A 72,089-nucleotide genomic window follows, 5' to 3' on the forward strand; every position below is an offset into this window, starting at 1 on the left:
TACAAACGCCAGCATAGGGGGGACTCAGAGGCCAGTACTTCTACATTTTTTAATGAAGAAAACAACCCATTTTAAAAAGAAGAAAGTTTTTTAACCAAGATTTCAGGTGAGAACCTGAAAGATTTTTTGAGCTTGAGTGCAGGGTATTTGTTTACCAAGAGTATAGGCGAACCCCTGAAACATCTGTTTACCAAGAGTATAGGCGAACCCCTGAAAAATTTGTGTACCAAGAGTATAGGCGAATCCCTGAAAGATTTGTGTACCAAGAGTATAGGTGTACCCCTGAAAGATTTGTTTACCCAGAGCGCAGGTGAACCCCTGAAATATTTTTTTAACCTAGAGCTCATAATTACTTAATGGGATCCAGGTGGCGGTCCACCGACAGGCAAGCTACCGCTTGTCCCATCCCCTGTCACTCCCCGAGGGGATTTTTAACCAGTGCCCCAGGGAAAGACAGCATGTACTATGAAGAAATTAGAGTGGCCAAACCAGGACAATTCATTCTGTCTCAGTGTCTGATAGAATGATCGCTGCCTCCTAAGGTCCCAGCCACTCCTACTTCCTCAACCATTTCCTCCGTGTTGGTAAGAATTAGGTCCAGGATAGCAGATCCCCTTGTTTTCTCTTCTACCATCTGGAAGATAAAGTTGTCAGCAAGAGCAGATAATGTGTTGGACCCATTACTTTCACCCAAGAGAGACTCCCAACAAATGTTTAACCCTTTCCAATCCAATTTGTATCCTGGTTTTCCTAGGGGGCTTACTTCGTTTCTGCTGTTATACAATGGCGCTATATGCTGGCTAAAGCCAGTACTGCATGAGGTGACACGTTGGATAGGCTTCCAACAGCAGAGAGGCTGGCAATATACAGTAAAAGAACCCTGACGGGCGTCTTCCAACATCCGAGCTGTACAGCCTTAAATCATAATGTCTTTAGACGTCAGACAGTGGATTGGAAAGGGTTAAATAGGTAAAATCTATCTTCTGCTTGTCCAGTTGGCCTATAGTAAATGCCTACAATAGTGTCCTTTCTGTTGTCCTCCCCTTGTATTCTTACCCAAACAGTTCCTACAGAACTACCATGCTCTGAAGCTTGAATCTCGGTGGTGGTGAAGGTTTTCCTAACATACAACAGAATACCTCCTCCCCTTTTTTGGTAGGTTTCTTATAAATAAGTTGTATCAAGCCTTGTATTCCAGACATATGTATCATTCCACCAAGTTTCCATGATGCCTATGACATGATATATCTCTTCCTTTGTTAGGAGCTCCAATCCTTCTTGTTTGTTTCCCATGTGCTGGGCATTTGTGTAGAAACATTTTAGTTTGTGATCGGTGTCTCTTGCTCCTCTACTTTCCTTCAGAATTTTTTCTCTAGTTTTGAGTAATGACATGTGTATGTGCAGGCAGTGTTACCCTCCTCTGGGAAGAGGCGAGTCTTTGTCATGCATGAGGCATTTGTAGCATGCCCAGAAGTACTAGCGCTTTGTTGCATGTGGGGTATGTACATCCATGTGCACATGCAGCTGATCTGCGCTCCCCTCCGTGGAGATGCCATTGTCCGCACTGTAGTCATGGGTCATCCTTTTTAACCCCTTAGGGACCAGGCTGCTTTATACCTTAAGGACCAGAAACTTTTTAGGGATTTTACCCATGTGGTGGTTTTACTGCCCTATTTTTTTTCCCTTTAGCTATCAAAATTACTTTTACTGCAGGTTTTTTTTTCCTGTGACAAATAGGTCTATTTTTTAAAGATCTTTTTCACTTACTTTTTTTCCTGCTTTTCAGTTTTATTGGGGGTAAAAAGCTAAAAAAATGATTTTTTTTACATTTCTAGTTATTTTTTTAATTAGTATATTAACACTAAAATATAGCATGGGGACGGGTTCCTCATTTAGTTTCGGACAATTTTTGGTTGTCGTCGGTTTTGGGCTATTTTCTTTCTTATATATAAATTATTTTATTCTGGAATTTTGTTTACGTGTGTATGTACTTCTGTTTTTTACTATCTATCTCCCCCATGACCTCATAGAAGACCTCCTGTGGGACAGTCATATATATATATATATATATATATATATATATATATATATATATATATATTTATTTATTTTTTTCTCCACTGTAGCTGGGGCATCCATAGGAGCCCCAGTTACAGGGGAAAACAACCCCTGCAGTGACATTAATCACTGGAAGTGCTGGCCAGGGTCTAGTATGACCCTCCCAGCACTGCTGGAGCAGGGAAGCCCGGCAGTCACGTGAAGTTATACTTCCGCTTTCACTTTCTAGTACACAGCGCTGTGTACTCGGGGAAGCAGAAGGTAGGAAAAAAAACCTCCTGCCTTCTCCTCAGGGTTATCAGCTGTCACTAACAGCTGATAACTCTTCCTGCCTCTGATTGATTGCAGAGACAGGAGGCTTAAAGCACCGCTGTAATTTTTCATACGGCTAAGCTTTAGGGCTATTTCAACCGACCGTATATCGTTGACCTTGTCTGCAGGGGGAGGAGGATGGAAGAGCCAGGAGCAGGAACCTAGCTCCAGCCCCCTCTCCACTATCTGCAATGGGAGGGGTGGGACGGTGCAGAGCTAAGTGCCGGTACTTAGCTCCGCCCCGTCTCGCCCCCTCCTATTGAAAATAGTGGAGAGGGGCGGAGAGGGGGCGGGAGCTCAGTTCCTGTTCCTGGCTCTTCCCTCCTCCTTCCCCTGCAGACAACGACACCGTATATCGGCTCGGCATGAAAACCGAGCCGATATATGGTCGTCTGAAATACCCCTTAAGCCGAGGACCGGGCACCGTAAATTTACAGTGCCTGGTCCTAACGGGTTAATACATACCACTACTTGTGTTACTGCAGGCTTTAGCGACTTGTACCTTTTGGTAATGTATAAAAGAAAGCTGGTATGAGGCTGGAGGACGTGAACACAAATTGCCGGTGTTCATTCTGGATCTTGACTAGTTTCTATCACCAGTTGTAGGGGATGCCCATCGCACCACATGTATATGCCATAAATGTTATGGGTCTTAGTGCTTTAAAATGACAATGCATTCCCTTATACCCAGCACATAGTCAGTGTAAGGTTACTTCATACCTGAGTTAGGGTGCAGTTCAGGGTTTCCGTCTCTGTTCTGTTTATGCTATAAAAAACGTAAAATCCTTTAATCTATCTTCAGCGTTATTTTCTATCCAAAAAAATGGAAACCTGGCAGAATGGAAGCAAGGAGCAGCCTTTCCGTCTTCGTCTTTTTGAAACCTCATTGAAATCAATGGGGAAAATGAATCCCTTTTTTTAACTTTTATTACAGTTTCTTTTCTCCAAAAAAGGAGCACAGGGACATAAACACTGAACTGAGTCCTATCACAGGTGCGAAAGCTGACATTAGGCCTCATGCTCACGGCCAGGTTAGATTCTGACTGTGAAATATCGTAGTGGAATCAGACACAGTGCCCCTCAGAGACTCATACTCATCTGTCTGGATTTGCTGTGAGTGTCTCGGCCGGCAACCTGGCAGTGCATGATGCACCAAAGCTGGGCTGTGATGCGGATTCCCGCAATACTTCCACAGTGCTCCCAAAATAGAACATACTGTTATTCTCCCCCGCAAGCGGAAAATCACAGTTGATTTCTGCTCGTGGGCAGGGGAGAATCATTTAACATTGCATGTCTATGGATAGACATTGGTGCAGAATTTGCGGCGGGCGTCTGGTAGCGAATTCTGCAGCAATAATCTGTCCGTGGGCATTGGGCCTTAGTCTTTTGAAGGCACTAAAGACTCCATACACATAATGACAGACTTGATTGTGTGGTATGTGTATGTTTTTCTTACAAGTTATTATGACCGTCTCTGCATGGCATCTCATTGAACTATCAGCATGTTCTGCGGCACTGTACAGATCACCTTAGGCCTCCTTCCCACGAACGGATTTACGCCGCGTAAATTCGCGGCAAAAATCCGCTGCGTTGCCCCATGCTATTAGGTTCTATTGAACCTAATAGCACAATGCTCACGATGCGGAATTCCACCGCGGAATTTCGCACCGTGAAATCTCCCGTCCTCACCCGCAGCATGCTCTATTTGCCGCGGGTGTACGCGCTGACGGCTTCCATTGCAATCAATGGAAGCTGTCCGTTCACGCTATCTCCCGCTGTAAACAGCGGAAGATAGCGTGAAAACGCTTCCCCACCTACCGCTGCTGCGTCATATGACGCGGCAGGTGCGTCATATGACGCGGCCAGCGCATCACGTGACGCGGCCGCCGCGTCATGTGACGCGGTGGGCGTGTCACATGACGCGACGGCGGTGGGCGGGGAAGCGTCTTCACGCTATCTTCCACTGGTAAGTATGGGGTCTCTGGGGGGCGCCGTGACGGGCTTCACTGTGGAATATTCCGCAGCGGAGCCCGTCACGCTCGTGTGAAGCCGGCCTTAATGTCACCAAATGTGTCCCCCATCTTTCACATGGCCAGCAGTTTCATTGGACGCCTGCATCACATGACCTAGCCATATATAATTTAGACGTAATGTAACCAGCGGCCATTTTATAGTTGAGTACAAAACAGAGAAGCTGAATCATGATTATATATAACATGAGGTCTATTAATGGGGCCATATATTCTACAGAGGCTATATTGTTGTGGTGTGAAAGCTTGTATACTGGCAGAAAATTTAAATGGGGCTCTGGTGGAGGAAGCAGAGAAAGTTGTGTATGCCTATACAATACATGGTCTGTACATTGGGAGAAGGGATATTTCTGCTGTTGCAGTATATGGACAAATACGCTTTGGTGTGGAGAATATTGCAGTTCTGTTTTGTGACCTAAGACATTGTTCAAAGTTGCCAGTTTGGCCACTACAAATTATCTGCAGACCTTACGTAGCTAGCAGTGGGATTTGGTGAATTCAATTTCACTCTGCCAGACAGGCACAGCTCACAAAGATACAAGCTATACTCTCTGGCCTTCTGTTCTTGCATATTGTGCCTCAGAGGGATTGTGGCTTATTTAGCTGGTAGTGTTTTTTTCGTTAATATAAAACAAAAAGAATACCAAACAGTGAAACAGCAAATACACACTGTGTGTGTCAGTGGTCTCAGATGTCAAAAATTGTCAGTCCAGTCACTGTGAATTATTTGAAGCCCATATGCAGCTAGCAGTGGTTTTATTCAAACTACAAAATTAACAGATGCGTTGCATAAAACTATACTTAGAAGCAAATAAAATACCACATTAAAAAAATGAATAAAAAGGAAACATGAAGAAAGCATGCCTACTTCAAGGCTCTCATACATAACTGACAATAAGTCTGTAGGCTTCAGAGACAGCAGTGGGAAATGGAGAGCAGAAGTTGAGCCGCCACTACCAATACCACCTTCACTGACATTGATATATACCTCATATTCAAGCTTGTCGCATCACCTAGCTATGGGAACATGAATAAAAAATATACCCCCAACCAGCCATGAGCACAGAACCTGAACACAAGCATTGCACAGCTGCTTATGAAAGAAATGCTACACTTCAGGCTAGTGAACAGACACCCTTTGCAATGTGATGCTCCATGCTAATCCAGAGTACCAGATGCCCAACCACCATTTCTTTGCCCAAAATGCCATTTCTGTCCTGCATGCTATGTGAGTGATAACATGTCCCTAGTGTTGAAGAACTCTGTGGCAAGGAGCACCTGACCATGGAAACATGGTCCAGCAAGCATTGCCAGGAGTGTTACATATCCATAAAAGGGGTTGTCCAGCCGCCCAAACAGATTCCCCCCCCCCATGAATGCCCTGTGGAGTAGAAGCATCACACACTACAGCTTTACTCATAAAAAAACGATATTTTGCTGACCTTTTTATTCCTTTTCTTCCCCTTATAAAGCTGGCCTGAAGAATTTTTCAAAGATGGCGCCGCTGGGTAGTTCCCATGATGCACTGCTTCCTCTCTCTCCCCAACGTGCGCACTCCCGATGATGCCGGTCACATGACTGGAGGACCAGCGTCATAATGGAGACGCGGGCTTCACGGTTTTGAATGGAGCTGGCCGGCTGACAACAGTGTCCCAGTGTCCAGTAATGAGGGGACATGCTGGGGAGATGAAGGAATCTCCTGCTACAGCTGTCACAGCACTAAAAATAGAAGATACATGGAAGTATGGACTTTTAAAGTAGAATTCTTGCATTATCAAATCTTCATGCTTTAAAATGTCAGGCACATAACAGAAGACCGCGTTTCAGCTTTACAGCCTTGTTCACCTCACTACTACATATTATAGCTTGCTTTTATAGATCTTTAAAAACAATTGACACTAATTAAAACACACCTGAACATTTAACCCCCTTCCACCCAGCTTTCTGTGCTTGTTCCCTTCCATTAGAACATGCACTTGCATATGCTCCATATTATAGAAGACCTTTAGGCTGCATTCCCACGAACGTATATCGGCTCGGTTTTCACACCGAGCCGATATACGTCGTCCTCATGTGCAGGGGGGGGGGGGGAGGATGGAAGAGCCAGGAGCAGGAACTGAGCTCCCGCCCCCTCTCTGCCTCCTCTCCACCCCCTCTGCACTATTTGCAGTAGGGAGAGGCGGGACAGGGCAGGGTTACGTTTCAAGAATTAGCCCCGCCCCCGTCCCACCTACTTTCATTGCAAATAGTGCAGAGGGGCGGAGAAGAGGCAGAGAGGGGACGGGAGCTCAGTTCCTGCTCCTGGCTCTTCCATCCTCCCCCCCTGCACATGAGGACGTTCGTGGGAATGCAGCCTTAAGTGTATGACATTGCTTGGACAAAGCATATACTATTATTCAATTAGCAATAATTAGAGATGAGCGAGCACCAAAATGCTCAGGTGCTCGTTACTCGAGACAAACTTTTCGCAATGCTCGAGGGTTCGTTTCGAGTAACGAACCCCATTGAAGTCAATGGGCGACTCGGGCATTTTTGTATATCGTCGATGCTCGCTAAGGTTTTCATTTGTGAAAATCTGGGAAATTCAAGAAAGTGATGGGAACGACACAGAAACGGATAGGGCAGGCGAGGGGCTACATGTTGGGCTGCATCTCAAGTTCCCAGGTCCCACTATTAAGCCACAATAGCGGCAAGAGTGCCCCCCACCCTCCCAACAATTTTTACTTCTGAAAAACCCTCATTAGCAAGGCATACCTTAGCTAAGCACCAGACTACCTGCAACAAAGCACAATCACTGCCTGCATTACACTCCGCTGCCACTTCTCCTGGGTTACATTGCAGTGCCCAGCACAGCTAAGGTAACGTCAGGTTTATTGCAGGTGGGCTTCGGCCCACACTGCATGCCCCAGTCAGACTGGGGTTCTTTAGAAGTGGACACATGCAGTTACAACTCCGTGTGGACCGACAGCATGGGTGGGTCCCAGGAAGCCACCAGCGGTACATAAATATATCCCATTGCAGTGCCCTGGACAGCAAAGCTAACGTCAGATTACATGCAGGTGGGCTTCGGCCCACACTGTATGCCCCAACCTGACCGGGGTTTTTAATTTATAGACAGTCACCTCATCGTCCAGCTGCTCTTCCTCCGAATCCTCTGTGCGCTCCTCCCTCGGACTTACGGCCTTACTACTACCTCACTGATAGACAACTGTGTCTCATCGTCATCATCCTCCTCAACCACTGAAAGCTCTTGAGACAGTTGCCGGAAGTCCCCAGCCTCATCCCCCGGACCCCGGGAACTTTCCAAAGGTTGGGCATCGGTCACGATAAACTCCTCTGGTGGGAGAGGAATCATTGCTGCCCAATCTGGGCAGGGGCCCGAGAACAGTTCCTGGGAGTCTGCCTGCTCCTCAGAATGTGTCATTGTAATGGAGTGAGGAGGCTGGGAGGAAGGAGGAGCAGCAGCCAGAGGATTCAGAGTTGCAGCTGTGGACGGCGTAGAAGAGTGGGTGGTCGATAGATTGCTGGATGCACTTTCTGCCATCCACGACAGGACCTGCTCACACTGCTCATTTTCTAATAAAGGTCTACCGCGTGGACCCATTAATTGTGAGATGAATCTGGGAACCCCTAAAACCTGCCTCTCTCCTAATCCCGCAGCAGCCGGCTGCGATACACCTGGATCAGGAGCTCGGCCTGTGTCCACACCCTGGCTTGGGCCTCCGCGTCCTCGCCCGCGTCCACGTCCTCTAGGCCTACCCCTACCCCTCAGCATGGTGTATTACGAGTAGAGCAGAAACAGAACGCTGTAATTAAATGTGCCGCTTATTGGCCTGTGGTTGGAGGCTGACTTTGCTGACGGAACGCACAGCAGAGCCAGGAAACAATTTTGCGCACACCTGTAGTGAGACGTAGGTGCGTATGACTGAGCTAGTGGAATTCACAGCGCAGAAGCAGTCAAGTGGCCAAGGGGCAGTGGTAGGCCTTAACTATTTTGCTTCAATTTTTTTAAATGGTGGGCTGAAACACCAGACAGATACTGTATGCAGCGTATATTATGTATACTGTTTCACTCTGGCGCTATGACGGCGGTGATGTAACGGGCACAGCAGAGCCAGGAAACAATTTTGCGCAAGCCTGCTGTAACGCTTAGCTGCGTATTAATTAGGACTACTACCCCCAGCAGACACGCAGTACACTGAAGACGGTCACAGGCAGCCCAAATATAGTATTTTTCCCCAATTTTTTTGAAAAAGCCCACTGCCTATATAGACAGTATATCTCTTTCACCTTTCCCACTGTCCCTGCCTCACCAGTACTGCCCCTATACTCTGTACATTGACTGCAGACTGAGGACGCAATGGTCTGCACGCCCGATATACCAAAAAAAAAAAATTGTGCAACACTGCTAAAAGCAGCCTCAACAGTACTGCACACGGTCAGATGTGGCCCTAAGAAGGACCGTTGGGGTTCTTGAAGACTAAAATAACACCTAACACTCTCCCTATAGCAGCAGCAGCATCAGCAGCACTTTCCCTGATCTATGTCAAAATGCATCTGTGGTGAGCCGCGGGCGGGGCAGATTTTAATACTCGGGTGTCACCTGATCTCCCCAGCCACTCACTGCAGGGGGGTGGTATAGGGCTGGAACGTCACAGGAGGAAGTTGTAATGCCTTCCATGTCTTTCTATTGGCCAAAAAAGCGCGCAAATGTCTCAGAGATGAAAGTGAAAGTAACTCGAACATCGCGTGGTGCTCGTCTCGAGTAACGAGCATCTCGAACACCCTAATACTCGAACGAGCATCAAGCTCGGACGAGTACGCTCGCTCATCTCTAGTAATAACCCTTAATTATATTACCATAATGTATTTATTTCATATTCTTTCTATTTTTAATTTATTCCGTGGTTATGCACAATTCTATTCATTTTTAGGAACTTTAATTTTATAGTCATTGTTATATTGTTGTTTTTTGTAGCTTTTTACCCCCCTAGTAAAATCGCATGCGGCAATATAATTGCATTAAACAAAACGAAACTGAATGAAACTGACAGCGCACGCGGAGGCATCGAAATGGTTAATAGTAGAAGACATAAAAATGCATAAAACTACATTTTAACTGAATATAGTACAATAAGGTGAAAAGCACAATATGTATGACACATTGCAATAGAAAGAATACATCAGCAAAGAGCTCTGAGAAAAGCCGGCGGCCGGCTATAAGTGTTTCCATGCATATGGTGACTGATTGACAAACCACAAGCTAATTATAATAGGTAGCACAGAAATTTATGAGGACTGAGAAAGAGATGCGGAGATCTCACCAAATATGTTACATTGGGTTTGTTTAATGCAGTTAGGGTGCATTCACACGAACGTATATCCGTTTTCACGCTGAGCAGATATACGTCGTGCTCATGTACCGGGGGGGGGGGGGGGAGAAGGAAGAGCCAGGAGCAGGAACTGAGCTCCCACCCCCTCTCTGCCTCCTCTCCGCCCCTCTGCACTATTTGCAATGGGGAGAGGCGGGGCAGGGGTGGGGCTAAATCCTGGACACTTAGCCCCGCCCATGTCCCGCCTCCTTTCATTGCAAGCAGTGCAGAGGGGCGGCGAGGAGGCAGAGAGGGGACGGGAGCTCTGTTCCTGCTCCTGGCTCTTCCATCCTCCACCCCCCCCCCCCCCCGCACATGAGGACGACGTATATTGGCTCGGTGTGAAAACCGAGCCGATATACAGTACGTTCGTGGGAATGCAGCCTAAAGGTCTTCTATAATATGGAGCATATGCAAGTGCATGTTCTAATGGAAGGGAACAAGCACAGAAAGGCGGGTAGGAGGGGGTTAAATGTTCAGGTGCGTTTTAATTAGTGTCAATTGTTTTTAAAGGTCTATAAAAACAGGCTATAACATGTAGTAGTGAGGTGAACAAGGCTGTAAAGCTGAAATGCAGTCTTCTGTTATGTGCCTGACATTTTAAAGCATGAAGATTTAATAAAGCAAGAATTATACTTCAAAAGTCCATACTTCCATGTATCTACTATTTTTTCTGCTAAAAGTAAACCATTGGACCGAGTGGTATCTGGGACGTGAGTATAATTCACTTCCATATATGAATAGACGGATCAGCAAGCAAAACTAAGGTGAGACACTTTCTGCATATATGAATGTCAGAGCAGTAGCAGGAGATCGTGGTCTCTAGCAGCACTTTCAATAGCAGAGGATCGCGATCCTCTGCTATTGAAAGTGAAAGTAGCCACACACACACACCTGACAGTGCACCCCCCACAGTGCCCTCCACAGTACACCCCCTCAGTGCCTCCACCACACACATGCCCCTCCACAGTGCCCCCACCACAGTGCACTCTTGCACAGTGACCCCACCACAGTCTCTCCCCCCCCCCCCCCCCCCCAGGACCACCATTCACAATAGACACAGCTCACCTCCTCCCCTCCCTGCACAGGCAGGATTACACCCTGGGATAAATTACTGTCACAGCCCCCCTCCCACCCCAAAGCGACAAATTACTGTGACACCCCCCACACCACTCTTTCCCCGGCGACAAGTCTATGTGACAGCACCACTACCTCCACAAGAAGTCTATGTGACAGCACCACTACCTCCACAAGAAGTCTATGTGACGGCACCCAACAGCGACAAGTCTATGTGACAGCACCCCCACAAGAAGTCTATGTGACAGCACCCAACAGCGACAAGTCTATATGACAGTCCCACCACCTTCACAAGAAGTCTGTGACAGCACCTAACAGCGACACGTCTACGTGACGGCACGCCCCACGGCGACACGTCTACGTGACGGCACGCCCCACGGCGACACGTCTACGTGACGGCACGCCCCACGGCGACACGTCTACGTGACGGCACGCCCCACGGCGACACGTCTACGTGACGGCACGCCCCACGGCGACACGTCTACGTGACGGCACGCCCCACGGCGACACGTCTACGTGACGGCACGCCCCACGGCGACACGTCTACGTGACGGCACGCCCCACGGCGACACGTCTACGTGACGGCACGCTCCACCGTGATATCTTGGCATCCGCACCGCCACCCTGACTAGTGACCTCTCGGTGCCCGCACCTGCGATTACTAGCAGCCGCACCCCCCGCAACTTCTGACAGCCCAGACCCGCAAACCCCTCCCCCCCCCCCCCCCCCCCGCAACCTCTGACAGCCCTGACCCGCAATCCCTCCCCCCACAACTTCTGACAGCCCGGACCCGCACAAGGCCACACCCCCCACGACTTCTAATGGCCCGGACCCGCAGCCCCCCGCAACTCGCAACTTTTGACAGCCTGGACCCGCACCCTCCTCCCCCCCCAGATTCTTACCTGATCCAGCAGCCGCAGGTCCCCTGCAGGCGGACCAGAGCTTGACAGCAGCTGCAGATGCTTCCCAGCACATGCGTAGAACACTGAGCTGAAGTGCATTGTATTGGGCAAGCAGAAGTGATGACAACCTCTTTAACAACATATTGTGTCAATGCCCTGCAGGTGGGACATGAAGATGAAAGTGGTGGTCCATGTTTCATGGTACTCTCAAGAGTTGAGTGAAATTCATTATTGTTTGTTCCCTCCTCATTTCCCCTCCTCCTCCTCTCCTTCCACCTTTTTATACAACCTGCCAACACCCTCCACATTGGCACAGATATCTGACAAAAGCTGACCTCAATATACCGATGCATGTGGTAAACTCCAAAATGCTGTTTTAAACTCAAAGGTCTAGGGTCTCATGGCCGCAGAAATGTTGATGATTTTGCCCTTCATATGTTCACACACAGCCACCTTTCGTCTGGCAGAGGTGCAACAACAGTTTGGGCTACCACCCAACTGTCTCATCTCTGATGTGCCTACAGGGTTAAGATCCATGTTTCATATGTTGCAGAGGCTAATCCAGCAGTAGAGAGCAATTATTGAGTACCAGATGGTATATGCCATTGGCAGGAGGTCATTAACTTGACGCTTGTGGAGTGTCTGCAGATCAAAGATATGTGCAATATTTTAACTTGCTTTGAGGAAGCAACCAAAATTGTCAGTCGTGATGATGTATCCCTGTTGTCTGTCTGGTGGAACAGATGCTACAGGGCCTCAGGGACAATGACATGCTGTTGTCACAGGAGGAGGAAGGGGTGGGGTATCAATCTCCCAAAAGTCCCAATCACCACTACTTAGTCACCCTACCTGTGGTGTTATGGGCAAAAAAGCAGAGAGTTTTCTCCAAAACATTTCTCCACCCATGGGAGAAGTATAGAGAAGAAAGAGGAGGGTATAATATAAGGCTAGAGGCAGGGAAGGGGGCTGTGCAATGTTTCTTCCATCCATTACTAAGCCCATATATTTTACATGATTGGCAGAACCAGCCAGTGGACACTCTTAGGCCTGACCCTGAGGAATGTGGGCCATAACCCTTAGGAACTTTAAGGCATATGAGTGCTTTTATACTACAGTGCTTACAGAAGGACAGTCACATAGCCACATCAAAACATCAGATCATTACTGGGTGTCCATCCTCCTTGATCCCTGCTACAAGGCCAAAATGACAAATATCATTAAGATAGTGGAGCGAGACCTTAAAATGCAGCAGTATAAGGACAGACTGTTAAGCAGCTTGAGCATTTCCCCAAGGCCATGGGATGCATCTACAATGGATTGAAGCTCTGCGGCTCATGGCGCACAAGCAGGGAGCCCACACCAGTGGCAGGGGAAGTCTAACAGAGGTGTGGCATCGTTTTTTCAGCCTGTTGCAGCCTAAAGCAAAAGCAGAGATAGGACTGACAATAGCAAGCAGCACTTATTCATGATGGTCCAAGAATATATAAACTCCCGCATGGATGTACTTGGGCATGGCATTGGCACTTTTCACTTCTATATGTTTAAGCTATATGAGTGGCTAGAGCTTATATAACATGCTTTAGAGAGACACTGCATGCCCCACTGCTAGCGTGCTATCAGAAAGGATATTCAGTACAACTGGGAGTGTGATAACTGATAGATACATCCGCCTGTGCACAGACAGTGTGAATCATCTGACATTTATAAAAATGAACCAGGCAAGAATTTCACATGAGCCCACTAGCAATTTTTACTACCATATGACTGAGCATAGATCTATATCAAAGATTACATTGTACCCTCATGGTACTGTTGCTGGTGGTGCTGCCTTGGAGAAGGCCCATGATTGGCTGTTTTGTTCGCCTATTGGAATTTGGCCTTCATAAACTTTGTTATTGCTTTTAAAACAAATAGCACACCTGTTGGTTTGCAAAGCAAAACTTGTGGTAGCTTTACAGCTGTTCCTTGGAGTAGGCCCATGCTTCAGTGTTGTGTTCACTTTGCAGAATTTCTTCTTGTAAAATTTATTAAAATCACAGAGGTGAGAGGGAACACAAAAACATATTTCACTGGAAAAGGGCCAAAAATGTAATACCTGATTGGCCAAAATTCAAAACGAACACCAGCATTTTATTGATGTGTATCAATATTTCCTTTATGCAGTCTGCTCTAGACTTCTGGGGGATCTCAAGATGTCAGCCAGTGTGGCCCACTTTTGAGTTACAGGGCCACTCACTGCTATGTTAGTGTGAGTTGTAATCCTGTATTGTGGGATGCATCCATCTATTGGCTGGCGTCTGTGGTATCGTTCACATTGCAGATTAGGTTGTCTGCAGTCACTCCTCCCGAATCTGGGCTGGGTTGAGTGGGTGACTGCATATAAGTCTGCAGTAGACAATTTAGCTCCTCTGGTTTATAGTCTGGCTTGCTGCATATTGTTAGGGTCTACAGCCATTGTGCCGGCCTTATGGTGATTCTGCCTGCTCTGCACCTTATCAGGTATTGCATTTTTGTAAAATTTATTACATTGCTTTCAAAACGAGCAGTACACCTATTTTCCATAACACAATTTTTGATCTAGGAGACCCTATGTGGGCTTTGTTTTCAGTGACACCCCTGTATTATGATAGACCCCCTACACCACTGCACACTATTTTGACCAAATTTTGGGATGAGCACAGTATTCCCCAGATGTGACTATGTGCTCGTGCATTTTGAGGGGCTTTGGGGACCATCTGGAGGGCAAATTAGATTTTTTTTACTTTCATTGACTAATGGGAATTAGAATCAACTGTCTAAATTCACAATGATTTTCATGAAATCAGCCCTATACCAACACAAACCGATTATTTTACTAATCGCTCATGTCTAATTGTGATCTTGAAAACTAGAAAGAAATAAAGGAATAATAAATCACAAAAAATACTTAAACATTTGGACATCACTTTTTAAAAGGCATGGGCTGTTGCTGTATAATTTTGACTGTAGAACTTCTTTAGGGAAGAAAATAGAAGAAAACGTAAAAGATTTTAAAGAAAATAAGCTTCAGAAACATACATACAACACGTGTGTGTTTCACAATATTTTTAATTTCATGTGTCTGTTAGCTGTGGTACCATACTTGGCATAAATTCTGTAACGGAATAGACTAACCTGAACATGGTTTTATCCTGTTATTTATATAATTATCTTTTTTGTTTTTCCATCGATATAGCCATATGACAGCATAGTTTTTGCAAGACAAGTTGTATTTTTTTTAAGGACACCATTTAATGTGGAATGGGTCAATTGTGCCATTGTTTTCTGGGTTGTTTTTTTTTTTTAACAGCATTCACCATGTAACATAAATAACAAAACTTTATTATTTTGATCCGTAAGGAAAACTAAATTTATTTTCATAATGGTTTTACTACTTTAACCCCTTCCCGCTGCAGGGCGTAAGTTTACGTCCTGGCAGCCTGGTACTTCCCGCAACAGGACGTAAACTTACGTCCTGGGGATAGCGCGGGATCACATAAGATCCCGCGCTATCCCGCAGCGGGAGCCGGCTGTCAGTCACAGCCGGCGTCCCACTGCAACAGCGGGGGGACATCGGAGATGCGCCCCCCGCTGTTAACCCCTTCCCTGCCGCGATCTAAGTAGATCGCGGCAGGGAAAGAGTTCACAGAGGGAGCGGACTCCCTCTGTGTCTCCGGCCGGAACTCGCGATGTCATCGCGAGAGCCCGGCCTGTCACCATGGCAACAGGACGCCAGACACCGGCGTCCTGTATTGCCTATGATCGCTGTATAAGCGATAAGGCATGGCAGAGCAGTAGCTCTGCCATGCCTTATGACAGCGATCATAGGCACAGTGCTGCAAGTCCCTCAGAGGGACACAAATTATGTAAAAAAAAGAAAAATGTAAAAAAAACCCTTTTTTATGCTTTTTTTTCAGATTAGCATAAAAAAAGGTAAAAAAAAAAAATTAAACCCCACATATTTGGTATTGTCGCGTCCGTAACGACGCGTACAATAAGTTGCACATGCTTTTGACTGTGCACGCAAAAAAAAACGCTAAAAAAAACGCTAAAAAACTGAGGCAAAATGCTAATTTTTAGCATTTTGCCTCACTAAAAACGCAATAAGTGATCAAAAAAGCCGTATGTACCCCAAAATGGTATCAGTAAAAACTACAGCTCGTCTCGCAAAAAATAAGCCCTCATAGAGCTCCATACATCGAAAAATAAAAAAGTTATAGGACTTTGAATGCAGAAATTTAGAATAGAAAAAAGATTTCCAAAAAAAGGGTTTTTATTGCAGAAAAGTGGGAAAACCTAAAAAAAAATGTAAGAATTTTGGTATCGTTATAACCGTACCGACCCGCAGAAAAAATGGAATGTCTCATTTATGCTGCATGATTAACGCTGTAAAAAAAAAAAAAATCTATGGCAGAATTGATGCATTTTCTCTCCCTGCTATCATAAAAAAAAATAAAAGTTTTACAATATAGTCTATGTACCCAAAAGTGGCACCGATAAAAACTACAGTTCGCCACGCAAAAAACAAGCCCTCACACAGCCGCATCGACGGAAAAATAAAGTTATGACTTTTGATAAATGGAGAAGAAAATCCGCCAAAAATTGTTGCGTCCTGAAGCCCAAAATAGGCTATGTCATGAAGGGGTTAAAAGAAAAAAAAAAAAACCTTTTTGAAAGTTTTGCTTTGTGACGTCATATTCTATGACTTATGTCTTTTATTTATCTGTTCATGAAGCTTTTCAGGACATGTAGGTAAAGGTAAAGTCCCTTGGTGCAAGCACCGAGTCATGACTGACTCCAGCAACTGCCATTGCTTTCCCCAGTCATCTGAAGGGTAAACTGTAGTATTTATTAGTACTATTTTGAACAACAAACATTTATATTTTTTAATTAATGGTGATATTCAGCATTTAAAAATTGTTGACATACTCAAGATAGGCCATCAATTTCTGATCGGTGGTAGTCCGCCACTCAGGATCCCTGACCACCACCTGATTGAAGGGGCTGTTGTACTCCTACAAGCATTGTAGCCTCTTCAATGTTTATATATGAGCAAGATTATGTTTGTACTCAAAATATTATTTATAGTGTTTGTTAAAGTATGGCAGGCTTGTCACATTCACTTCAATGGTGGTAGCAGTGCTACAGTCCCTTCAATCAGCTGAAGGGCATAGATCCTGATTGGAAGACTGTCATCAATGAGATATTGATTGCCTATTTTGAGAAAAGGTCATCAAATTTTAAAGGCTGAATAACCTATTTATTCTTTCTGGAAGTAGAGGTGACAAACAAAATGCCTTTTGTTATTTTTTTAGATGTTCTCTGTGCTGATATTCTAACAGCTTTGACATGCATGCGTCAAAACCAATTATGTTTATTTTAGAAATAGGGGACTTGAAAATGCAATCACTTGTTCACTCATACAGTAAAATATACTGCAATACTTGATCTATCCATTTACTCCTGAGTTTGCTCCCATGTCACATGCGGGAAACGGGGAGAGAAAGACTTTGTATTCACTCTCCTGTCTAAAACTGTTACAGATGCCTACTTTTGGCAGAATCTTGCATATTCACAAAACATGTCATATTGTTTGTTCCAATGCTCTGGTTTTCATAATAAGCTGCTCATATGCAGCATATCCCCAGCCTAATTTTTCCAGAGACTTTCCTGAGTTACTGAATACAGGATTACTCTAAATTAATCAAAGTGAGGTCAAATATGGAATATTGTAAAACAGCTCTGAGGAATCCTTATTAATTATAAGAAAGAGAATCAATCAAATGATTAAGACACCTTCATTTTTGGAGGGGCTCGAGAAACAGTCCCATTTTCATCATATGCTGCCTTCTTGTCATGCACTTCATCTTCAGGTTGTCGTGAAACAAGCAGGCGACAAGTGAGTAGAATACCAAAAACAAGTGCATGGGCGTATCGTTTCAAGGGATCACCCACAAGCTGGTGGAAAAAAAGAACAATTAGAACAAGCAGAAGGAGAACAAAATTGGCAACATCTCTAGGACGCCCAGGGACCAAAGTGAGAACAATTCCACAGGCAAGTTCCAGGGATCCAATGGTTTTCCTTAAAAGTACAGAAGTAATGCCAAGCTTCTTTAGTGCTGGGAGTGCTTTCAGATAACTTTTATATCCCCGTTTCTATAAGAAAAAGCAGAAAAGAGGTCAACAACACAGAATAGCTAACATTTCAATTTGCACAGTTTTGAAGTTACCTAGATTTATGCAGTGATTATTAATAAAACATTGTCCAATTGTTATCCAAGTGAAATTATAGACATACACATTCGAAGTAAATGTGTCGCATACAAAGAGCGTAGCGTTCATGTTTTTTATTCAGTAAACCTTCACACTGTGCAGAGAAAAAGTAAGTCAACCACTGAATTTCATAATCTCGAAATCTCTCTTCAGCAGCACTGCCACTAAATATTTCTTCCAACTGCAAATAACATTTTTACAACATTGAGGAGGAACTCTGAAACATTTATATGCAAATGTGTTTCAGTTTATCAAGATTTCTGGAATGCTTTGCATGCACAGTTCTCCTCAGGTCATGCCACAGCAAATTGATAGGGTTAAAGCCAGGACTCCACCTTGACTATTTCAAATCACAAATTTCTAAACCATTCTTTACTTGATTTGAGTGCTTTGGGTCACTTTTGTTACATCACTCAACGCTTTTTGAGCTTGAGGTCATGGCCGCCCTTACATTTTCCTGAAAAATGATGTTATACAGAATAATATATAAGGGCAGCCATTCTTCTTTTAACCTCAAGGCATCCGGCCTTTGAGACAGCAAAGCTGGGCCAAAACATGAAACTTCTTCCACCATGCTTGGGATGAAGTTTTGTTTGCAATGCTCTTTTTTTTCCAAACATAGCATTGTGCTAGAAAGTTCTACTTTTTTCTAAGCTATTGAAAGAACATTTTTATAACAGCAACCAATGTAAATGCTGCCACGTTATATACAACGGCAGAAAACAAATCAAACTAGATCAGGAAGACAAATCTATTAGACTAAAAGAATTCCTAAATTGCAATTCCAACTTCGTGATCTACCTTCTAGAATATACCTGTGGCCTACCCTATGTGGGCCGCACTACGAACACCCTCAGATCTAGAATAGCAAATCATTGTTTCAATATAATAAGAGGCTACACCAAACATAGTGTCTCTAGGCATTTTCTGGAAAAACATAATAGCAACATTAACCAAAAGTTATTCCTAGAACAGATACACCCGAAATCTTTCTCTCGTTTGAAAGCACACTAGATGTACCGGATCTTTCGGGTGGAACACCCTGGTACCTTTTGGTTTGAACGAAGTTTTGGAGAAAGTCTAATCCAATTCACTTTTACAGTATATTTTCTGACAGTCTGTTACATTAAACTGTTCTCATCCTTTTCCCCCGTCTTTAATATCCCCCTGTATTGGCATTCCAGATCTAAGTATATAGGGGTAGTTCCCCAGCATTTTTATATCTGTATATTATTACATTTCACCACATTAAAAATATATAGAGATGAGCGAGCGTACTCGTCCGAGCTTGATGCTTGTTCGAGTATTAGGGTACTCGAAACGCTCGTTACTCGAGACGAGCACCACGCGATGTTCGAGTCAATTCCATTTCCTTCCCTGAAAGATTTGCGCCATTGTCTGGCCAATAGACATGCAGGGAAAGCATTACAACTTCCTCCTGTGACGTTCCAGCCCTATCCCAGCCCCCTGCACTGAGTGGCTGGCGAGATCAAGTGACCGCCGAGTATATAAAGTGGGCCCGCCCGCGGCTCGCCACAGACGCACGCTGGCAGAGATTAGGGAGAGTGCTGCTGCTATAGAGAAAGTGTTAGTGTCTACAAGAACCTCAACGGTCCTTCTCAGGGCCACAGCTCACCTAGTGTATTACTGTTGTAGCTGCTGGGAGCAGTTTTGCACTTTTTTTTTATATCGGGCGTGCAGGCTATAGCGTTCTCAGGCTGCAGTCTATACTACATAGTATAGGGAGACTGGTGCTGAGGCAGGGACAATAGTAGTGTAGAATCCTGTTTACAACAACCTCAACTGTCCTTCTTAGGGCTACCTGTGACCGTGTGCATTTAACTCCATGCTTGCTGGGAGTTGTAGTACCTCAGTATTGCACAGCAAGGCCTGCGTGCAGCCTTCAGTTAAATTTTTCTCTGGGTGCAGTTTGCGTAACGTAAGCGCTGTCTGCCTCCAAGTGCGCGCCAAGAAACCACAATTTTTTTTAATTTTTTTTTTATGAAAAAGGAATGTCTTTTACCATAAACAGCACCACCGTGTGTGCTCACCTGACAGTAGAAGGAGTTAACAATGAAACTTTATTCCACATCCACTATCACTTTGTCAAAATCTCAACAATCCCCAACAACTCAAATCCCATCATCTAAATGTCTTCACAATTCTTGGCAGAAAACATGATCCCACCAATAAAAATCTGCAGCGCACTACATATATGGTTAGAAGGTGTTTACAATAAATATATCCGAGGGAATTGGACTCAGCAGCTTAGAGTTGTGGGTTGGAGTTTTTAAGCTTTTATCTATAGATGAGTCCCATCTGATATATTTATTGTGAATTCTCTTTGTCATTATAAGCACTGTTGAGCGAACCGAACCAGCAGAACCCCGCCCCAGGTCAAACCTTGCAAACTTTGCTTTAGTAAATTTCTACCTAAAACAGGGTTCCACTGGCCCGGCTCGCCCAACACTAGCCCTGAACACTGATGTACAACACTGTCCAAGGGCTCCTCTCTACTGGCGATAGCAATATCGCTGCGAGAAAATCGCAATGTTAAAATCGCAACGCTGCAAAAAAAATCGCAAGTTTTTGCGTTGCGATTCGAGAATCTGTTTTGCCATTGCACTATATGGGTGACAGAAAAATGCAAATCGCTGAAACAATCCCCCTGCTGCAATTTTTAATCCTCGCATCGCAGCTTGCCCTTAACCATCGCTAGTGGAAAGGCTGTCATAGAAGAACATGTGCAGGACTTTCCTGCGAGAGCTCGCACTCTCGCATTGCAGCGAAAACGCGCGATTATCTCGCCAGTGGAAAGGAGCCGTAAGGCTTAAGTCACGCTGGCGCATCGGCACCCGTACACCGGCGCAGATGTGCCCGTGTGACTGAGCCCTTAAAGTCACAAAAGTCCTGCAAAACACTCAGTGTGTTATACAGTGCTCCTATGGCTCTTAGACAGCGCTACACACAAGTCCTAGGGGTTTTGATGAACTTCTGGTTCAGTTCAAACTAAATCAGACTGAACCAAACTTTTTTTTTTTCTTTTACTTTTTTCCCCAGTGCCTCTAAAAAATTTTTTTTTTTTTTTTTTTTTTTATATCAAATTTTATTAAGTTTTGTATTATACAAACAAAGAAACAAACACTGTGCACAGGTTCAAATACACACAATTAGATTTGGCAAACCTTTGTACGAATATAACCTGTATGCAGAAAAATAAAAACTTCTGTGTCTATTCGTCACTACAAAACTAAATCTTCCCTCCACTAGGAGGCACCTCAATACCTGAGCTTCTGGCAGAGCAAATTTGTCTATGCACAGAACATGAACATTAATAGCCCAAGACAGTAAAGAAATAATGAAGAAGGGAATAGAAAGGGGAGGGGTAGGGGGGGAGGGAAAGAGAGTACCGGTAATCAACTTGGTCCCACCAAGGGAACTCCATCCCAATTCGCCCTCCAGATAGGGACCCGGTCAAGGATTGAAGCTCAGATCTCGAACACGTCAAGGGATCTCGCCTCCGTCCACGGCCTCCATAGCTGCAGAAAATTCTCATGGGAATGGTTGTTCCAGCTTGAAAGCTCCTCCAAATTGAAGAGCAGGTCCACCCTCTCTCTCCATAGGGTAAGAGAAGGTGGGGATGTTTGTCGCCACAGGAGAGGGATCAAGGCTTTGGCCGTGTCAATCAAAAGCGCGATCAGCCTGTTCTTTTTGGGATGAAATGCTGAGGAAGGTCTCCACAGAAAGATCATCTCTGGGGTCAAAGAGATTTTAGGGGACATCTCCCGCAGGACCCTCTCCACCCCCCTCCAAAAGGGTCTAATTAACCCGCACTCCCACCAAATATGGAGATAGGTGCCTGGAAGTAGATCGCACCTCCAACACCTCCCGTGTGAAGCCAGTTTATAAGTATGAAGCCAATGAGGGGTTTTATACCACCTGACTAGGTGCTTATAATGTGATTCCTGAGAAAGAGTGCAGGGAGATAAGCCAAAGGAAGTGCCTAGAATCAAATCTGTCTCCGTTCTCGTGAGGGAGATACCCAGTTCTTTCTCCCACGATCTTAAAAACATCGGTTTTGACTCGAGGGGAGAGGGAGTAATTAGTTTGCGTAGGGAAGAGAGTCTCCTTGTTTTATAGTTAGCGTCTTTTGCGATTCTTTCAAAGGGGGTAAGAGGTCTAGTGGATTTATGGGATCTTATAATCTCCCCTAGTCCCTTGTTAACAGAAATCCGGTCCAGAAAATTTAATTTGATTGAAGGAAACAAGGCTTGTATTATATTTTCTGGGGACAAGTGCGCAACGTTCTGAAGGTCCCTTAACTCAAGGTCCCTAAATTTACTCGATGGAGAAGTGAAGTGGAGGTCTGGAAAGCGCTTGTTGGCTCCCCATAGCAGGTTCAGCGGCGTAATTGGTGATGCTTTGGGAGCGAGGGTATTCTGTAATCTATCCCAAACCACAGAGGGCCCTCTAGTCCAAATATTATGATTTTTGGGTCTGCAGGGTGTCTTGTTTTGGAGCCACAGGGCTTCCCGTAACGGGGTAACGTGGCTGTCACCCGCCAGGGAGACTAAGAGCCTATCCCTGATCGGGTAGGCAAGGTCAAGCCAGTATCCCATCTGGGAGGCGCAATAGTACTCATAGATATCGGGTAAACCCATACCCCCTTCTGATCGTCGCTTAGTCATAAGGCTATATGCAAGCCTCGGCTTTTTGTCGCGCCACACAAAACTAGTGAAGGCAGATCTGAGAGATTTGAAGAAACCTCTCGGGAGGTGGATTGGCAACATCCTGATTTTATAAATAATGATGGGGAGAATATAAGTTTTAAAAATATTTCTTCTCCCGAACCATGAGATACATGGGATATCATATGTTCTGAGTAACGCCTTAACTTGGGCTACGAGAGGTACGAAGTTGGAAGGATATAGATCTTCTAGATTTCTTGTAAGTTTAACCCCTAAATAATCGATCGAGGATTCTGACCACTCAAGAGGGGAGGATTTACTAATCATTTTGCTTTTGTGTTTGGGAATAGAAACATTAAGTACTGTAGATTTTGACAGATTTATTTTAAAATTAGAGAAAGACCCAAAGGCTTCCAATAGGTCAATAAGTTTCTGTAATTCTTCCTCTGGGTTGGTAATTAAAAAAACTATATCGTCGGCGAACGCCGCCGTGGGGAGCAGATTCTTCCCGCATCTCAGTCCTTTGATTGAGCTATCCTGTCTATCTCTTTGTAGTAGGGGCTCTAGTGCAAGGATGAAAAGTGTAGGGGAGAGAGGGCAACCCTGCCGTGTGCCATTTCTAATATCAAATGGCGGAGATAAGATGTCGTTGATCTTCAGTCTCGCATGGGGGTCCGCGTATAAGGCAAAGATAGCTGAGACAAACTCAGGGGGCAAATTGAAATGAAGTAGCACTTTTTCCAGATATTTCCAATTAATTCTATCAAAGGCCTTTTCGGCGTCCGTCCCCACCAATGCGAGCTGAATTTTGCGTTGTTGTGCAAACTGTATTGCGTTGATCAGTCTATGGCAGTTGTGTTTGCCCTCTCTCCCCGCCACGAACCCAGCCTGTTCTACATTGATTAACCCCGGTATAAATTTTTCCAATCTTTTCGCCAATAATTTGGCCCATAATTTTGTATCAACGTTTATTAAAGAAATGGGTCTGTAATTGCCGCATTGTTCTGGATCTTTTTTGTCCTTATAGATTAAGGAAATGTGGGCCTCTTGTGCTTGCCTGGGTAATGCAGCGCCCTGTAATAGGGCATTAAATAGCTCGGATATTCTCGGGACCAGAGTTTCCTGAAAAGCCTTGTAATACGCTAATGTCAGACCATCTGGTCCTGGGCTTTTATTGGGCGGGGAAGAGATCAGCAACTTTTCTACCTCCGCGGGTGTGACAGGGGATAACAGGGAGCCAGCATCGGTTTCGCTTAACTTCGGGAGATGCGTCTCTTGAAGGAAGGAATCTATTTGCTTTGAAACGTTCAAAATCTCAGTTGGAGAAGCGTCCCCCTTAATATTATAAAGTTTAGCATAGAATTGCTGAAATTCTTTAGCGATCTCTTCAGATGAAGATACCGAGGTTCCCGACTGAGTTTTAATAGCTTTGATCCAGTTTCTCGTTCTGGCTTTTTTAATCAGAGCAGACATTAGTTTGCTACCCTTATTTCCCTGCTGATAAGAAATTTGTTTTAGATAGAGGTGTTTTTTCTTAAATTTCGAATCCAGACAGAGGCGTAGGTCTCTTCTAGCATTCATCAGTTTATCCAGATTGTCCTTAACAAGGGAGTTTTTGGAGAGTTGATCTAGTCTCGCTATTAGTTTTAATTTCTCATCAATCTCCCTTTGTTGTCTTTTTTTGGTTCTCGAGCCCAGGGCAATCAAGAGCCCTCTTATAAAGGCCTTATGGGCCTCGCATATCATAGGGATTGAAGAGTCCCCTTTATCGTTAATCTCAAAAAATTCTTTTAGATACTTGGACAGAGCTAACCTCTCTTCCTCTTTGTCCAGCAGAGAAGCATTTAATCTCCACCTCCATTCTCTGGCTCCTAGTGCCGGCAGATTTAGAGTAATGCTAACTGGCGCGTGGTCGGAAATTGTTATTGGGCTCATTTCAGCCCCCTTGAGCTCAGCGAGAAGATTGGAGGAGATGAAGATGTAATCTGTTGGGAGAGGTGTACTTGGGAAAGAAATGAGAAATCTTTAGCTATCGGGTGGATCGATCTCCAGGAGTCAACAACTCCTAATTCGTGAAGGCTGCGGTTTAACTTTTTAAGTTTAGTTTGGGGGATATGCGATCTGCCTGTGGAAGAGTCTAGCAGCGGGTTTAACGTTACATTAAGGTCGCCTCCCAAGATAATCTGACCCACTGCGAAATGTTTTAATGACTCCAACTGCTTCAGCAACCAGGCAATTTGATCGGAATTGGGGGCATATATGTTCGCTAGGGTGATTTTGGTGTTTTTTATCTCTTCCCTAAGGAAGAGCGCTCTACCCTCCTTGTCCGAATATTGCTCCTCGCAGACAAATGGAATGGTCGCGTGAAGCAATATGGAGACACCCTTAGACGCGGAGGAAGGGTGAGTATTGTGAAAGACCTGCGGGAAGTGTCTATTGGATAGATTAAATACCTTGTCTCCTTTAAAATGTGTCTCCTGTAGGAAAACAATCCTAGAATTGTACCTTCGGAGTAGATGCAGGATGTTATGCCGTTTTCGTGGCGAGTTGAGTCCCTTGACGTTGAACGAGGTAATCTTTAGGTCCTCCATCACTGCGTTGTTCTATCACCTGGAAGGTAAAGGGTATGAGTAAAGGTCGCCTGAACTGTAGGCCCACTCGCGGGTCTCCGATGTAAGTCCTCTCTTTTGGGGGGGGGAGGGGGATTAGGTGGATTGAGAAGATGTAGGAAAGTTAGGGAGGGGGTAGAAGAAAGGGTTTAAAGTAAAAGGAAATTAAAAAAATAAATAAATAACACAGAAAAATAAAAGTACAAGGAAACACTTAATATGTATGACAAATATCTCGTATGCTGTCAGAGTCTAGGAACCGACTCCGGAAAAACTTAGAGGGTTAACTTTATCACTGTTTCCCTCCAGTTATTGAGGGCGGCTTGTATAACCGTAACTGGTTAACAGTAACTAATTATATGAGTGTAGCCCGATTGGGTTTGCACACTCAGAGTCCCTTCTTTATGATGGGTAGGGAAAGAAAAGGGAAACAAACAGTCCAGCTCCTTAAAGTGAAACCGCTGTCTGGAGCAAACTATGTGAAGCGGATCGTCGGGAGAGGACAGGAGAGAGGTAGGCAGAGTTGTAATAACCTCACTCCAGAGTGTCAACCTTGCACTCTCCTGCTAACCTGAAGGCCCAAAACAAGAACCTAACTTAGGGTCCTCACTAACCGCCGCACCATACTCAACCATGCGACCCCGCTTCCGGGTCAAAAAGAAACAAGTCCAACACCACTGCGAGGAAATTCAAGTATCTTCTCCACCAGTTTCCTCTCTAGGCTTCTTTTTTTTTGTTTTGGGAGATTTGGCGCTGCATGCCAGTTGCCACTTTTCGGTTTGCGGTAAACTGGTAAATTTAGGAAGATCCGGCAAAGGCATCCAGTTAGGGAGATCTATTGGGTCGATGCCGAGGAGCTGCCAGGAATTTTGTAGGTCATCCGGCGATCTGATGTTCAGTTTCCGACCTCTGTGGGTAATTCCTATGCCGAACGGGAACAACCATGCATATTTGATGTTCTTTTCTCTAAGGGCAGTCAGCAGGGGGCGCAGTAAGCGACGTTTAGCCAACGTGGAGGGGGCCAAATCTTGGAATATTTGTATTGGCGTATCGGAGTAGCATAAGTTGTTGAAATTTCTGGACGCCTTTAGAACCGCCAATGCATCTGGAAAGTTGAGAAGTTTACAAATAATGTCTCTCGGCGGTTCCGATGATGTCGGCGGGGGTCTAAGGGCCCTATGCACTCTTTCAATCGCAACATGAGACGCTCGTTCTTCTCCCAGTAAAGTCCCAAAAATCTCTTTTGTCACTTTCTCCAAGCATTCACTTGCCCAAACTTCAGGCAAACCCTTGATGCGTACATTGCTACGCCTATTTCTGTTTTCTAAGTCCTCTTGCATTACAAGGGACTTGTTAAGTTGAGAATGATGTTCTATAAGGGTCTGTTCCAAGTCCCCTGCATGTGAAGTGATCTTAGCTGAGGTGGATTCAAGGTCCTCCAGCCTGTGCCCCATCTGCCTGATCTCTTTTATTTCAGAGAGATCTGATCTTAGTGGCAGCAGAGCCTGAGAAAGCAGCTCCCTCACGAATCCTCTAGAGAGCTGCTGCTCCTCATCTTCTCCCTCCGACGAGGCCCCCTCCTCCCCCTCCTTACTGTATGCTGCAGCTCTGTCCTGTATCCGCGCCATCTTGAGTACAGCGCGCGGGGACCGGGAACTCCTGTCTTTAAGGTACTTATTCATGTCGGTTTGTCCTCTGCTCTGCCGCGGGGTGCTCAGGCCATCTCCCCCCTTATCCTTGCCGGTTTTCCCCATCTTCTGCTTCTTATAGCCGCTGAAAAGGGACTCTGGAGGTGCCGCTGAGATGGAGCGCTTCTCTCACACTACCATCCCGCTCCGCCGTCAGGCTCCGCCCCCACCACAAATTTTTTACACCGTTCCGTGTTAGCTGTCAGCTGCCTGAACAGTGTACGGTGACAGACACCCATAGAGGGAAAGTCCAAAACACGCTGCATAGCCTGCATTGCATTGAAAAACTTGACTGTGTGGCCTGTGGGACTTCAGGTGCATCACAATTGCATATTGCACAGCTAGTCCTGCTTGCATCCTTCCTTATAAGTTATCTCTGGCTTCACTTTGCGTTATATAACCGCTGGCAGCCACCAACTGCGCGGCAATAATTCACAAAAATTTTTACACCGCTCAGTGTCTGCTCGATTCTTCATCCACCATACTGAGGAGTAGTGGTAGGGGTAGAGAACGTGGATGCGGTCGAGGACGCGGAGTTCCACATGAGGGTGTGGGCATAGGCCCAGTTCGTGGTCCAGTTGAATCGCAGCCGGCTGCTGCGGGATTAGGAGAGAGGACAGTTTCTGGGGTCCCCAGCTTCATATCACAATTTTTGGGTCCACGTCGTAGACCTTTATTAAAAAAAACAGCAGTGTGAGCAGGTCCTGTCGTGGATGGCAGAAAGTGCATCCAGCAATCTATCGACCACCCACTCTTCTACGCCGTCCACTGTTGCAACTCTGAATCCTCTCGCTGCTGCTCCTCCTTCCTCCCAGCCTCCTCACTCCATGAAAATGACACATTCTGAGGAGCAGGCAGACTCCCAGGAACTGTTCTCGGGCCCCTGCCCAGATTGGGAAACAATGGTTTCTCTCCCACCTGAGGAGTTTGTCGTGACCGATGCCCAACCTTTGGAAAGTTCCCGGAGTTGAGAGGATGAGGCTGGGGACTTCCGGCAACTGTGTCAAGAGCTTTCAGTGGGTGAGGAGGACGATGACTATGAGACACAGTTGTCTATGAGGGAGGCAGTAGTAAGGGCAGTAAGTCCGAGGGAGGAGCGCACAGAGGATTCGGAGGAAGAGCCGCTGGACGATGAGGTGACTGACCCCACCTGGTGTGATAAGCCAACTGAGGACAGTTCTTCAGAGGGGGAGGCAATTGCAGCTGCAGGACAGTTTGGAAGAGGCAGTGGGGTGGCCAGGGGTAGAGGCAGGGCCAGAGCGAATAATCCCCCAGCTGTTTCCAAAAGGACCCCCTCGCACCAAGCCACCGTGCAGAGGCCAAGGTGCTCAAAGGTGTGGCAGTTTTTAACTGAGAGCGCGGACAACCTCTGACGTGCCAAGATCAGCTGGGGAGCCGCCACCACCAGCATGCACAGGCATATGATGGCCAAGCACCCCAAAAGGTGGGACGAAGGCCGTTAACCGCCTCCGGGTTGCACCACTGCCTCTCCCCCTGTGCCCCAACCTGCCACTGAGATCCAACCCACCTCTCACGACACAGGCACGAGCATCTCCTGGCCTGGACCCACACCCTCACCTCCACTGTCCTCGGCCCCATCCAGCAATGTCTCTCAGCGCAGCGTCCAGCTTTCACTAAGAGAATCGTTGGAGCGAAAGCGCAAATACGCCACCACGCACCCGCACGCTCAAGCTTTAAATGTCCACATAGCCAAATTGATCAGCCTGGAGATGCTCCCGTACAGGCTTGTGGAAACGGAGGCTTTCAAAAACATGATGGCGGCAGCGGCCCCACACTACTGTCCCCAGTCGCAACTATTTTTCACGGTGTGCCGTCCCAGCCCTGCACGACCACGTCTCCCACAACATTGTACGCGCCCTCACCAACGCGGTTACTGCCAAGGTCCACTTAACAATGGACACGTGGACAAGCACAGGCGGGGAAGGGCCACTATATCTCCCTGACGGCACATTGGGTGAATTTAGTGGTGGCTGGGACCGAGTCAGAGCCTTGGACCGCTCCCGTCCAACCCACCCCCAGAATTGCGGGCCCCAGCTCGGTGCTGGTATCTGCGGCGGTGTATGCCACCTCCACTAAACCTTCCTCCTCCTTCTACGCAACCTCTGCCTCGCAATCCATATGTTTCAGCAGCAGCACGTCACCAGCAGTCGGTGTCGCGCAGCGCAGAAGCACAGCGGTGGGCAAGCGTCAGCAGGCCGTGCTGAAACTACTCAGCTTAGGAGAGAAGAGGCACACGGCCCACGAACTGCTGCAGGGTCTGACAGAGCAGACCGACCGCTGGCTTTCGCTGCTGAGCCTCCAACCGGGCATGGTCGTGTGTGACAACGGCCGTAACCTGGTGGCGGCTCTGCAGCTCGGCAGCCTCACGCATGTGCCATGCCTGGCCCACGTCTTTAATTTGGTGGTTCAGCGGTTTCTGAAAAGCTACCCACGCTTGTCAGACCTGCTCGGAAAGGTGCGCCGGATCAGCGCACATTTCCGCAAGTCCAAGACGGATGCTGCCACCCTGCAACATCGGTTTAATCTGCCAGTGCACCGACTGCTGTGCGACATGCCCACACGGTGGAGCTCTACGCTCCACATGTTGGCCAGGCTCTATGAGCAGCGTAGAGCTTTATTGGAATACCAACTCCAACATGGGCGGCGTAGTGGGAGTCAGCCTCCTCAATTCTTTACAGAAGAGTGGGCCTGGTTGGCAGACATCTGCCAGGTCCTTGGAAACTTTGAGGAGTCTACCCAGATGGTGAGCGGCGATGCTGCAATCATTAGCATCACCATTCCTCTGCTATGCCTCTTGAGATGTTCCCTGCAAAGCATAAAGGCAGACACTTTGCACTTGGAAACAGAGGCGGGGGAAGACAGTATGTCGCTGGATAGTCAGAGCACCCTCATGTCTATATCTCAGTGCATTGAGGAGGGGGAGGAGCAGGAGGAGGAGGGGGAAGAGACAGCTTGGCCCACTGCTGAGGGTACACATGCTGCTTGCCTGTCATCCTTTCAGCGTGTATGGCCTGAGGAGGAGGAGGAGGATCCTGAAAGTGATCTTCCTTGTGAGGACAGCCATGTGTTGCGTACAGGTACCCTGGCACACATGGCTGACTTCATGTTAGGATGCCTTTCTCGTGAACCTCGTGTTACACGCATTCTGGTGACTACGGATTACTCGGTGTACACACTGCTCGACCCATGGTAGAAGAGGAAGAGGAAAGGGGTTCGAGAATGATGCACTACCACAGGACCCTGGCGGACAAACTGATGGTAAAATTCCCATCCGACAGCACTAGTGGCAGAAGGCGCAGTTCCGAGGGCCAGGTAGCAGGGGAGGCGCGGAGATCAGGCAGCATGTACAGCGCAGCAGGGGAACACTCTCAAAGGCCTTTGACTGCTTTATGGCTCCCCAGCAAGACTGTGTCACTGCTCCCCAGTCAAGGCTGAGTCGGCGGGAGCACTGTAAAAGGATGGTGAGGGAGTACTTAGCCGATCGCACGACCGTCCTCCGTGACGCCTCTGCTCCCTACAACTACTGGGTGTTGAAACTGGACACGTGGCCTGAACTCGCGCTGTATGCTCTGGAGGTGCTTGCTTGTCCTGCGGTTAGCGTCTTGTCAGAGAGGGTGTTTAGTGCGACTGGGGGAATCATCACGGATAAGCGTAGCCGCCTGTCAACTGACAGTGCCGAAAGGCTTACACTCATAAAGATGAACAAAGCCTGGATTTCCCCAGACTTCTCTTCTCCACCAGCGGACAGCAGCGGTACCTAAACAATACGTAGGCTGCACCCGCGGATGGAAGCATCGTGCTCTATCACTCTAAAAAACGGGGACCTTTTAGCTTCATCAATCTGTGTATTATATTCATCCTCCTCCTCCTGCTCCTCCTCCTCCTGAAACCTCACATAATCACGCCGAACGGGCAATTTTTCTTAGGCCCCCAAGGCTCAGTCATATTACTTTTGTAAACAATGTTTATACGTTTCAATTCTCATTAAAGCGTTGAAACTTCCACCTGAACCAATTTTTTTTTTTAACTGGGCTGCCTCCAGGCCTAGTTACAAATTAAGCCACAGTAACCAAAGCGATTAATGGGTTTCACCTGCCCTCTTGGTTGGGCATGGGCAATTTTTCTGAGGTACATTAGTACTGTTGGTACACCATTTTTTTGGGCCCTTGCCTACAGTGTAATCCTAGTAATTTTTAAGGGCTTCGCCTGCACTCATGGTACAGCAAGGTGTGTGGGCCTACACTTTTGCTACATAAATGTAACTGGGGCCTTGTCTATACTGCAACTACTAAAAAGTGAAAGAGACTGTTATCTCTCTAAACTGCTGCAACAGGAATGCTACTGTGGCCTGTCTTGACTGCTACTATTACTGAAATGGAACTAAGACTGCGCTCCCCCTATACTGCTGCTTCGGAATAGTTACTGGGGCCTGTCTTGAGTGCTACTATTACTGAAATGGAACTAAGACTGCGCTCCCCCTATACTGCTGCTTCAGAATTGTTACAGGGGCCTGTCTGGACTTCTACTACTACTGAAATGGAACTAATACTGCGCTCCCCCTATAATGCTGCTAGTGATATGTTACTGGGGCCTGTCCCTAATGCTACCGCTGAAATGTTACTAATTCTGGGCTCTGCCTATACCGCTGTTAATGCTATGTCACTGGGGTGTGGAAACGGAGGCTTCCCAAAGACATGATGGCGGCGAGGCCATTTCTCACCAACGCTTTTACTGTTAAGGTGCATATAACCACGGACACGTGGAGAGTACACGTAGTGGCTCAAAAACATCCCCCTCCTCCTCCAACAATGAAAACATTCTTGGCAAATATCTTTGCATTGGTCCGTCTGGTGGCAGTCCTAGAACTTCACCTTTAATGACACAACAAGAGAGCCCCGCCACGGCCCACTTAATCCTGGCCACATTCCGAAAACCAACTAAATAAAACCACGCTACTAGGTCAGCAGTCGCCACCACATTCCCACCAACGCGGTTACTGTTAAGGTACATATTACCAGTCTGACTGGGGCATGCACTGTGGGCCGAAGCCCACCTGTATTGTATCTGACGTTAGCTCTGCTGAGCAGGGCACTGCAATGGGATTTGTTTATGTACCGCCGGTGGGTTCCAGGGAGCCACCCATGCTTTGGGTCCACGTGGATTCACATTAGGGATTTGTACCTGCCTGTGTCTATGTATTAAAAACCCCGGTCAGACTGGGGCATGCAGTGTGGGCCGAAGCCCACCTGCATTTAATCTGACGTTACCTCAGGTGTGCTGGGCAATGCAATGGGATTTATTTAGGTAACGCCGGTGGCTTCCTTGGACCCACCCATGCTGTCGGTCCACACGGAGTTGCACCTGCCTGTGTCTTCTTATAAAGAACCCCAGTCTGACTGGGGCATGCAGTGTGGGATGAAGCCCACCTGCTTTTAATCTGAAGTTACCTCAGCTGTGCTGGGCACTGAAATGGGATTTGTTTATGTACCGCCGGTAGGTTCCAGGGAGCCACCCATGCTTGGGTCCACACGGACTTCACATTAGGGAGTTGTACCTGCCTGTGTCTATGTATTAAAAACCCCGGTCAGACTGGGGCATGCAGTGTGGGCCGAAGCCCACCTGCATTTAATCTGACGTTACCTCAGGTGTGCTGGGCAATGCAATGGGATTTATTTAGGTAATGCCGGTGGCTTCCTGGGACCCACCCATGCTGTCGGTCCACACGGAGTTGTACCTGCCTGTGTCTACTTATAAAGAACCCCAGTCTGACTGGGGCATGCAGTGTGGGCCAAAGCCCACCTGTATTTATTCTGACGTTAGCTCTACTATCCAGGGCACTGCATTGGGACAAACTACAGGATCAATACAGCGCTAATGAGACGTGCACAGCTACGCTAGCATTGGAGTCCGCTGTAGGCACGCGATTGCTGAGGGTTTGTGCAGAGGCCTATGTCCTGGGTGCAGTGAAAGTCCGCTTCCTGCCTAGGATTGCTGAAGCTGTGGGTCGAGGTGTATGTCGTGGGCGCGGTGCAAGTCTGCCATGTTTGGCAGCTCAGATCAATTTTTTGTTCATGTCTTGGACTTTCTGGCACCCACCTATGCTGTTGGTGCAAACTTAGTTCCCATTGCGGTGTTTGACCTGTCTGGCACAAAGACACTGACTGACTTGGGTAGAGGACAGAGCGCTGACGGCTTTCCCCTTGCAGTGTGGATTGAGCTATGCAACACCTTGACAGAATGAATACTGTGTGGCACATGGATTCCCAATTGCTATGCCCACGTTTGCAGCTCCTGACGGAGGTGGCACAGGATTGGAGTTCTCATTGCTTCTGTACAGCATTGTGGGCTATCGCCCCGCCCCTTTTAAAGAGGATTGCTGCCTGGCCCTGCCAACCCTCTGCAGTGTGTGCCTGTGGTTCCTCCTCATGGCAGACGCACTTATAAATAGACATGAGCGTGGTGTGGCTATGAGGCCAGCCTGTGGCATGAGGGAAGCTGAAGGCTGCGCAGGGACACTTTGGTGGGCGCTGTGGACACTGGGTCGTGCGGGGGGGTTGGGCAGCATGTTACCCAGGAGAAGTGGCAGCGGAGTGTCATGCAGGCAGTGATTGTGCTTTGTTGGAGGTAGTGTGGTGCTTACATAAGGTATGCCTTGCTAATGAGGGTTTTTCAGAAGTAAATATTGTTGGGGGGGCCCACTCTTGCCGTTATTGTGGCTTAATAGTGGGACCTGGGAACTTGAGATGCAGCCCAACATGTAGCCCCTCGCCTGCCCTATCCGTTTCTGTGTCGTTCCCATCACTTTCTTTAATTTCCCAGATTTTCACAAATGAAAACCTTAGCGAGCATCGGCTATATACAAAAATGCTCGAGTCGCCCATTGACTTCAATGGGGTTCGTTACTCGAAACGAACCCTCGAGCATCGCGGAAAATTCGACTCGAGCAATGAGCACCCGAGCATTTTGGTGCTCGCTCATCTCTAGTGCGCACGCAATGGCACACGGGGATCAAGTATTGAAAATTAGTACCCTCTATTAACTGGACCAGTCGCTTATGTTCAGATCATCTATTTAACTTTTGCAAATTTCAACAAATAAAATTATATGATGAATGCATAGTTTTGTGGAATATGATATTAAATTAAGTCATTTGGAGTTAGTGATACATAATATATGCGATCATTTGGAGCAGTAGAACTCATGGATCAGATTAACATATGGATGATATCCAGGTCAGGGTTGCAGACGGACATTGATACGTCGTCATGGCAATCTACCATATATTTGAGAACTAATGAAATGTCCAATAATTTTTATTTTTTTTTTTTTTTTAGACCGTCCGGCAATTTAGAATATAGAATTTTGGGGATTAGAACATAAATTCTGATTGTCGCCCCCTAGTGGACGCATGACTCACTATGGGTAAGTAATGTGTGATCAGGTGGATATTGCTCTATCACCATAGTAATGTACAACATGCCTGAAAATAAATGAGATGATGCTAATGGTTCCTGCAACCTGTTGATGTCTCATGCATTAGTAGCAGGGAGAAAATTGTGTGGTCTGCTGCGGGTGTAGCAAGATGGCCACTATTAATCCCACAGGGGAGTCTTCACTCTGACATATATTATGTCGAGGGTGATACAAGATGGCCGCTATAATCTTGCGAGAACTGGGTTTCCCGCACATGCTCATGGCTAGATGAATTAACCTGTACCAAGATGGCTAAACCCCATAAGGGAATACTCACTCTGACATGCATTACACTGAGGGTTAAACAAGATGGCCGCCACGATCTAGCGAGAACTATAGTTCACACATGTGCAGTTCTCGATTGGACAAACGAACTGATAATGGCGGCTGCAATGTTAATATTCAGTGCCACAGGTATTAGGAGTACTTTCCCCAGAGTGCCAACTGCATGCCAACTAATGGTAAGTTTAATAAATAAATTCACACAGATGTAAGAGAGAATTTTATTCATGAAGATGTGTTGATTGGTCACTTGTTTCTATTTAAGCATGTGATAAGATGTGTGTATGTTATATCCGCTTGAGAAAGACCCTAAACATAGGGTCGAAACGTTGCTGTTGTGTGACCGTGGGAATAGAAAATTATCTTTTCTACTGCAAACAAAGTGCTTGACTACTTTTGGAATTTGAGTACACCTCTGATGCTGCTTTTCTCTGATGTAAACGTGGATTTTGGAGGGACGTGGGTCCAGTCCCATATGTAAGCTTGCATCTTTTCACCCCACCAGAATTGGAATATTGGTGCCGCTATCTCTTTTTTGACTTTGTGAAAATCTTGCATTATGGACTCTAGTCAGCGTGCACCAGATTGGGGTCACAGTTTATTTATGGATCTGGGTGGAGGTAACCCTGAATATAGGGTCGAAACATTGCTGTTGTGTGACCGTGGGAATAAAAGAATTATCTTTTTTACTGCAAACAAAGTGCTTGACTACTTTTGGAATTTGGAATTTTACACCTCTGATGCTGCTTTTCTCTGATGTAAACAGAAATGCTTCCCATAGCAGTCACGGACCATGCCCTGATTACTATGTCCCTAAGCGGTAGAAACATAACAGTAAGGACTAGAATATGGTCTTTCCCCTCACATCTATACAATTCAGAAGATTTTCGCCAATACTTAAAAGCACATAGGGCTAACTATTTGCATGACAATATTAACACCTAAGTAGCACCCCTTTGCTTTGGGCGGTGTCAAAACTGCTGATGAGAGGCCATATGATAAGCTACATCTCATTTAAGTGGAAACAAATCAGGTCTCAATTCAGTAAACTCCAACATTCCCTGCTAACTGCACAGCGACAGCTTGCTTGCTTCCCTTCCCAACAAAACAAACTAACCTATGAACAAGCTAAAAGCTATTGTGCAATGGCAGGGGGTTTGGCTCACTTAACTGGAACGGAATACATTTTACTGCCAAGCCAATAAACCTGACAGATTGCTGGCTCATATAGCAAACTCGAAACAAAACCACAAACCAATCACATATATAACAGACCCTCACACAGGGGGTGAGATACTTCGAACAAACAGACATAGAGGGGACCAAATGCGACAACTTTGAAGACCTCTATACGGCAACCCCCACTGACACGGAGAAGATATATTCCTGACAACAGTCTCTTACATTACCCAAACTCACACCAGACCAGGTAGCCTTTCTGGAGACATGTTCTCGGAACAGGAGATATAGGAGGTAGAGATGAGCGAGCACCAAAATGCTCGGGTGCTCGTTACTCGGGACGAAATTATCGCGATGCTCGAGGGTTCGTTTCGAGTAACGAACCCCATTGAAGTCAATGGGCGACCCGAGCATTTTTGTATATCGCCGATGCTCGCTAAGGTTTTCATGTGTGAAAATCTGGGCAATTCAAGAAAGTGATGGGAACGACACAGCAACGGATAGGGCAGGCGAGGGGCTACATGTTGGGCTGCATCTCAAGTTCCCAGGTCCCACTATTAAGAGCCACAATAACGGCAAGAGTGCCCCCCCCCCCCTCCCAACAACTTTTACTTCTGAAAAGCCCTCATTAGCAATGCATACCTTAGCTAAGCACCACACTACCTCCAACAAAGCACAATCACTGCCTGCATGACACTCCGCTGCCACTTCTCCTGGGTTACATGCTGCCCAACCCCCCCCCCCCCCCCGCACGACAGTGTCCACAGCGCACACCGAACTGTCCCTGCCCAGCCTTCAGCTGCCCTCATGCCACGCCACGCTCATGTCTATTTATAAGTGCGTCTGCCACAGGAAAAGCAGGCACACACTGCAGAGGGTTGGCATGGCTAGGCAGCGCCCCCCCCCCCCCCATAAAAGGGGCGGGGCGATAGTCCACAATGCTGTACAGAAGCAATGAGAAATCCAATCCTGTGCCACCTCCATCTGGAGCTGCACACGTGGGCATAGCAATGGGGAACCTATGTGCCACACACTATTCATTCTGTCGGGGTGTCTGCATGCCCCAGTTAGACCGGGCTTTTTAATTCATAGACACAGGCAGGTACAACTCCCTATTGTGAAGTCCCTGTGGACCGACAGCATGGGTGGCTCCCTGGAACCCACCGGCGGTACATAAAAATATCCCATTGCATTGCCCAACACAGCTGAGGTAGTAATGTCGTGCTTAATGCAGGTGGGCTTCGGCCCACACTGCATGCCCCAGTCAGACTGGTAATATGTACCTTAACAGTAACCTCGTTGGTGGTAATGTGGTGGTGACTGCGGACCTGGTAGCGCGGTTTTATGTAGTTGGTTTTCGGAATGTGGCCAGGATTAAGTGGGCCGTGGCGGGGGGATGGTGGTGGTGCTCTCTTGTTGTGTCGTTAAAGGTGAAATTCTTGGACTGCCACCAGACGGACCAATGCAAAGGTATTTGCCAAGAATGTTTTCATTGTTGGAGGAGGAGGGGGATGTTTTGGAGGCACTGTGTCCTCTACACGTGTCCGTGGTTATATGCACGTTAACAGTAACAGCGTTGGTGGGAAATGGCCTCGCCGCCATCATGTCTTTGTGAAGCCTCTGTTTCCACACCCCAGTGACATACCATTAGCAGCGGTATAGGCAGAGCCCACAATTATTAACATTTCAGCGGTAGCATTAGGGACAGGCCCCACTAACATATCACTAGCAGCAGTATAGGGGGAGCGCAGTCTTAGTTCCATTTCAGTAATAGTAGCACTCAAGACAGGCCCCAGTAACATTCCCATTGCAGCAGTTTAGGGAGATAACAGTCTCTTTCACATTTCAGTAGCTGCAGTATAGACAAGGCCCCAGTTACATTTATGTAGCTAAAGTGTAGGCCAACCCCACACACCTTTCTGTACCATGAGTGCAGGCGAAGAACATAGAAATTACTATGATTACACTGTAGGTGAGGGCCCAAAATAATTGGTGTACCAACAGTAGTAATATACCTCTGAAAAAATTGGCCATGCCCAACCAAGATGGCAGGTGAAACCCATTAATCGCTTTGGTTAATGTGGCTTAAGTGGTAACTAGGCCTGGAGGCAGCCCAGTTTAACGAAAAATTGGTTCAAGTTAAAGTTTCAACGCTTTTAAGAGCATTGAAACGTATAAAAATTGTTTAGAAAAATTATATGAGTGAGCCTTGTGGGCCTAAGAAAAATTGCCCGTTCTGCGTGATTACGTGAGGTTTCAGGAGGAGGAGCAGGAGGAGGAATATTATACGCAGATTGATGAAGCAGAAATGTCCCCGTTTTGGATGGTGAGAGAGAACGATGCTTCCATCCGCGGGTGCAGCCTACGTATTGCTTAGGTATCGCTGCTGTCCGCTGGTGAAGAAGAGAAGTCTGGGGAAATCCAGGCTTTGTTCATCTTGATGAGTGTAAGCCTGTCGGCACTGTCGGTTGACGGGTGGGTACGCTTATCCGTGATGATTCCCCCAGCCACACTAAACACACTCTCTGACGAGACGCTAGCCGCAGGACAAGCAAGCACCTCCAGGGCATACAGCGCGAGTTCAGGCCACGTGTCCAGCTTCAACACCCAGTAGTTGTAGGGGGCAGAGGCGTCACCGAGGACGGTGCTGCAATCGGCTACGTACTCCCTCACCATCCTTTTACAGTGCTCCCGCCAACTCAGCCTTGACTGGGGACTGGTGACACAGTCTTGCTGGGGAGCCATAAAGCTGGCAAAGGCCTTGGAGAATGTTCCCCTGCCTGCGCTGTACATGCTGCCTGATCTCCGCGCCTCCCCTGCTACCTGGCTCTCGGAACTGCGCCTTCTGCCACTAGCGCTGTCGGATGGGAAGTTTACCATCAGTTTGTCCACCAGCGCCCTGTGGTATAGCATCATTCTCGAACCCCTTTCCTCTTCGGGAATGAGAGTGCAAAGGCTCTCCTTATACCGTGGATCAAGCAGTGTGTACACCCAGTAATCCGTAGTGGCCAGAATGCGTGTAACGCGAGGGTCATGAGAAAGGCATCCTAACATGAAGTCAGCCATGTGTGCCAGGGTACCTGTACGCAACACATGGCTGTCCTCTCTCGGAAGATCACTTTCAGGATCCTCCTCCTCCTCCTTCTCCCCTCCTCTGGCCATACACGCTGAAAGGATGACAGGCAAGCAGCATCTGTCCCCTCAGCAGTGGGCCAAGCTGTCTCTTCCCCCTCCTCCTCATGCTCCTCCCCCTCCTCCTCAACGCACTGAGATATAGACATAAGGTTGCTCTGACTATCCAGCGACATACTGTCTTCCCCCGCCTCCGTTTCTGATTCCAAAGCGTCTGCCTTTATGCTTTGCAGGGAACTTCTCAAGATGCATAGCAGAGGAATGGTGACGCTAATGATTCCCCGCTCACCATCTGTGTAGACTCCTCAAATTTTCCAAGGACCTGGCAGATGGCTGCCAACCAGGCCCACTCTTCTGAAAATAATTGAGGAGGCTGACTCCCACTGCGCCGCGCAAGTTGGAGTTGGTATTCCACTATAGCTCTACGCTGCTCATAGAGTCTGGCCAACATGTGGAGCGTAGAATTCCACTGTGTGGGCACGTCGCACAGCAGTCGGTGCACTGGCAGATTAAACCGATGTTGCAGGGTGGCAGCGTGCGTGTGGGATTTGCGGAAATGTGCGCAGAGCTGGCGCACCTTTACGAGCAGGTATGACAAGTGGGGGTAGCTTTTCAGAAAGCGCTGAACCACCAAATTAAAGACATGGGCCAGGCATGGCACGTACGTTAGGCTGCCGAGCTGCAGAGCCGCCACCAGGTTACGGCTGTTGTCACACACGACCATGCCCGGTTGGAGGCTCAGCGGCGCAAGCCAGCGGTCGGTCTGCTCTGTCAGACCCTGCAGCAGTTCGTGGGCCGTGTGCCTCTTATCTCCTAAGCTGAGTAGTTTCAGCACGGCCTGCTGACGCTTGCCTCCGCTGTGCTGCCACGCCGCGTGACACCGACTGCTGGCGACGTGCTGCTGCTGCTGACACATCTTGATTGCGAGACAGCGGTTGCGTAGGAGGAGGAGGAGGGTGGTTTAGTGGAGGAAGCATACACCCCCGCATATACCACCACCGAGCTGGGGCACGCAATTCGGGGGGTGGGAAGGACGTGAGCGGTCCCAGGCTCTGACTCTGTCCCAGCCTCCACTAAATTCACCCAATGTGCCGTCAGGGAGATATAGTGGCCCTGCCCGCCTGTGCTTGTCCACGTGTCTGTTGTTAAGTGGACCTTGGCAGTAACCGCGTTGGTGAGGGCGCGTACAATGTTGCGGGAAACGTGGTCGTGTAGGCCTGGGACGGCACATCGGGAAAAGTAGTGGCGACTGGGAACAGAGTAGCGCGGGGCCGCCGCCGCCATCATGCTTTTGAAAGCCTCCGTTTCCACAAGCCTATACGGCAGCATCTCTAGGCTGATCAATTTTGCAATGTGCACGTTTAATGCTTGAGCGTGCGGGTGAGTGGCGTCGTACTTGCGCTTGCGCTCAAACTGTGGCGCTAGCGACGTCTGGACGCTACGCTGAGAGACATTGCTGGATGGGGCCGAGGACAGCGGAGGTGAGGGTGAGGGTGCAGGCCAGGAGACGGTACTGCCTGTGTCCTCAGAGAGGGGTTGGATCTCAGTGGCAGGTTGGGGCACAGGGGGAGAGGCAGTGGTGCAAACCGGAGGCGGTGAACGGGCATCGTCCCACCTTGTGCGGTGCTTGGCCATCATATGCCTGCGCATGCTGGTGGTGGTGCCTCCCCAGCTGATCTTGGCGCAACAAAGGTTGCACACCACTGTTCGTCGGTCGTCAGGCGTCTCTGTGAAAAACTGCCACACCGTAGAGCACCTTGACCTCTGCAGGGTGGCATGGCGCGAGGGGGTGCTTTGGGAACCAGTTGGTGGATTATTCGGTCTGGCCCTGCCTCTACCCCTGGCCACCGCACTGGCTCGGCCTGTGCCCACACCCTGACTTGGGCCTCCGCGTCCTCGCCCGCTTCCACGTCCTATAGGCCTACCCCTACCCCTCAGCATGGTGTATTACCAGTGATTTGATTTCCCAGGCAGGAAATAAATTGGCGCAAGCCTGCTGTTAAACTTAGCTGGCTGCGTATGATTTTTTTTTACGTTCTCCACCCAGCGCACACGTACCCAGAACGCTGAGGACTGTCAGAGGCAGGCCAAATAGAATTTTTTCCCTTTTTTTTTTTTAAAGGAAAGGCCCACTGCGTATATTCAATCAATAATAAATGTGTTGTGGCCCTGCAATGTGTCACAGAACTGCAGTGTTGCAGAGTTATTAACTACAGCAGAGCGGTGATTTCCCAGGCAGGAAATAAATTGGCGCAAGCCTGCAGGCCAAATAGAATTTTTTCCCTTTTTTTTAAAGGAAAGGCCCACTGCGTATATTCAATCAATAAAATATGTCTTCTGGCCCTGCCTACACAATTCTGTCCCTGTAGTATTACTGCAGGGCGCAATGCTCTGCAAGGCCGATTTAAAAAAAAAAAAAAAGTGCAACACTGCTAACAGCAGCCTCCACACTACTGCACACTGTTAGATGTGGCCCTAAGAAGGACCGTTAGGAGTTAGTGTAGGCTTCAAGAACCCCAACGCTCTCCCTACAGCAGCTCCGGCACCAGCAGCACTGTCCCTCAGCTATCTCACAAGGCATCTGAGGCGAGCCGCGGGAGGGGCTGACTTTTATACTCGGGTGACATCTGATCTCCCCAGCCACTCACAGCAGGGGGGTGGTATAGGGCTGGAACATCACAGGGGGAAGTTGTAATGCCTTCCCTGTCTTTCAATTGGCCAGAAAAGCGCGCTAACGTCTCAGAGAGGAAACTGAAAGTAACCCGAACATCGCGTGGTACTCGTTACGAGTAACGAGCATCCCGAACACGCTAATATTCGCCCGAGCATCAAGCTCAGACGAGTATGTTCGCTCATCTCTAATAGGAGGTGATCATGGCTGCACCAAAGAATAAAACCCCAGGCCCCGATGGCTTTAGTAATGAGTATTGCAAGATCCTGCTAAAAGAGATGGTTCCCACAGTAACCAAAACTATTTAATGATATATATATATACACCCAAAATATGCAGGTTGACTCGATTTTAGACTCCAGAACCATACTCCTTCTTAAACCCAATAAAGATCCCACACTAGTCCAGTCCTATCGCCCAATTTCCCTACTAAACTGTGATTATAAATTCTTGACAAAGGCACTAGCCAACTGCCTCCAAAGTCTACTCCCCACTCTCATACATCGCTCCCAACGAGGATTCACAATATACAGACATTTCACCAAAAATATATGAACGGCTGTTGCTGCAACGATAGACGCTGGTAAACCACACACCCCTCAGATGTTACTGGCTCTAGATGCAGAAAAGGCATTTGACAAAGTGTCTTGGCCTTTTCTAAATGCCACCCTACAACATCGGAAATTTGGAGCAAATTTTTGTAATTTCATACAGTATGTTAAATCAGAAATAATCACCACTTTCATGGTAAATGATCATATAACCCAAGCTATAGATACCTTTAGATAAACGTAGAGAAAAGGAGCAGCACCACAAGTATTTCAAAATATGCTGTTTTTATTCAATCCATAAAAACAGCATATTTTGGAGTACTGGTGGTGCTGCGCCTTTTCTCTACGTTTGTCTGACATTGTGGTTCCAGGAGTGCGGACCAGTGGAGCTTACACTCAGTATCCGCACCTCACACCTGATGGTGATCTGTGACTGAGTGCTGCTGCTTCCTTATTTTTTGATTAGATATCTTTAGGGAAACTAGACAGGGTTGCCCCTTCTCGCCCCCACTATTTAATCTTTCACTGGACCCCTTACTGTATCATTTTCTGCCAGTGCCTTTAGAACAGACAATCCAAGCGAGTCACCCTGATATTTCGGTAGCAGTGTTCGCAGACGACTAGAGATGAGCGAACGTACTCGTCCGAGCTTGATATTCGTGCGAATATTAGGGTGTTCGGGATGCGCGTTACTCGTAACGAGCACCACGCGGTGTTCCGGTTACTTTCAGTTTCCTCTCTGAGATGTTAGCGCGCTTTTCTGGCCAATTGAAAGACAGGGAAGGCATTACAACTTCCCCCTGTGACGTTCAAGCCCTATACCACCCCCCTGCTGTGAGTGGCTGGGGCGATCAGATGTCACCCGAGTATAAAAATCGGCCCCTCTCGCGGCTCGCCGCACATGCCTTGTGACTTAGCTGAGGGAAAGTGCTGCTGCTGGTGCTGCTGTAGGGAGAGCATTAGGAGTCAGTGTAGGCTTCAAGAACCCCAACGGCCCTTCTCAGGGCCACATCTACTAGTGTGCAGTACTGTGTTAGCACAGTGTATTTTTTTTTTTTTTGTCCAAATTGGATCTGCAGAGCATTGCGCCCTGCAATAGGGACAGAAGTGGGGGTTAGGCAGGGAGAGTGTTAGGAGTTAGTGTAGGCTTCAAGAACCCCAACAGTCCTTTCTAGGGCCACTTCTATCCGTGTGCAGTACTGTCCAGGCTGCTGTTAGCAGTGTTGCATATTTATTTTTTTTTCTCAAAACCGGCTGTGCAGACCATTGCACCCGGCATTAATACTACAGGGATAGAATTGTGTAGGCAGGGCCAGAAGACATTTATTATTCATTGAATACACGCAGTGGGGTCTTCCGTTTGCTAAAAAGGAAAAAAAAAATATTTTGCCTGCCTGTGTCAGTCCTAAGGTCTCCGTGTACGTGTGTGCTGCGTGTACAACGTACAAAAATCAGACGCAACCAGCTACGCTTTACTGCAGCCTAGCGCCATTGTCTTTCCTGACTGGCAAATACCTGCTCTGCTAGAGTTAATAACTCTGCTACACTATAGTTGTGTGACACTTTTTGAGGGCCACACCACAGATATTAAACTTCTTGTTCATTGAATATACGCAGTGGGGTCTTCCCTAAGCTAAAAAGCGAAAACATTATATTTGGCCTGCAGGCTTGCGCCAATTTATTTCCTGCCTGGGAAATCAAATCACTGGTAATACAGCATGCTGAGGGGTAGGGATAAGCCTAGAGGACGTGGACGTGGCCGAGGACGCGGAGGGCCAAGTGAGGGTGTGGGCACAGGCCGAGCTCCTGATCCAGGTGTGTCGCAGCCGACTGCTGCGCGATTAGGAGAGAGGCACGTTTCTGGCGTCCCCACATTCATCGCCCAATTAATGGGTCCACGCAGGAGACCTTTATTAGAAAATGAGCAAAGTGAGCAGGTCCTGTCCTGGATGGCAGAAAGTGCTTCGAGCAAGCTATCATCCACCCACAGTTCTGCGCCGTCCAGTGCTGCAAATCCGAATCCTCTGTCTGCTGCTCCTCCTTCCTCCCAGCCTCCTCACTCCACTACAATGACACCTGCTCAGGAGCGGGAACACTCCCAGGAACTGTTCTCGGGCCCCTGCTTAGATTGGGCAGCAGTGGTTCCTCTCCCACCAGAGGAGTTTATCGTCACTGATGCCCAACCATTCGAAAGTTCCCGGGGTCCGGGGGAAGAGGCTGGGGACTTCCGCCAACTGTCTCAAGAACTTTCTGTGGGTGAGGAGGACGATGGCGATGAGACACAGTTGTCTTGCAGTGAGGTAGTAGTAAGGGCAGTAAGTCCAAGGGAGCAGCGCACAGAGGATTCGGAGGAAGAGCAGCAGGACGATGAGGTGACTGACCCCACCTGGTGTGCAACGCCTACTCAGGACAGGTCTTCAGAGGGGGAGGCAAGGGCATCAGCAGGGCAGGTTGCAAGAGGCAGTGCGGTGGCCAGGGGTAGAGGCAGGGCCAGACCGAATAATCCACCAAGTGTTTCCCAAAGCACACCCTCGCGCCATGCCACCCTGCAGAGGCCGAGGTGCTCTAAGGTCTGGCAGTTTTTCACAGAGACGCCTGACGACCGACGAACAGTGGTGTGCAACCTTTGTCGCGCCAAGATCAGCCGGGGAGCCACCACCAACAGCCTCACCACCACCAGCATGCGCAGACATATGATGGCCAAGCACCCCACAAGGTGGGACGAAGGCCGTTCACCGCCTCCGGTTTGCACCGCTGCCTCTCCCCCGGTGCCCCAACCTGCCACTGAGATCCAACCTCCCTCTCAGGACACAGGCACAACCGTCTCATGGCCTGCACCCACAGCCTCACCTCAGCTGTCCTCGGCCCCATCCACCAATGTCTCGCACCGCACAGTCCAGCCGTCGCTAGCGCAAGTGTTGGAGCGCAAGCGCAAGTACGCCACCACGCACCCGCACGCTCAATCGTTAACCGTCCACATAGCCAAATTTATCAGCCTTGAGATGCTGCCGTATAGGGTTGTGGAAACGGAGTCCTTCAAAGCTATGATGGTGGTGGCGGCCCCGCGCTACTCTGTTCCCAGTCGCCATCACTTTTCCCGATGTGCCGTCCCAGCCCTGCACGACCACGTCTCCCGCAACATTGTACGCGCCCTCACCAATGAGGTTAGTGGCAAGGTCCACTTAACTACGGACACGTGGACAAGCACAGGCGGGCAGGGCCACTACATCTCCCTGACGGCACATTGGGTGAATTTAGTGGAGGCTGGGACAGAGTCAGAGCCTGGGACCGCTCACGTCCTACCCACCCCCAGAATTGCGGGCCCCAGCTCGGTGGTGGTATCTGCGGTGGTGTATGCTTCTTCCACTAAAGCACCCTCCTCCTCCTCCTCCTCCTCAATCTCTGTCTCGCAATCTAGATGTGTCAGCAGCAGCAGGACGTCGCCAGCAGTCGGTGTCGCGCGGCGTGGCAGCACAGCGGTGGGCAAGTGTCAGCAGGCCGTGCTGAAACTACTCAGCTTAGGAGATAGGAGGCACACGGCCCACGAACTGCTGCAGGGTCTGACAGAGCAGACCGACCGTTGGCTTGCGCCGCTGAGCCTCCAACCGGGCATGGTCGTGTGTGACAACGGACGTAACCTGGGGGCGGCTCTGCAGCTCGGCAGCCTCACGCACATGCCATGCCTGGCCCACGTCTTTAATTTGGTGGTTCAGCGCTTTCTGAAAAGCTACCCACGCTTGTCAGACCTGCTCGTAAAGGTGCGCCGGCTCTGCGCACATTTCCGCAAGTCCCACACGGACACTGCCACCCTGCGCACCCTGCAACATCGCTTTAATCTGCCAGTGCACCGACTGCTGTGCGACGTGCCCACACGGTGGAACTCTACGCTCCACATGTTGGCTAGGCTCTATGAGCAGCGTAGAGCTATAGTGGAATACCAACTCCAACATGGGCGGCGCAGTGGGAGTCAGCCTCCTCAATTATTTTCAGAAGAGTGGGCCTGGTTGGCAGACATCTGCCAGGTCCTTCGAAACTTTGAGCAGTCTACCCAGGTGGTGAGCGGCGATGCTGCAATCATTAGCGTCACCATTCCTCTGCTATGCATCTTGAGAAGTTCCCTGCAAACCATAAAGGCAGCCGCTTTGCGCTCGGAAACAGAGCCGGGGGAAGACAGTATGTCGCTGGATAGTCAGAGCACCCTCCTGTCTATATCTCAGCGCGTTCAGGAGGAGGAGGAGGAGGAGGAGGAGGAGGAGGAGGAGGAGGAGGATGAGGAGGAGGGGGAAGAGACAGCTTGGCCCACTGCTGACGGTACCCATGCTGCTTGCCTGTCATCATTTCAGCGTGTATGGCCTGAGGAGGAGGATCCTGAAAGTGATCTTCCTAGTGCGGACAGCCATGTGTTGCGTACAGGTACCTTAGCACACATGGCTGACTTCATGTTAGGATGCCTTTCTCGTGACCCTCGCATTCAACGCATTCTGGCCACTACGGATTACTGGGTGTACACACCGCTCGACCCACCCTATAAGGAGAACCTTCCCAGTCTCATTCCCGAAGAGGAAAGGGGTTCGAGAGTGTTGCTATACCACAGGACCCTGGCGGACAAGCTGATGGTAAAATTCCCATCCGACAGCGCTAATGGCAGAAGGCGCAGTTCCGAGGGCCATGTAGCAGGGGAGGTGCGTAGATCGAGCAGCATGTACAGCCCAGACAGTGCAACAGTCTTTAAGGGCCTGGCCAGCTTTATGGCTCCCCAGCAAGACTGTGTCACCGCTCCCCAGTCAAGGCTGAGTCGGCGGGAGCACTGTAAAAGGATGGTGAGGGAGTACGTAGCCGATCGCACGACCATCCTCGGTGACGCCTCTGCCCCCTACAACTACTGGGTGTCGAAGCTGGACACGTGGCCTGAACTAGCGCTGTACGCCCTGGAGGTGCTTGCTTGTCCTGCGGCTAGCGTCTTGTCGGAGAGGGTGTTTAGTGCGGCTGGGGGAATCATCACAGATAAGCGTACTCGCCTGTCAACCGACAGTGCCGAGAGGCTAACACTCATCAAGATGAACAAAGCCTGGATTTCCCCAGACTTCTCTTCTCCACCAGCGGACAGCAGCGATACGTAAGCAATACGTAGGCTGCACCCGCGGATGGAAGCTACGTTCTCTCTCACCATCCAAAACGGGGACATTTCTGCTTCATCAATCTGTGTCTAATATTCCTCCTCCTCCTGCTCCTCCTCCTGAAACCTCATGTAATCACGCTGAACGGGCAATTTTTCTTAGGGCCACAAGGCTCACTCATAATTTTTCTAAACAATTTTTAGATGTTTCAATGCTCTGAAAAGCGTTGGAACTTTAACTTGAACCAATTTTTCGTTAAACTGGGCTGCCTCCAGGCCTAGTTACCACTTAAGCCACATTAACCAAAGCGATTAATGGGTTTCACCTGCCCTCTTGGTTGGCCATGGCCAATTTTTTTCAGGTACATTAGTACTGTTGATACAGCAATTTTTGTGGGCCCTCGCCTACAGTGTAATCAAATAAATTTTTAGCCCACCTGCATTAAGCACGACATTACTACCTCAGCTGTGTTGGGCAATGCAATGGGATATTTCTATGTACCGCCGGTGGCTTCCTGGCACCCACCCATGCTGTTGGTGCACACGGAGTTTTTACTACATCTGTACACTTGAAAAGAACCCCAGTCAGACTGGGGCATGCAGTGTGGGCCGAAGCCCACCTGCATTAAGCACGACATTACTACCTCAGCTGTGTTGGGCAATGCAATGGGATATTTCTATGTACCGCCGGTGGCTTCCTGGCACCCACCCATGCTGTGGGTCCACAGGGAATTATAAATGCATCTGTGTCCACTTGTAAAGAACCTCAGTCTGACTGGGGCATGCAGAGACACCTTGACAGAATGAATAGTGTGTGACACATAGGTTCCCCATTGCTATGCCCACGTGTGCAGCTCCTGATGGCGGTGGCCAGGATTCTATTTCTCATTGCTTCTGTACAGCATTGTGGGCTATCGCCCCGCCCCTTTTAAAGAGGGTCGCTGCCTAGCCGTGCCAGCCTCTGCAGTGTGTGCCTGCGGTTCCTCCTCATGGCAGACGCACTTCTAAATAGACATGAGGGTGGTGAGGCATTAGAGCAGCTGAAGGCTGCGCAGGGACACTGGGGGGGAGGGGGGGCGGTTGGGCAGCATGTAACACAGGAGAAGTGGCAGTGGAATGTCATGCAGGCAGTGATTGTGCTTTGTTGGAGGTAGTGTGGTGCTTAGCTAAGGTATGCCATGCTAATGAGGGCTTTTCAGAAGTAAAAGTTTTTGGGAGGGGGGGGGGCCCACTCTTGCCGCTATTGTGGCTTAATAGTGGGACCTGTGAACTTGAGATGCAGCCCAACATGTAGCCCCTCGCCTGCCCTATCTGTTGCTGTGTCGTTCCCATCACTTTCTTGAATTGCCCAGATTTTCACACAAGGAAACCTTAGCGAGCATCGGCGAAATACAAAAATGCTCGGGTCGCCCATTGACTTCAATGGGGTTCGTTACTCGAAACGAACCCTCGAGCATCGCGAAAAGTTCGTCCCGAATAACGAGCACCCGAGCATTTTGGTGCTCGCTCATCTCTACAGACGACGTACTTCTAATCATTAACAAGTAACAACTAGAGATGAGCGAGCGTACTCGTTAAGGACAGATACTTGAGCAAGTATCGTCCTTTTTGAGTAACTGCCTGCTCGCCCGCAAAGATTCCGGTGCCGGCGGGGGTGAGCTGTGGGTTGCGGGAGTGAGCAGAGGGGAGCAGGGGGAGAGAGATCACCCCTCCTGCTCTCCCCCGCCGCCCCCCCCTTCCCCTACCACCGGCACCTGAATCTTTGCGGGCTAGCAGGCAGGTACTCGAAAAGGACGATACTCGTTCGAGAATCTGTCCTTAACGAGTACGCTTGCTCATCTCTATTACAAACCCATTTAAGTCTCGCTCACTGATCCTGCAGGACCTATGCGAACTGGGCTCTCTCTCGGGATATTTTCTTAGCTTGGAGAATTTGGAGGCCCTATTGCTGAATGGCCGATCGCGACCGAGCTGGACTCCTAGATACCCCTTTCGATGGTGAGAGAACTCAATCTCATATCTTGTTATGCAGATAACCAAATTTTACCACAGAATATATGCACTTAATATCAAACCATGCATTCCAACCCAAGAACAGACTTTAGTAAAATGGTGCAAACTCCCACTGTCATATATAGTTAGAGTCCACTTAATAAAAATGTTAGAATTCCCCTGCCTACTTTACCTACTCCGTGCTCTCCCAGTCTACCTAACCTTCAAAGATGAAAAAAAAAAATCAACTACTTGATGTGCACATTCATTTGGAAGGGAGGGAAAAATAGAATACTGTTTGATATCTTGAGTCAGCCAAAACTCAACAGTGGGGTTAACCTTCCCAATGGAAGAATATACAATGTAGCGACACTAACACGCATAATTATTGACTGGGAAGAACATACTTCCCTATTCATAGATATGGACATGGAACATAAATTCCTCCATGGGATTTGCATTTCCTATTTTTCTGCATCTCACATATCAGAACATCCCGATAGACTGCAGAGATAACCCCCTTTTGTTGTCAACATGGCAGACATGGCAAAAATTACGAAAACTGACCTCTTCACATCCAAACTATTCTACATTCTTAACATTACTAAATAATCCCAGTTTCCAAAGCAATGCTCCACGAGGAGAATTCCTACGATGGAGGGCTGGAGGTATTCTTAACATAGGCTGCCTATTACAAAAAAAAGCACAAAAGACCCTTTCAGAATTCCAAGAAAAATACCCACAAATTCACATAACTTTTTTTATATCCACAAGCTAAAAGTTACATTGAAAAAGTGCTCGCTAATATTCGACCATGGGAAGGATTGTTGTCTGATAACATTTGTCTGACCCATCCCCCACACATGAGGAGGCACGCAACAAAAATATACAATCTCCTCCATACGTGCATAGCTCACAGTACTTTTCCAAGGGTCATTAATAAATGGACCGCTGATCATAGGCGTATCGTGAGGGGGAGCAGGGGTTGCCGTTGCGACCCAGCCCTTGCTCTGCGGCAGCCGAGAAGCCCCACCATATTCAAAATGCACACTTGTGCATTCTGTAGAAGGCGGAGCAGGGCGACCGGCATTACACTGGCAGCCCTGTGATTGGTGCGGCTGGGGCGTGTGGCTGCTGGAGGGGAGGGGAGGCTGACATACCCACGCAGTTGAGGCTCCTCTCAGGGGTTCTTCTCAGCATGTCGGCAGCCACCAGAGAGACATCCTGGGAACCAAGAGGCTGCTATCTGCTTCCAGAAACATTCTTTGCGGTGGTAAACTCCCGATTAGCTCCTCCCACAGGCTGGTCACATGACTGGCCACATGAGTGTGACCTTATCAGAGGTCCTTGCTCCTGGCTCCCGGGAGGAGGACCCCTCTGTCTGCTGGCAGTCTCACAAACTAGTAGAGTTACAGAGCTAGGAAATTTACATAAAGTTCATGCAATAACCCTCCATCTATAACGTCAATGACCAGCAGTGAATGCCTGCTGTTAACCCCTTCCCTCCCTATGACGTAAGGGTACCTCATGGGAGCAGGGTACTTGCCACAAAAAGATGTACCCTTATGTCATAGGGATAGCGCGAGATCACTGTCACTAATAGCCGACATCCCGCTGCGACAGCAGGGGGAGCATCGGAGATCCCCCCCTGCTGTTAACCCCTTCTTTGCCGTGATCTAAGTAGATCTAAGCGTGCTCCCTCTGTGACTTCCGGATACTGGCGTCCTGTATTGCCATAGCCTGTGATCGCTATAGTAAGCGATAAGGCATGGCAGGAGAGAAGTCCTGCCATGCCTTATCATAGCGATCTGCAGTGCTGCAGTGAATGTCCCTCAAAGGGACATAGATGGTGTAAAAAAGAGAAAAATAAAGTACAAAAAATAAAAATATAAAAAAAAATGTTAAAAAACCCTTTTTTTATGCTTGTTCTCATATTAGTATAAAAAAGGAAAATTATCAAACTTTCTGATAGTGAGGGTGATCAAGTTACCATGGGAGGTGGCAAGTTCTCCTTCACTAGAAGTCTTCAAACAAAGGCTGGACAAATATATTTCTGCAATGATTTAGTGAATCCTGCACTGAGCAGGGAGTTGGACCCGATGACCCTGGAGGTCCATTTGCAGTGTCCCAGAACGTCATTCTGGACCCCTATTTGTCATACATGTCCATACAACTCCATAATTGTCATACATGTCTGTCTTATGCAGATGCACTGTGCAAAACCGTCATGTCTATTTTCTGTGTGTGTTGCACAGCTGTAGCATTTGAAGGGTTAACCCCATTAAAATCATTGCTGTGAGCTTGGCTGCATGTTGAATGTATCTATCTTTCAGTGTCATGTGATGTGGTGTGGATGAATCTATAAGTATGAGTGATTGGGTTCCAGAAAGGAGTTCTATCTTCGGTCTTAGCTGCTCAGGAGCACCCATCTACCATCTGATGGTTTGCTACCACAGAGGCGCATGAGGGCACAATCAGCCCTTGTGTCTCTGAAGATGGAGGAAAAGGAAAGACTACCCAATCGTACGTGAAGCGCATGGGAGTGAGTGAGCCTAAATGTTTTCCTCCAAAAGTCCCACCACAAGAGAGAGCCATTATAAGTAACTACTGCTTCAAGTGACTGTTTTTACACAGCTAGTGACAGTGCAGAAGTCTACCAAACCTCTGAAGAGAATAAATAAGTCTGTTTATGATTCCTATGCGGCCGTCAGAAGCATAAATCACTGTATAGTGGTACACCCATAACTGACACCCACGTGTGCTAAAGTCTATGAGAGCGGGGTGATCATTACTGCCATTCTGTGGCCATTGACTTTCATGTCAAGTATTGCTGAATATTAACTAAGTTTTCCTGCAGTATAAACTCTGCATTCTGAAGTATGTTGTGTTGTATGGAAAAGCACTAGTAAAGTTTTACCGGGCCTCCACCGTTCTGGAGGACCCGTGGTACTATACACTTGTCCAGTTTCCTTAATGCACCATGTGAGAATGCCGGTGTATGGAACAGTGGCATTACAAACTGACAACTACTACTCCCATCATCACCTGCTATTTCATGTAACGAGAAAATTGTATATAGTTTATCCCTCAGCTCCGTGTACAATTGTCTGGCAGTCACGCAAAGGAGATTATATATATATATATTCTATCCCACTCCAGCGTTACAATTACTGGCCTCACAAGCAGGCTGTTACACCTTCCAACTCTACCATTCTATGATTCTATGTCTATAGCTCAATACACTGAATGATAAGGTTATACATGTCTATAGCTCAATACACTGAATGATAAATTGATACATGTCTATAGCGCAATACACTGAATAATAGGGTGATACATGTCTATAGCTCAATACACTGAATAATAGGGTGATACATGTCTATAGCTCAATACACTGATATGAAGTCATCACCAGCATTGTCTGTGAACTGTACAAGGATAACCATTGCAGTCATGATAACCTGCTCAAGTGCCTCTGGCCTCAAAGAAATCACGGACCCATGTAATATTTATCATGGACAGTTGGCAGCCTGCTCCTTTCTTCCATTACCATTCAAATCTCCATAAAGGATCAATGGTATGAATGTAACATACATCGCAGCTATCTTCCGCATCGCGGAGGAGTAGGAGACATTGTGTCCCAGCAGTGAGGAAGGAGTGAAGATGTACTGGACACTTCTAGCACCTTCTGCTCACACTGCACTGCAGCGGTAGGAGGAATCTGTGTAGAACCGGGGGAACACGTAGAAGAAAACCTAATGAGACTGAAGGAACCCCCTGATGGAGCCAGTAACGGGGCTACAGCATCAGTGGTACCCCACTCAAACACCTTCCCCTCCCCTCTTCTTACCATCTCGCTGTACGCATCCTTGCTGAGTCTTGGAGTCAACTTAATAGTTCCCATAAACACAAAGAAAAGGCCGAGAGCCACAGACAGGGCGACAATTGTTACAGTCCGTGGTGACGCCATCTCTTGGCTGCCGATCCTCACACTGAGTGCACAGTGTTTATTATAGAAAAACGCGCCTGCGCATTTGTATAGCAGGCCTAAAAGACCTAAAGGATTCATGTAGCCTTGTATTACTCACATGCAGTTGGCTCCCATCTGAGAGTCTGAAGACTGCTGAAAGCTACAGGCTGCAACCCTTTCACTGCAGGAATGGCAACCCATGCTCTGCATACAGCGGTAAGGCAATGAGGACAATTAGGAGTTTAAGGGTTATTCAGTTTAGGGGCTGTGAAAGACACATTAAACACTGAGCCCACTGAGGGATTTCCTGCAGACGACAGCTCAGGGGCCTTCTGCAGTGACAGGAAGAAGGCAGCATGTGATCTGTCATTTATAGGTTTGTATGAGTCTTCAACATAGTGCAGTCTATGGATAGCATGTACGTCATTGCTTATTACATTCGCTCCAAGTCTTGAGTGGTAAAAGAGGATAATACACCTGTGATTAGAGATGAGCGAGCACCAATATGCTCGGGTGCTCGTTGCTCGAGTCGAACTTTTCGCGATGCTCGAGAGTTCGTTTCGAGTAACGAACCCCATTGAAGTCAATGGGTGACTCGAGCATTTTTGTATATGACCCATGCTCCTCTAAGGTTTTCATTTGTGAAAATCTGGAAAACCCAAGAAAGTGCTGGAAACAACACAGAAACGGATAGGGCAGGTGAGGGGCAACATGCTGGGCTGCATCTCAGGTTCCCTGGTCCCACTATTAAGCCACAATAGCGGCCTCCTCTCCTGGGTTACATGCTTCCCAACCCCCGCGCGCGCGCACGACGCTGCGTCCGTAGCGCACACAAAAGTGTCCCCGCGCTGCCTTCAGCTGCCCCCATGACACACGCTCACTTCATAGCCACACCACCCCCATGTCTATTTATAAGTGAGTCTGCCATGAGGAGGAACCAGAGACACACACTGCAGAGGGTTGGCAGGGCCAGGTAGGGCCACCCTCTTTAAAAGGGGTGGGGCGTTAGCCCACAAAGCAGTTGAGAATCAATGAGAAATTGATGTTCGATCTTCATTCCAATAAAGTGCCAACCTCCGTCAGGAGCTGAAAACGTGGGCATGAATTACATAGCTATGGGGAATCCATGTGCCCACACAGTATTCATTCTGTCTAGGTGTCAGATAGCTTTCCCCTTGCGGCGTCGATTGAGCTATCTGCACTCTGCCCCCTACCCAAGTCAGTCAGTGTCTTTGTGCCAGACAGGTCAAACACCGCGATGGGAAGTCTGTGTGCACCAACAGCATAGGTGGGTCCAATGCAACCCAAGACATAAACAATAAAGAAATCAGAGTGGCCAAACATGGCAGACTTACACTGCGCCGATGGCATAGGCCTCGAGCCACAGCTTCAGCAATGCTAGTACACCTGTGAAGGTCTCATTAAATCACTTACGTTTTCTTTCACCGCTCCAAAGACTGGATTAGCCAGGAAAAAGTTCCACAGGCCCAACCTGGCGCCGCTGCAGTTCCCCCGGGACATAGGCCTCGGCCAACAGCTTCAGCAATCGTAGGCAGGATGCAGACTTCAATGCTAGTACACCTGTAAAGGTCTCAGTAAATCCGTTACGTTTTCTTTCACCGCTCCAAAGACTGCATAAGCCAGGAAAAAGTTCCACAGGCCCAACCTGGTGCCGTTGCAGTTCCCTTGGGACATAGGCCTCAGCCAACAGCTTCAGCAATCGTAGGCAGGAAGCGAACTTCGATGCTAGTACACCTGTAAAGGTCTCAGTAAATCTGTTACGTTTTCTTTCACCGCTCCAAAGACCTGGATTAGCTAGGAAAAAGGTCCACAGGTCCACCCTAGCGCCGTTGCAGTTCCCCCGGGCATAGGCCTCGGCCAACAGCTTCAGCAATCGTAAGCAGGAAGCGGACTTTGATGCTAGTACACCTGTGAAGGTCTCAATAATGCAGTTATGCTCCTCTCCTATGGCCCAAACAAGTTTCTCAGATAACTTGGGTAACACGAGAGAAAATACATGATGCGCAAGGCTGACCCCAAGCATGAGGAGGAGGTGGCCTCACAAGGCCAAGGAACCATAACCAGGACCCGCTGTAGCCTGTGCTGAAAGGATGTGAGTGGGCCCTTGGCCAGGCTCGGTCACAGCAAACACCTTGTGTGGCCCAAGGTGCTGCGAGTGACATAGCAATGGGGAATCTATGTGTCCACACACTACTTATTCTACTTATTCTGTTTGGGTGTCGGATACCTCATCGACAACGCAAGGGGTAAACCATCTGCACTCTGCACCCTACCCAAGTCTGTCTGTCTTTTGAGGACAGACAGGTAAAACACCTTTATGGGAAGTCTGTGTGCACCCACAACATGGGTGGTCCCAAGGAACTTAAAGAACGTACACATAAAGAAATCAGAGTGCACAAACATGGCAGACTTTCACTGCGCCCAGGACATGAACCTCTGCATAAACCCTCAGCAATTGCTGGCATAGAGTGGACTCCGATGCTAGCGTAGCTGTGAACGTCTCATTAGCGCTGTATCGCTCCTCCCAATGCAGTGCCCCGGATAGCTGTGGTAATGGGAGAGAAAATGCATGTTGGCTTCGGCTCACACTCCATGCTCTAGTCAGTCTTTTTTTTTTTTTTAAGTGCCAGACAGGTACAACTCTGCCATGGGAAGTCTGTGTGCACCCACAGCAGGGGTGGGTCCCAGGAACCCAGAGAAGGTGCATAAAGAAATCCCATTGCAGTGCCCCGGATTGCTGTGGTAATGTGATAGAAAATACATGTTGGCTTTGGCCCACACCCCATGCCCTAGTCAGTCAGTTTTTTGGGGGGCCAGATAGGTAGAACACCGCGATGGGAAAACTTAGTGCACCCAAAGTATGCACAGACCCCTGTAATATTCCTGTATCAAAGGTATAAGCTCACCCCAGTAACAGTTATGTTGCAGAAGTCTAGGGAGACCCCAGTAACATTTCAGTAGTAACAGTATAGGCAGACCCCAGTAACATTTCAGTAGTAACAGTATAGGCAGACCCCAGTAACATTTGTGTAGCAGCAGTATAGGCAGACCCCTGTACATTTGTGTAGCAGCAGTATAGACAGACCCCTGTAACATTTCTGCAGCTGAAGTATAGGAAGCCCCCTGTAACATTTCTGCAGCTGAAGTATAAGCAGACCCTTGTAACATTAATGCAGTTACTCTCCTCTCCTTTGGCCTAAACAAGTTTCTCAGAAAACTGGTAACACGAGAGAAAATGCATGATGCACATTGCTGATCCCCTGACCCCAAGCAGGAGGAGGAGGTGGTGGCCTTACAAGGCCAAGAAACCATGACCAGGGCCCGCTGTAGCCTGTGTGGGAAGGATGTGAGCGGGCCCTTGGCCAGGCTCGGTCCAAGCAAACACCTTGTGAGACCCAAGGTGCCGCGACTGACATAGCAATGGGAAGTCCATGTGCCCACACAGTATTCATTCTGTCTAGGTGTTGGATAGCTCTATCCACACCGCAAGGGGAAAGCCATTTGCACTATGCACCCTACCCAAGTCAGTCAGTGACTTTGTGCTGGACAGGTAAATCACCGCTAGCGGAAGTCTTTGTGCACCCACAGCATAGGCGAGCCGAAGGAACCCAAAGACAGTAATAAACATGAAGAAATGATAGTGCCCAAACATGCCAGACTTTTACTGTGCCGAGGGCATAGGCCTCTGCGCACACCCTTAGCAATCATGAGCATAGAGCAGACTCCGATGCTAGTACAGCTGGGAAGGTCTCATCAATGCAGTAATGCTCCTCTTCTTTGGCCCAAACCAGTGTCTCAGATAACTGTGGTAACACGGGAGAAAATACATGATGCCCAGTGCTGATCCCCTGACCCCAAGCAGGAGGAGGAAGTGGCATTACAAGCCCAAGACACCATGACCAGGACCCGCTATAGTCTGTGTGGGAAGCACATTAGCGTGCCCAGGGTCAGGCTTGGTTCGAAGCCTCCACCTTTGTGACCCAAGGTGCCCTGAGTTACATAGGAGTGGGAAATCCATGTGTCGCAACATAGATAGCTCAACACTGGAAGGAGCAGTCTTTGAGTTCCTTGGCCTAGCCTATGCTGTAAGTGCCCAAAGATGGTATTACGCAGGAAGAAATCGGAGTGCCCAACCATGGGAGAGTTTCGCCAAGCAACTTGGCCTCGGCCAGCAATTTTGGCCTAGTTAGTCACTGTATTATTTGTGCCACATAGGTTAAACACCGCGATGGGAAGTCTTAGTGCACCCATAGTATAGACAGACCGCTGTAACATTCCTGTAGCAAAGGTATAAACAGAACCCAGGAACATTTCTGTAGCAGCAGTATAGGCAGACCCCTGTAAAATTTTTGTAGCTGCAGTATAGGCAGACCCCAGTACCATTTCTGTAGTGGAAGTAGAGGCAGACCCAAGGAACAATTCTCTAGCAGCAGTATACGCAGACCCCTGTAACATTTCTGTAGCAGCAGTATAAGCAGACCCCTGTAACATCTATGTAGCAGAAGCATATGCAGACCCCAGTACCATTTTTGTAGCAGCAGTATAGGCTGTGAGGAAGGAGGAGCAGCAGCCAGAGGATTCAGAGTTTCAGCAGTGGACTGCTTAGAAGACTGGGTGGTCGATACATTGCTGGATGCATTTTCTGCCATCCACGACAGGACCTGCTCACACTGCTCTGTTTGCAATAAAGGTTTACCACGTGGACCCATAAATTGTGATATGAAGCTGGGGACCCCAGAAACTTGCCTCTCTCCTAATCCCGCAGCAGCAGGCTGGGATACACCTGGACCAGTAACTCGGCCTGTGCCCACACCCTCACTTGGAACTCTGCATCCTCGCCCGTGTCCACATCCTCGACCCCTACCCCTCAGCATGGTGGATTACCAATAGAGCAGACACAGACCGCTGTAAATAATTATGGAATTACACTTTCACGCAGAGAGCGGAATCCTTACGCTAACTCCAGGCAGAAAAAAATGGAAGGAAGGTCGCAAACAGGCCTAGCAATGCAATAGTGATGCACGAAAACTTCCACCAGGCACCCAGTAAAATGCAGACGGTCAGAGGTAGCCCAACGAAGAAGCTTTTTTTTTTTTTTAAAGAAGACAGGCTATATACTGTGTATATCACTTTCCCTCTATAAATACCTGTGTGGGCCGTACGCTGAGCGTCAAATTCACTGCAGACACAGGCCGGTGTAAATAATCTTGGAATTATATGCGTAGACTTTGTCGCTGAGAGCAGTAAGGCAAACTCCAGGCAGAAAAAAATAGGAAGGCCACAAACAGGCCTAAGTGAAATAGTGATGGACTTAAACTCCCACCAGACAGCCAGTAAAATTTAAACGGTCAAAAGTAGCCCAACTGAGGAGCTTTTTTTTTTTTTTTTTTTTTTTTTTTTTTTTTAAAAAAGGAATACAGGCTATATAGTGTGTATATCACATTCCCTCTATAAGTGGCTGCGTTGGCCATACACTGTGTGTCTCTAATTCACTGCAGACACAGCTCGGTGTAAATCTTGGAATTATGTGTGTAGACTTTCTCGCTGAGAGCAGCATAGTAAGGCAAACTCCAGGCAGAAAAAATTAGTCAGGAAGGCCATAAACAGGCCTAAGTGCAATAGTGATGGACTACATCTCCCATCAGACACCCAGTGAAATTTAAACAGTCAAAGGTAGCCCAACTGAGGAGCTTTTTGTTTTTTTGGTCAAAGAATACAGGCTATATACTGTGTATATCACTTTCCCTCTATCAGTCGCTGTGGCCGTATGATGTGCGTCTCTAATTCACTGCAGACACAGGCCGGTGTAAATAATCTTGGAATTATGTGTGTAGACTTTGTCGCTGAGAGCAGTATAGTAAGGCAAACTCCAAGCAGAAAAAAATAGTCAGGAAGGCCACAAACAGGCCTAAGTGCAATAGTGATGGACTACAACTCCCATCAGACAACCTGTAAAATGCACACGGTCACAGGTAGCCGTAAGAAGGAGCTTTTATTTAAAAAATTTTTGAAAAAGAATACTGGCTATATAGCGTGTATATGACTTGCCCTCTATCGGGGGCTGTAGCCGTACGCTGTGCGTGAAGTTGACGGCAGACACAGAGCGGTGTAAAAATTTGGGAATTATTGGCGTACAGTTGGAGGCAAACAGCGGTTATGTAACGCTAACTGCAGCCAGAAAAAAATTATACGGAAGGCTGCAAAACAGGCCTAGCTGTGCAATAGTGATGAACTACAACTCCCATCAGACAACCTGTAAAATGCACATGGTCACAGGTATCCCTAAGAAGGACCGTTGGGGTTCTTGTACACAGGATCCTACACTACCACTGTACCTATCTCAGCAACACTGTCCCTATACTATGTAGTACAGACTGCAGCCTGAGAACGCTATAGATGTAATGGGGCTGCACGCCCGATATACCAAAAAAAAAATAAAAAAATTGCAAAACTGCTACCAGCAGCCACAACAGTAATGCACATGGTCAGATTTGGCCCTAAGAAGGACCGTTAGGGTTCTTGTACACAGGATCCTACACTAACACTTTCCCTATAGCAGCACCAGCACTGTCCCTGATCTCTCCCAGTGTGTGACTGTGGCGAGCCACGGGCAGCCCCACTTTAAATACTCGCAGGTCACTTGATCTCGCCAGCCACTCACTGCAGGGGGGGTGGGATAGGGCTGGAACGTCACAGGAGGAAGTTGTAATGCCTTCCCTGCGTTTCTATTGGCCAGAAAATGGCGCAAAACTTTCAGGGAAGGAAATGGAATTGACTCGAACATCGCGTAGTGCTCGCCTCGAGTAACGAGCATCTCGAGTACCCTAATACTCGAACAAGCATCAAGCTCGGACGAGTACGCTCTCTCATCTCTACCTGTGATACATCTGGAGCAAGTGCAAAAATTCTAGGGAATGTATCACTAAGGGAGGTGTCAGTGAGCATCATTACAAAATCTAGCTCACAGAACTATTTCTTGGAACCTGGAACTATTCTGCAAACACTCTCCTGCGCCACCAGATGTAGAATAATGGGGGCATTTCCAACGCCACTCTTAGCATAATTTCTGATAGTGAACAATACAACTAATATATTAAGAGGCACATGCCTCCCCATATATGGGACATATCTCAACTGCTCTGTGCACTGACACAGAAATCTATACCAGCTGGGAGCTGGTATACACTTCTGTTATAATTTACACCAGTTTCTGGTGTAAATTAGAGATAAATGTATTGCCTTTGACAAGCTTTGCCCAATTTCCATGAAAGTGCCAAAGCCAGCGCAGAGAGCAGAAGAATTGCAGAAAAAAAGGAAAATTTTATTGTAGTTGAGGTCAGGTTACCTTGCAAACCTGTATTTTTCCTGTGACGGATAATATAATTGACTCAATAGGATGATATGGAAAAGGAGGAGGCACAGATTAGATATTAGACAGTGAGTGGTATCAATGAGTAGAACAGGTTGCCACGGGGGTGGCGAGTTCTCCTCTAATGGAAGTCTTCAGAGACTGGACAGACATCTATCTGAGATGACTTAGTGACTCCTGCACTGAGCAGGGGGTTGGACCCGATGACCCTGGAGATTCCTTCCAACTGTACCATGGTATAATCATCTCAGGGATAAATTCACTTACTAGCAATCTGAGTCATTTGATCAAAAGATGGGTCACGGAATTGCCTTCCTACCTTGGAGACTTTACGCAATTAATAAATGAATTACAGAATATAGATGTTGAGTGGTCAAGGAGTTTTTTTAACAGCAGATGTTGCTTCACTCTACTAAAATGTCCCTCACTCTACAGCTGGGTTTACACTGGGCAGAATCCCACCAGAAATCTTGCGGTTTCGCCGCAGCGAAAAACCGCAAGATTTCTGCCGGGAAAGCACAGCTTCAAAATCCGCGGCACTTAGCGAGTTTTGGAGTGGCTTGGCCACATGTTTTTTCATTGCAGCCAGCGCTGCTATAGAAGGAAGCACGGCCGGAACGCAAAAAAATAGACATGCTGCGGCTGAGCAATCCACGCTGCAGCGCCGGCTAATGCCTACTTTGCTGCGAAGGATTGGCCGTCCCGTGTGGACGAGATCTTTGACAAATCTCATCCGCATGACTGGCTAATCCCGGGATTAGGGGCCGTAGGCAGAGTTGCTGCAGCGAAAGTCCACACGGAATTGCCGTGGCAAATCAGCCCTGTGTGAACCCAGCCCAAGGGCTCGATCACATGGGCGTTTAATTGCGTGTAAAAACGTTTGCACTGCGTGCATTAAAAAAGAAAAAGTGACCATGTCCATTGCCACCCATATGTTCTATCTTTGGTTGTCACGCATTTTTTTTAACGCACACAGTGCAAACGTTTTTACGCGAGAATAAACGCCCGTGTGACCGAGCTCTAAAGGACTGCTAGATATTGATTACTTTTTAAATTTAGATCCCATCATGCCTGATCCACAGAAGTTCCTTCTTGATGGGTTATCCTGTTTTTTAAATAGTATTTTTTTTTAATTTGAAGACATGATGTACATACAAATTAGGGGGTGTACGAATGTGGGATGAAATTTGCACCTTGCATCTTACACTAACCTGTATATTGGTCATTTTGAAAAAGAATTTATGGGTGATAACTCACAATTTCTGAGTAAAATTCTTCTCTATCAGAGATTCATTAATGATATCGTCTTGTGGCTGAGTGATGAAATTGAAGCAGAAAATGTTATGGCTTCATTAAAAAAGTAATGACTCTGGTTTGTCCTCTTCTCGTCATTATTCCACTCAAGAAATTGTGTTTCTTAACCTATGTATCTATTTTGATAAGAATAATATCACAAACAAAAACCCAATTTAAACAGGTTGATATTAACCCCTTAGTGACCAAGCCTGATTGCGCCCTGATTAGAGATGAGCGAACACCAAAATGCTCAGGTGCTCGTCGCTCGAGTCGAACTTTCCGCAATGCTCGAGAGCTTGTTTCGAGTAACGAACCCCAATGAAGTCAATGAGCAACTCGAGCATTTCTGTATGGGACCGATGCTCCGAATAGGTCATGACTAGAGATGAGCAAACGTACTCGTCCGAGCTTGATGCTCGCTCGAGTATTAGGGTGCTTGAGATGCTCGTTACTCGAGACGAGCAGCACGCGTTACTCGAGTCAATTCGATTTCCTTCCCTGCATGTTTAGCGCCATTTTCTGGCCAATAGACATGCAGGGATGGCATTACAACTTCCTCTTGTGACGTTCCAGCCCCATCCCACCCCCTGCAGTGACTGGCTGGTGAGATCAAGTGACCGCCGAGTATTTGAAGCGGTCCCGCCCGCGGCTCGCCTCAGACACACGCTGGCAGAGATTAGGGAGAGTGCTGTTCCTGCTATTCCTGCTATAGGGAGAGTGTTAGGCTACTGTTAGCATCTTCAAGAACCCCAATGGTCCTTCTTAGGGGCACATCTGACCGTGTGCATTACTGTTGTGGCTGCGGGGAGCAGTTTTGCACCTTTTTTTTTTTTTTCATCTTGGGCTGTGCAGGCTATAGCGTTCTCAGTCTGCAGTCAATTATACAGAGTATAGGGGCAGTACTGGTGAGGCAGGGACAGTGGTAGTGTAGAATCCTGTCAACAAGTACCCCAAAAAAGCTCCTTCGTAGGGCTTGCTGTGACAGTGTGCATTACTGTTGTGGCTGCTGGGAACAGTTTTGCACAAATTCTTTTTTTTCATCTTGGGCTGTGCAGGCTATAGCGTTCTCAGTCTGCAGTCAATTATACAGTAAAAGGGGGCAGTACTGGTGAGGCAGGGACAGTGGTAGTGTAGAATCCTGTCAACAAGTACCTCAAAAAAGCTCCTTCTTAGGGCGAGCACCCACTGGCGTTTTTTTACCTGCGTTTTGCGTTTTTCCTGCACAGGCATAGAGATAACATGTGTTCCTGTCCACTGGCGTTTTTTTTGCGTTGCGTTTGCGTTTTTAACATAGGAACTGTCAGTTGCATATGTGTCCTTATTTTTCTCCTAATGCACCCATGAAAGTCAATGGAAATTAATGGAAAAGCCGCGAAAAACGCCGCGAAAAACGCACGGAAAAATCGCGGGAAACGCAAACGCCAGTGGGTGGGCGCCCTTAGGGCTACCTGGGACCGTGTGCATTTTACTGCGTGGCTGCTGGGAGTTGCCTCACTATTACCCAGCTAGGCCTTTTTGCAGCCTTGCGTATAACTTTTTTTGGGACTGCAGTGTGCATTACAGAACCGCTGTCAGCCTCCAACTGCAGGCCAATAATTGCATATTTTTTTACACCGCTTTGTGTGTGCCGACAACTTCAAGCACAGCGTGTGGTGACAGCCCCTGATAGAGGGAAAGACATATACGCACTCACTAGGCTGTTAGCTTTTTCAAAAAAATTTGAAAAAACGCTCCTTCTTAGGGCTACCTGTGACCGTATGCATTATACTGCATCGCTGCTGGGAGTTGCCTCACTATTACCCAGCTAGGCCTTTTTGCAGCCTTGCGTATTATTTATTTCGACTGCAGTGTGCGTTACATAACCGCTGTCAGCCTCCAACTGCACTCCAATAATTGCATAATTATTCAGACCACTCTGTGTGTGCCTGCAAATTCACGCACAGCGTGCGGCGACAGCCCCTGATAGAGGGAAAGACATATACGCGCTCTCTAGGCTGTTAGCTTTTTCAAAAAAAATTGAAAAAAAGCTCCTCCTTAGGGCTACCTGTAACCGTGTGCATTATACTGCGTGGCTGCTGGGAGTTGCCTCACTATTACCCAGCTAGGCCTTTTTGCAGCCTTGCGTATAATTTTTTTGGGACTGCAGTGCGCGTTATATAACCTCTGTCAGCCTCCAACTGCACACCAATAATTGCATAATTATTCAGACCGCTCTGTGTCTGCTCTATTCGTAATCCACCATGCTGAGGGGTAGGGGTAGGCTTAGAGGACATGGACGTGGATGCGGGCGAGGACGCGGAGGTCCACGTGGATGGCAGAAAATGCATCCAGCAATGTATCGACCACCCAGTCTTCTACGCCATCCACTGCTGCAACTCTGAATCCTCTCGCTGCTGCTCCTCCTTCCTCCCAGCCTCCTCACTCCATGAAAATGACACAATGTGATGAGCAGACAGACTCCCAGGAACTGCCTTGATTGGAAAAAAATGGTTCCTCTCTCAGCTGAGGAGTTTGTCCTGACCGATGCCCAACCCTTGGAAAGTTCCCTGGGTCCGGGTGATGAGGCTGGGGACTTCCGGCAACTGTCTCAAGAGCTTTCAGTGGGTGAGAAGGTCAATGATGATGAGACACAGTTGTCTATCAGTGAGGTAGTAGTAAGGGCAGTAAGTCCGAGGGAGGAGCGCACAGAGGATTCGGAGGAAGAGCCGCTGGACGATGAGGTGACTGACCCCACCTGGTTCGCTAAGCCAACTGAGGACAGGTCTTCAGAGGGGGAGGCAAGTGCCGCAGCAGGACAGGTTGGAAGAGGCAGTGGGGTGGCCAGGGGTACAGGCAGGGCCAGAGCGAAGACTCCCCCAACTGTTTCCCAAAGCACCCCCTCGCACCAAGCCACCCTGCAGAGGCCTAGAGCTTCAAAGGTGTGGATGTTTTTCAGTGAGAGCGCGGACGACCGACGAACAGTGGTGTGCAACCTGTGTCGCGCCAAGATCAGCTGGGGAGCCACCACTACCAGCCTCACCACCACCAACATGCGCAGGCATATGATGGCCAAGCACCCCACAAGGTGGGACAAAGGCCGTTCACCGCCTCTGGGTCGCACCACTGCCTCTCCCCCTGTGCCCCAACCAGCCACTGAGATCCAACCCCCCTCTCAGGACACAGGCATGAGCGCCTCCCGGCCTGCACCCACACCCTCACCTCCGCTGTCCTCGGCCCCATCGAGCAATGTCTCACAGCGCAACGTCCAGCTGGCGCTAGTGCAAGCGTTGGAGCGCAAGCGCAAATACGCCGCCACGCACCCACACACTCAAGCATTAAACATGCACATTGCCAAATTGATCAGCCTGGAGATGCTGCCGTACAGGCTTGTGGAAATGGAGGCTTTCAAAAACATGATGGCGGCGGCAGTCCCACGCTACTCGGTCCCCAGTCGCCCAGCCGTACACCAGCACATCTCCCGCAACATCAATCGTGCCCTCACCAATGAGGTTACTGGGAAGGTCCACTTAACCACAGACACGTGGACAAGTACTGGCGGGCAGGGCCACTATATCTCCCTGACGGCACATTGGGTGAATTTGGTGGAGGCTGGGACCGAGTCAGAGCCTGGGACCGCACATGTCCTACCCACACCCAGAATTGCGGGTCCTTCCTCGGTTCTGGTATCTGCAGCGGTGTATGCCACCTCCTCTTAACCCTCCCCCTCCTCCACTTCCTACGCAACCTCTACCTCTCAATTAAGAAAAGTGAGCAGCACGCCGCCAGCAGTCGGTGTGGTGCGACGCAGCAGCACAGCGGTGGACAAGCGTCAGCAGGCCGTGCTGAAACTACTCAGCCTTGGTGACAAGAGGCACACGGCCCCCGAGCTCTAGCAGGGTCTGACTGAGCAGACCGACCTCTGGCTTTCGCCGCTGAGCCTCAAACCGGGCATGGTCGTGTGTGACAACGGCCGTAACCTGGTGGCGGCTCTGCAGCTCAGCAGCCTTGCACATGTGCCATGCCTGGCCCATGTCTTCAATCTGGTGGTTCAGCAGTTTCTGAAAAACTACCCGCACTTGTCAGACCTGCTCGGAAAAGTGTGCCGCGTTGGCGCACATTTTCGCAAGTCCACCGCGGAAGCTGCCACCCTGCGGACCCTGAAACATCGGTTTAATCTGCCAGAGCACCGACTGCTGTGCGATGTGCCCACACGGTGGAATTCTACGCTGCACATGTTGGCCAGGCTGTATGAGCAGCATAGAGCAATAGTGGAATACCAACTCCAACATGGGCGGCGTAGTGGGAGTCAGCCTCCCCAATTCTTTACCGAGGAGTGGGCCTGGATGGCAGACATCTGCCAGGTCCTCGGAAACTTTGAGGAGTCTACCCAGATGGTGAGCGGCGGTGCTGCAATCATTAGCGTTACCATTCCTCTGCTATGCCTGCTGAGAAGTTTGCTGCAAAGCATAAACGCTGACGCTTTGGAACAGGAGACTGGGGAAGAGAGTATGTCGCTTGATAGTCTGACCACCCTCATGTCTATATCTCAGAGCGTTTTGGAGGAGAAGGAGGAAGAGGGGGTGGAGCAGGAGGAGGAGGAGGGGGAAGAGACAGCTGGGCCCACTGCAGAGGGTACCCATGCTGCTTGCCTCCCATCTGTTCAGCGTGTATGGCCTGTGGAGTAGGAGGAGGAGGAGGATCCTGAAAGTGATCTTCCTAGTGAGGACAGCGATGTGTTGCATACTGGTACCCTGGCACACATGGCTAACTTCATGCTAGGCTGCCTTTCTCATGATCCTCGCGTTAGACGCATTCTGGCCACTATGGATTACTGGGTGTACACCCTTCTGAACCCACGGTATAAGGAGAACCTTTCCACTCTCATTCCCAAAGAGGAAAGGGGTTCGAGAGTGATGCACTACCACAGGGCCCTGGTGGACAAACTGATGGTAAACTTCCCATCTGACAGCGCTAGCGGCGGAAGGCGCAGTTCTGAGGGAAAAGTAGCAGGGGAGGCGCGGAGATCAGGCAGCATGTTCAGCACAGGCAGGGAATCACTCTCCAAGACCTTTGCCAGCTTTATGGCTCCCCAGCAAGACTGCGTCACCACTCCCCAGTCAAGACTGAGTAGGAGGGAGCACTGTAAAAAGACGGTGAGGGAGTACGTAGCCGATCGTACCACCCTCCTCCGTGATGCCTCAGCTCCATACAACTTTTGGGTGTCAAAGCTGGTCACGTGGCACGAACTTGCGCTGTATGCCCTGGAGGTGCTGGCTTGCCCTGTCGCTAGCGTCTTGTCAGAGAGGGTGTTTAGTGCAGCTGGGGGAATCATCACGGATAAGCGTACCCGCCTGTCAACTGCCAGTGCCAACATGCTTACACTGAATTTCCCCAGACTTCTCTTCTCCACCAGTAGAGACAAGCGGAACCTAAAGATTCTTTTCGCTGCAACTGCAGATAAAAGCACTCTTCTCTATTACCGGGAAAACGGGCCATTTCTCTTTGTCAATCTGTCTCTGACATTAGTCCTCCTCCTGCTACTCCTCCTCCAGAAACAACATGTCATCGTGCTGAACGGCCAATTTTTCTGCGGCCCAAAAGGCTCATCTAAATCTACCAATGTTTGCTACGTTTCAAAAGTATTAAGACTGTAACATGAAGCAATTTTTTCAACGGGGCTGCCTCCAGGCTCTGTTACAAATTAAGCAACAGTGAGCTGTATCTTTAAAAAAATGTTTATGGGTATCACCTGCCTTCTCGGTTGATAAATTTTTCAGAGGTACACTTGTAGTCTGGGTACACTAATTTTTTGGCCCCACGCCTACACTGTTATCCAACTAATTTTTCCGGCCTTCGCCTACACTCTTGGTATCCCAATGTTTCAGAGGTAGGCCTATACTATTACTAGAGAAATTTTACTGGGGTCTGCCTGCCTGCCTATGCTTCTGCTATCAGAAAGTTACAGGGGTCTGCCTATACTGCTGCCACTTACATGTTACAGGGGTCTGCCTATACTGCTGCCACAAGGATGTTACTGGGGTCTGCCAATACTGCTGCCACGCTAGTGTTACAGGGGTCTGCCTATACTTCTGCTACAGAAATGTTACTGGGAGCTGTCTATAGTGTTACTACAGAAGGGGGTCTATGTATACTTATGCTACAAAAATGTTACTGGGGTCTGCCTATACTGCTGCCACGTACATTTTACAGGGGTCTGCCTATACTTCTACTACAGAAATGGTGCTGGGGTCTGCCTATACTGCTGCTACAGAACTGAAACTGGAGTCTGCCTATACTGCTGCTACAAAAATGTTACTGGGGTCTGTCCATACTTCAACAACAGAAATGGTGGTGAGGTCTGCCTATACTGCTGCTATAGAAATGATACTGGGGTCTGCCGATACTGCTGCTACATAACTGTTACTGGGGTCTGCCTATACTTCTGCCACAGTAATGTTAAAGGGGTCTGCCTATACTGCTGCCACTTAAATGTTACAGGAGTCTGCCTATACTTCTGCTACAAGAATGTTACTGGGGTCTGCCTATACTTCTGCCACGTAAACGTTACAGGGGGTCTGCGTATACTTCTGCTACAAAAATGGTACTGGGGTCTGCCTATGCTTCTGTTACAGAAATGTTACAAGGGTCTGCTTATACTGCTGCTACATAACTGTTACTGGGGTCTGCCTATACTTCTGCCACATAAATGTTACTAGGGGGTCTGCGTATACTTCTGCTACTAAAATGTTACTGGGGTCTGCCTATACTTCTGGCACGTAAATGTTACATGGGTCTGCCTATACTTCTGCTACAGAAATGTTACAAGGGTCTGCCTATACTTCTTCTACAGCAATGTTACTGGGGTCTGTCTATACTGTTACTACTGAAATGTTACTGGGGTCTCCCTAGACTTCTGCAACATAACTGTTACTGGGGTCAGCTTATACCTTTGCTACAGGAATATTACAGGGGTCTGTGTATACTATGGGTGCACTAAGTCTTCCCATCGCGGTGCTGTATCTATTTGGCCCCCAAAAAAACCCACGACTGACTAGGGCATGGATTTTGGGACGAGTCCAACATGTATTTCCTCTCACGTAACCTCAGCTATCCGGGGCACTGCAATGGGATTTCTTTATGTACCGTCTGTGTGTTCCTGCTAGCCACCCATGCTGTGGGTGCACACAGACTTGCTATAGCTGAGTTGTACCTGCCTGTCCCCAAAACACTGACAGACTTGGGTAGGGTGCAGAGTGCAGATGGTTTATCCCTTGTGTTGTTGATGAGGTATCCGACACCCAAACAGAATGACTAGTGTGTGGACACATGGAGTCCCCATTGCTATGTCACTCGCAGCACCTTGGGCCACACAAGGTGTTTGCTGGGACAGAGGCTGACCCAGGGCCCGCTCACATACTTCTCACACCGAGTTTTGCTGCATTGTGGAGATGTGTAGAAGTGCTGGGCTGGCAGCAAAGTCTCCTTTATGCCCACGTTTGCAGCTCCTGACGAAGGTGGCACAGGATTGGAATGAAGATCGAACGTCAATCTATTATCAATTCTCAACAGCATTGTGGGCTATCGCCCCCCCTTTCAAAGAGGGATGCTGCCTGGCACTGCCAACACTCTGCGGTGTGCCTCCGGTTCCTCCTCATGGCAGACGCAGTTATAAATAGAAATGAGGGTGGTGTGGCATGAGGGCAGCTGAAGGCTGCGCAGGGACACTTTTGTGTGCGCTGCGGACGCAGGGTTGTGCGGGGGGGGGGGGGGGGGGTTAGGCAGCACGTAACCCAGGAGAAGAGGGAGCGGTGTGTCCCGCAGGCAGTGATTGTGCTTGGTTGGAGGTAGTGTGGTGCTTAGCTAAGGTGTGCCTTGCTAATGAGGGTTTGTCCGAAGTAAAAATTGTTAGGGGGGAGGGCACTCTTGCTGCTATTGTGGCTTATCAGTGAGACCTGGGAACCTGAGATGCAACCCTGCATGTTGCCCCTCGCCTGCCCTATCCATTTCTGAGTCGTTTTTCATCACTTTCACAAATGAAAACCTTAGCGAGCATCGGTCATATACAAAAATGCTTGATTCGCCCATTGACTTCAAAGGGTTCGTTATTCGGAACGAACCCTCGAGCATCGCGGAAAGCTCGACTCGAGCAACGAGCACCCGAGCATTTTGGTGCTCGCTCATCTCTAATATTGATATATACCTATCTATTTATATATCTAGATTTATATATATATATATATATATATATATATATATATATATATATATATATATTTATATATATATATATATATATATATATACACAGTAAGATACATTAGATAGATAGGTAGATAGATAGATAGATAGATAGACAGACTGTATATAAGCCTGCATGTCTTGCACTTGAGCGGTTTTATGATGTCATTAAGGTTTGATGGTGACACGCGCACTCGGAACAAGGACCACAGGTTGTTAGCGACCACTTTTCTGTCAGTCTCCACTGGAGCTAGAAGTGGACAGACAGGTACTACTTCAGAAGCTGCTGGAGCCAGATAATTTGTCTCTGTGATGGATAACGTTTGAAATTTGCCCTTAAGCTGGAGACGGCAGCCTACAACAGTCAATTTGATAGCTGCTTATCACTTCTTTTGAGGTAGGTACAGTTCTTCCAGATAGGGGAATGGGTAGGTTAAAGGAGATGTCCCGAGGCAGCAAGTGGGTCTATACACTTCTGTATGGCCATAATAATGCACTTTGTAATGTACATTGTGCATTAATTATGAGCCATACAGAAGTTATAAAAAGTTTTATACTTACCTGCTCCGTTGCTGGCGTCCTCGTCTCCATGGTGCCGACTAATTTTCGCCCTCCGATGGCCAAATTAGCCGCGCTTGCGCAGTCCGGGTCTTCTCCTCTTCTCTATGGGGCTCCATGTAGCTCCGTGTAGCTCCGCCCCGTCACGTGCCGATTCCAGCCAATCAGGAGGCTGGAATCGGCAATGGACCGCACAGAAGCCCTGCGGTCCATGAAGACGGAGGATCCCGGCGGCCATCTTCAGCAGGTGAGTATGAAGACGCCGGACCGCCGGGATTCAGGTAAGCGCTGTGCGGGTGGTTTTTTTAACCCCTGCATCGGGGTTGTCTCGCGCCGAACGGGGGGGGGGGGGGGGTTTAAAAAAAAAACAACCCGTTTCGGCGCGGGACATCTCCTTTAAGTTATTCCAGGGTGGGGAATGCTTATGGGCAAGGTTTAGTGCTTGATCAGAGGCGGATGAAGTGGCAAAAAAAGGCTTGGCCTACACCATGACTATGCCACCTGCCGATGCCACTCGTCAACCCAAAGTAATTATGAGCCACACAGGTTGGTTGAAATGGCGCTTCATGAATGATTAAAACCTGGATCCAAGCGTCCCAGGATGCATTTCAGCGAAAAAGTTCAACAATGTCAAGCCTGACCAATGTTTCTATCTTGGAAAATGAAATTGCATGCTGTATGGAATGTATTTGGCATATCTTGTCTCTGGCTTTGCTTGCAGTCCTACCATATCGCAATCAACTTGATCGCTGCTTATCACTTCTTTTGATAGGGGAATGGGTAGGTTAAGTTATTCCAATGTGGGGAATGCTTATGGGCAAGGCTTTATGCTTGATCAGAGGAGGATGAAGTGGCAAAAAAGGCTCGGCCTACACCATGACCCGGCCACTCGTCAACCCAAAGCGAATATGAGCCACACAGGTTGGTTGAAATAGCGCAGCATGAATGACAGAAACCTGGATCCAAACGTCCCACGATGCATTTCAGCGAAAAAGTACAACAATGTTCAGCCTGACCAATGTTTCTATCTTGGAAAATGAAATTGCATGCTGTATGGAGTGTATTTGGCATATCTTGTCTCTGGCTTTGCTTGCAGTACTACCATATCGCACAAAATGCAGAAGTGCATTCAATGCAGCTTTTTACCTAAAATGGTAAAAATTGGTCAAAGCCTCATGCAGTTTATTACCTGCCCCTGGAATAACATCAATGGC

General features: G+C 48.1%; 1 protein-coding gene across 1 annotated transcript; it reads right to left on the reverse strand.

Moving 5' to 3' along the window:
• Positions 1 to 14,822: 14,822 nt before the first annotated feature.
• Positions 14,823 to 53,452, reverse strand: TMEM35A (transmembrane protein 35A). Its single transcript, XM_066588464.1, has 2 exons — positions 53,295 to 53,452; positions 14,823 to 17,925 (listed from the first exon to the last, which is right to left on the reverse strand). Exons 1-2 carry the CDS (start codon positions 53,412 to 53,414, stop codon positions 17,557 to 17,559), a joined length of 489 nt encoding a protein of 162 aa, XP_066444561.1. The 5' UTR covers positions 53,415 to 53,452; the 3' UTR covers positions 14,823 to 17,556.
• Between the last annotated feature and the right edge of the window lie 18,637 nt (positions 53,453 to 72,089).

The sequence above is a fragment of the Eleutherodactylus coqui genome, unplaced genomic scaffold (genome assembly GCF_035609145.1).
Source record: "Eleutherodactylus coqui strain aEleCoq1 unplaced genomic scaffold, aEleCoq1.hap1 HAP1_SCAFFOLD_82, whole genome shotgun sequence".
Lineage (NCBI taxonomy): Eukaryota > Metazoa > Chordata > Amphibia > Anura > Eleutherodactylidae > Eleutherodactylus > Eleutherodactylus coqui.

Coding starts and splice junctions, on each gene's coding strand:
- TMEM35A (XM_066588464.1), bottom strand. CDS start 53,414: ATGGCGTCACCACGGACTGTAACAATTGTCGCCCTGTCTGTGGCTCTC. Junction 17,926..53,294: donor AGGATGCGTACAGCGAGATG/GTAAGAAGAGGG, acceptor TTTTTCTTATAG/AAACGGGGATATAAAAGTTA.